We start from the raw sequence: 72,089 nt of genomic DNA on the forward strand, positions 1-72,089 counted from the left end.
TAGTCGATAACATCGTTTATCTGTGATTATATCTTTTAGAAATTAAATTAGTAATTAACCTTAATACTAACTTTAACAAGTGACTTTTGTTAAATCCATAAATATACCCATTAAATGTCTTCTCAAAGGTGTTTTTTCCCTTTTACAGATTGCACGCATTAGCTAGTAATAATAAGCATATAAATAATTATCAGCGGCATAAAAGAACATTATCCTTTTGGGGGGAAAAAAAGGGAAAGTTATCCTTTCAATTTTCAGGCTCTGGTTTGATCCTTCATAAACTTTATGTCTTTTCATGGCCGTTCAATAAGATAAACTCCATCTTTGTGTACGACAGCCTGTAATTACAACCCAAGTGTTCCCATTGTTTCCAAGTAACTAAAAAAAAAAATAATTAAAAGATAATATATTCAGACAATATTTTTTACTTAGATACATCAATTTTTAATTAATTAAAAAATAAAAGAAATAATTATTTTTAAAAAACAAATAGTAATTATGTAAATAGATTCTTTTAATTTTGTTTTCAATTATTATTATAAAATATATTTTTCACTATACATTATTTAAATAAAACAAAAAAATATGTAAAAAGAAATATTAAAAAGTATAAAATCACATTTGAATAATATCAATTGAAAAAAAAATATTAAGAAGATCCAATCACATGCCAACACTCCGCAAATAAATAAATAAGTTAAATAATAATTCATGAAAGTATTAGACAATGTTTTACAAGTACTATATATGAAGTTGGTATTGACAATAAACAAAAAGTTATTGTTTTAGATTAAATAAGATTTTAAGAATACAAAAATACATCTTTAAAAAAAATAAAGTTAAAATTGTTAAATATATAAAGTTTTTGTTATATAAGAATTTGTTACTTTTTGGTTTTTATAGTAATTTTATTAGCAAAAATCTATTAAAAAAAACCATGTTACTTGAATATTAAAAATCATATAGTAATGAATCATTAGAATAAAAATATAAAAAAAATTAAGTTGGTGTTAAGTATTTTTTGTTAAGTGTTTTTTATTGTTATGAATTGTTGGTGTGTTTTTAATAGATATAAAAAAAATTTAAATATCAATTCACAAATCGGAGGTTCAAAATTGTAGGAAAGAAAAAATATAGATTCAATTTGAAAATTGATGAATTTGAATTTGGGTGATGAAAAAATTAGATTCTCAGTATTGTGTGAGCATAACTTTTTTTTAAGTTTAGAGCAAATCGACAAGTCAGTTTTGTGATTATAAAAATTTAAAAATCTGAAAACCCAAATTGGTGAATCAGAATTGTAGATTTAAAAAATTTTAAATTAAGATATGTTTACCTTAGGGTCTGATTTGCAATGTATATATAACTCGTGGATCAGTTTTGCAAAGCGAACTTCATCTTCTTCACCTCACCTCTTGCTAGGCATGGTAAAAATTCACGGCAGGACGGGTACTGCGGGAATTTATTTGTCGGGGAGCAGGTATAGGGGATATTTTTTACTCGTGGGGACGGGAGACGGGGCCCCGTATAATAAACGGGGCGGGGGCGGGGTAGCGGTTCCCGCCCCGTGAAAACCCGTTAAATCCCTGTTTGTGTGAAAAGACAAAAATACCCTTATATATATATATATATATATATATATATATATATATATATATATATATATATATATATGTGAGCCATTTCCCATTTGAACATAACCTAACCCTAGCCGTCACATTCTCCCATCCTTGCTTGGCTGCTTTAGAGAGACAGAGAGCGAGAATTGGGCTGAGAGTCTCGTCTCCGCTCCTTCTCAAACCCTCAGCCCCTCTTGTCTCCTTCCCGCTGACCGCCGACCGTCGCCCGCCGCCTTCCACCCTCTGGTCCTTCCGCGTCGCCTCCCACCCCAAACCCCCTGAGTGGCTCGGTTACTCACTGAAGGTGTCAAGGCAGTCGAGCTCACCGTCGTGGGCTCCGGCAATGTCATCTTCTTCTCCTGGTCGCAGCAGACTCGGCAACGTCGTCGTCTTCTCCTGGTCGCGGCAGACTTGTTGCCGGTCGTCGTCTTCTCCTCTTCGCATCGCCGGTCTTCGCAGGTCTTCCTTCCCCTTTTCTCCGTCAGGTTCAGGTAAGTCAGCCCTGGTCTTCGCTGGTCTTCCATTCCCTTTTTTGAATTTAGATTTCTGAATTAGGGTAAAGAATTTCTGTGTTCTGAATTAATGAGATTCCAATTAATCTGAATTTCTGTGTTTTGAATTTCTGGATTTCTGAGTTTTGAATTTCTAAATTTCTGATTAGGTTAACGAATTTCTGAATTTCTGATTAGGTTAATGAATTTCCGACTATGAATTTCTAGTTGTGTAATTATATTTCTGAGTTAGGTTGATATGAAATTGATTTCTGATTCTGATTAATATTTCTGAGTTAATATTGAGTTAATCTGAAGTTAGGTTAATCTGATTCCAATTATGAATTTCTGGTTTTGTAATTTATATTTCTGAATTAGATTGATATGATTTTGATTTCTGATTCTGATTTATATTTTGGGTTGATTTGATTCTGAATTTTTTAATTAGGGTAATTAGGTTCTGAGTTTTGAATTTTCTGATTCTGATTTCTATTTAGGGTTGATTTAATTCTGAATTTTTTAATTAGGATAATTAGGTTCTGATTTTTGAATTTTCTGATTCTAATTTCTAATTAGGGTTGATTTGATTTTGAATATCTGATTTAGGGTAATTAGGGTCAGATTTTATTGAGTTATTATATGATTTAACTTTTTAAATTGTTTTCTTGTTGATGTAGGACTCAAGTAAGTCGGAATCTACCATCACTACCATTACGGGATGAAAGAAAGATTGAGATGGTGGAATTATGTTTTTATGATATCATGAACTTTATTTGGTTGTTTATGAATATGGTTGGTTGTTTATGTAATATTTGGTTGTTTATGGATATGTTTGGATGTTTATATTTGTTGTTATTGCTATTTAAGTCTTTAAAGACTATGAATATTATGTTTGTAATGACAATTGAGGATTATCTTTGATTTTCTCTAATTTTTTTTTCAATTTTTATTAATTTTTACAAAAATCCGCGGAGACCCAGGTCCCCGGCGGATACAGGGTCCCCGTTATCCGTCATGGGGACGGGGACAAATATTGGGGCGCAGGGTATGTCCCCGCCCCATGGAGACCCGTTGCCATCCCTACCTTTTGCTTCTTCTTCTCTTCCATTTCACTTTGTTATATTTCAATTATTGTGGAGGAGAGTGAGTGAGTGATCCTGGTTAAAAAAATAGAGGATAGAGTTATGCTAAAATTATATTATGATTACCAGATCTTGTTACAAACACATGAGAGAGTGAGATTTATGTGCAAGAATTCATGTGATATTATTATTCCTTTTACATTACTATTTGAAGAATTAAAAGGTGTTATTTGAGAGAGTATAAATTCTTATTTAGTGGGTTTGTTCATTTTCAAACGAAGTATGTCATCAACTATGCGAGCATGTAAGAGATGTTTTCAATCTACTATGAAACTTGATCGCATGTGTCGTTTATCGAGTTGTACATTGACTTCGAACAACCAGAAGCCGATCAAAATATCGAAGGGAGAGATTACAATAGTGACGGCGAAGATTAGTTCGAAAGCAACTATGAGGTTATTGATCTACATGAAGACGATGATAAAGTTGATGACACTATGGAGGCAGATGTGGCGAAGGTGACAAATATATTAGCAAACTAACATTCATTTGAAGAGCTCTCTTTTATACGCGCGTTGGATCTAGAGACTATGTATGTACCAGAATTTTCTAAATATCTAAATGCGAGTATGTAATTTAGTGTACTATATGCTAACTTTATGAGATAGAAATAGTAAAGTATGATATAAAATAGTATGATAATTATTAAATTTTTTATGCAATGAGTGATGACTAATTACATTTGTAGAATAAAATAAAATGGTATTAGATATTTATTTAGTATAATTTTGTATTTGTTTAATTTATTTTGTAGGTGTAATTTTTTAAATTTTTTATATTTAAAATATATATATATTATATATGTATTTTTATAATTATTAGTTTAAAGATTTAAAATTTTGAATATATATTATATATTTTATATATATGTATTTATAATATGTTATACGGACACTTTATATTTATATTTTTTATATTTCTACGTACTATATTATATTTATATATTTTTAAAAAGTACGAAACAGTGTCATAAATTTTTAGTGAATCGCTGATTTAGATTTATCAACAAATAAAATTGTTCATTTAGATGCAATCTGTTTTTTATATTTCTAATCCAAGTCATCTTAATGTAACTTTTTTTATAATTATTGGTCTTCGGTGCAATTTTGAATTGATGTAAGCATTTAGGTAGTGTTTATTTTGAGGTACTGAGACAGAAATAGAAAGACTAAGATTCAATATCATATTTGTTGGTTTAGAGATTGGTACTAAAATTTCTGTTTTTATTTCAAAAATTTTAATATTTCAATATATTCCTCTAAAAAATAGGGATGCAGGGAATTGAAAATTTTAAAGACGGAGACTGAAACTTTAATAACATTTTATACCTAAAATACCTTCATTTTAATTAATTAATTCTAATTTTACTCTTTGTACAAATTAAATTAGAGCTTTATTTTTATTTCAATTTCTGTCTTTCACTTTGCACTAAACAGAATACTGAAATTTATTTCATTCTCTGTCTCTGAGTCTCTGTCTCTCAGTCTCAGTCTTTCAGTCTTTGTCTCTCTACCAAATACTATCTTAGCTTCCGGACCTCGAAATTAGTTATGGTTGTTTCTGTCACGAGAAGACCATCTATCATAATACCTAAAATTTGAGCCATATCTTTCAACGTAACGGTGCACTCATCAATCAAAAGATTAAAAGTGTGAATATCGGGATGCCATCTCTTTACTAAAACGGTTACCAAAATCGACTGAATTTGGATCATTACAATTTGAGATATGTGATAAAATTTAGTAACCCACAAAAAAAACTCAACAATCGAATTGTATTCATCGGATAGATTCATGTACTCGTATACTCTACAAAACGTTAACAAATAATAACTCAATTTGTCTAAATTAATTAATTATATATAAGTTAAAACACTGATAACTAACATCAATATTGTAAAAACTACTTCAACCACTATACTAAACTAACTAATCTAATTAATAAAATTATCTACTAAATTAATTTTAACTTAATTATCATTATAACTAATTTTGTTATACATACATACATCAAAGTAAAATAATTAATTATATTTCTGCATAAACCCTAAATATTTCCATTAGCTTAATTATTAACATTATAGCAATAATTAATTCTAATCTCTAAAAAATAACATTAAAATTACTACAAAAATATAACCATTTATTTTCATTAGCATTTTAACTTTATCACTAATCCTAATATTACCGAAAATTTAAAATTCAAAATGCTATCTATTCTATTACATATAAGTCTGGTTAATAAATTAAACTAATCATTTTAATTTATATTCTCATACAATCTAAAATAATTAATCAAATTGTCAACAAATCTCGCATTAAACTCTATTAATTAAACTCTATTAATTTGGTAACATTGCTTAATTAAATCGTTATGCACTAACACTAAATAAAACTAGCAAATATTCTAATGTGTATTATTATCAATAAAATTATCCAATAAACTCAATACTAATTGCTATTATTTTCTAACAAATAGAATTAATAACCTATAAAATAAATCTAAATTCATCATGCAAAGGTTAACTCTACTCTACGCCGATAGATTATTATGTTTAATATAAACTAACTATACATACATACAGACATATATACATACATAAAAAACTAATTTTATATCTACACAAAACATTTTAATACTACCATTTAATCTATAAATAACATTAAATCTACAAAAGTATTATGTTCATATTTAAATAAAAAAAATTAAAATAAATACTTACATAATTTGACTGACTAAAATAGTTAATAACGTGAAATTTAAGACGATCAATTTTTTTAATTTATTTTCTTAGGCATTGTGATTTTGGTTTAACAAAATTTTAGTGTTCTGAAGGTATGAAAGTTGACGAGATGAAAGGTTTGAAGAAGAAAATGACAGTGAGAGACATCAGCGTTGAGGAAGAGAAGAATTAGAGGAGCCTCGCATTCCCACCAAAACAGTATGCATGCACGACACGTATTGTTGAACATAAAATTGAGGGTTTGATTTGCGTGTCAATCCCTGATTGTCAGATTTTTTCTGATTCAGCCCTGTTCGTCGGATTTAGGTTTGGCACAAAATTGAGGCTCGGTTTTGTGGATCTATTCTCCTTTGTCCGATCTTTCTGAATTTAAATTTGGACATTGGATAGACTCAAATCTAACCTTCTGATTTGAGTCAATACTAACCCTCCAATTTGTGACAATCCTAAATCGAACTCTCTGATTTGTTGATAGTCGTCTTCCACACTCTTGAATAACACATAAAATTCCAATAACAGTAAATAACACTACTGTTTTCTCAATATGAAAATTAAAAAGTGTCTATCATCATGCTATGGTGGTTGTCTCATGTAATAGAAGGTCATGGCTCAAACATGGGCATAAAACAAACAGAGACTCAATAACTTTCAGGTATAATCTCTCATCAATTCATGCGTGGCTACGTTTGAAGGAGAAACTGAGACTGAGAAACTAAAACTGAGAGATAAAGATTGAGATATAGAGACTAAATAAAATTTCTGTATTGTGTTTCGTATAAAATATACTGGATTAAACTATGTCTCAGTATTATATTTGGTTTACGATAAATATAAAAATTAAGGAATAAATTTAAAATTTGAAAAGTTGAATGAGCATATTTTTTAAAAGAAATATTATTAAAGTTTAAGGTTTAGGTTTCTGTTTTTGTCTTTAGAAATTTCTATCCCTTGTATTTCTACTATTTAAAGATACTAAATATATTAAAATTTTGTGTACTTCTAATTTCTAACTATCAAATATAATGCTTGTGATACGGCAGTTACAAATACGAGTTATAACTCGGTTTCACACGTTACAGCTCGGTTTTTATGAGCTATAACTCAGCCGATTAACGTTTCAATCATAACCGCCGATCAAACGGTACAATGATCAAATACGTTATCAATCTCTCCCAGACCGACGTTAATGCCCAAACCATAATTGACAGGAAGCTCTCCATATAAAAACAAGGTAAAGTATTTTCTTTGAGGATATTCGAACAATACACAATACTGACTTAAGTATTGGAGTGCTTTTGCAGGTACACTCCTCCCCCCCCCCCCTTTTTCCGCCATTCACACTCTCTCGCCTAGTCCAAAGGAAAAAGCTCGGATTCGAAGGATCGGCCATTCAGTCTCCAAAGAAGATAGCTCGGCAAACGTCTGTCACCAAAAGCCGACCTTCTCTGCAGGCAAGAACAATTGGCGCCCACCGTGGGGCCTGAAAAGATAAATTTTTCCTCTTTTGGTCCCGATACCTTTACCTGTACCTATGGCTGACGTGCTACCTCCCTTCCCGTCCGAGCTTCTCCGGATGGTAACCGAGTTACAACAAGCCAACCAACGTATGGCAGAAGAGAATCAGAGAATGGGTGCCCAAATCACCGAATTGAACAATGTCTAGATCGAAAACAGCAACGCTCATCAACCACGACCAGAGGATGATGAACACCATTCCGATCCCTCTCATGTGTCCGAGACCATTCGAGTCGAGGGAGCCCAGCCTGAAGATGAGAATGAGGAGCCCGACGAGCTCGTGGGACCTTTCACACCAGAAGTGATGAACTTCGAATTACCACGAAGATTCACCTTACCACTGAACCTCACACCTTATGACGGACTCGGACACCCAAAAAAGTTCCTCAAGAAATTCTGATCAATAATGATCGTTAACGGTGCATCTGACACTGTTTTATGCCGTTGTTTTCCGAATTATTTAGACGGTCCTGCACTTGATTGGCTTTGTGCTTTGCCTGCAGGTTATATTTTGCTATTTCAACAGCTGGCCAAACTATTTGAGGACCATTTCGCTGGATCTGCAATTTATCTGCATGACTCAGATTATCTGAATACAATCAAGCAGGGACAAAATGAGAGCCTGAAGGACTATATGACTCGCTTCACGAAAGTCGCCATAAGCATACCAGACCTCCACCCTGAGGTCCACCTGCATGCCATCAAAAGTGGACTCCGACCTGAGAAGTTCCAAGAGACAATCGCAGTAGCCAAACCAAAAACCCTTGCCGAGTTTTGCGAGAAGGCCAAGGGCCAGATTGATATTGAAGAGCTTAGACGAGCTTGAAAGTCTGACAAAACATACTACAGAGATGAAGAAAAAGTGCCTAACAGTAAGAAAAATTTTAAACTAACTCATCAGTTTGATTCTTACACGCAGTTTAATGCCAAGCGGGAAGACATAATCAAAGAGATCCTAAATTCAAAATTAATTAAACCACCAAGGAAGGCGGGTACATATCAAGATACCAAAAACGTGGACAAATCTAAATACTGCGCCTTCCATCAGAAGCACGGCCATACCACTGATGAATGTGTGGTGGCAAAAGACCTCTTGAAACGGCTAGCTCGGCAAGGTCACCTTGACAAATACATTGGAGGTCACATCCAGAGACGTACCCCATCTTCCGCAGGCAATGCTTCATCTGAACAACAAAACTGAGGAAAGGAGAAGCCATCCTCAAGCCAGTATGAACAACCTCGAGGTATAATTAATTGTATTTCAGGAGGAGGTGCCAGTGGTAGCTCATCAAATTCGGCTAGAAAATGATCTTTCTGAGCAATATACTCGGTGGATAGAACATAGCACGAGCCCTAAATAACGCCTCAATTCCCACGAATGACGTTTACTCACGCGGATTTCAACTCTAATATTCAGAATCTAGACGACCTCGTGGTCATCACCATTCAATTAGGAGATCTATTAGTAAGGAAGGTACTCCTAGATCCAGGGAGTAGCGCCAACATTCTGTTTTATTCAACATTTCAGAAATTGAAGCTCAGCAACAACACCCTCCAACCAACGGGGGGAGACCTAGTCGGTTTCTCAGGTGAACGAGTCCCGATATTGGGATCAGTGTTGTTGCAAATCACACGGGGTGAGCATCCTCTATCCAAAACATGTGATATTCAGTATTTAGTTGTAGATTGTTTCAGCCCCTATAATCTTATACTCGGCCAACCTTTCTTAAACAAGTTCGGTGCAATTGTATCTACCGTTCACTTTTGCGTTAAGTTTCCTGTGCAGGACGAATACATTGTAACCATCCATGGAGATCATAAAGAAGCACGACATTGCTACAACATTGGCATGAGGCTTCAAAACCGACCAAAACAGCCTCAGATCAACAATGTCCACCTCACAACTAATAGCTCGGCGTTCGCCGACCTGGATCCTATGACGGACTTTCTTGAACGACCTACACCAACAGGTGAGTTGCAAAAAGTATACTTCGATGATGATCCTAATAAATTTACCTTTATAGGTACAGTAATAAACACAGAGGAACTGACTGCAATAAAAACCTTCCTACAATAGCAAGCCGATCTATTTTCATGGATGCCTTCTGACATGCCCGACATCGACCCACAGATCATCAGCCACAGATTGGGCATCAACGCTTCTGTAAGACCAGTGCAACAGAAAAAAAGAAACCTCGGGGATGAAAAGAAAAGGGCATCATTAGAAGAAACTCAAAAGCTGATTCATGCCGACTTCATTAGAGAAATCAGATTTACTACTTGGCTCGCCAATGTTGTAATGGTAAGGAAACAAAACGGTAAGTGGCGCATGCGCGTCGACTTTACTGACTTAAACAAGGCATGCCCGAAAGATTCTTATCCTTTACCGTCCATTGACTCTTTGGTGGATAACGCTTCTGGTTATGCCACCTTAAGTTTCATGGACGCCTATTCGGGTTATAATCAAATCCTTATGCACCCTTTCGATCAAAATAAAACGGCATTTATCACTGAGTTTGGGAACTATTGTTATAAAGTTATGCCTTTTGGACTAAAGAATGCAGGGGCAACCTATCAGCGTCTTATGGACAAAGTCTTCGCCAAACAGATCGGCCGAAATATAGAAGTCTGCGTCGACGACATGGTCGCCAAGACCAAGGTCGGGAAGAACCATATCGACGACCTAACCGAAATCTTCGGCCAGATACGCTACTACAACATGCGCTTGAATCCTGAAAAATGTGCCTTCTCCATTCAAGGTGGTAAGTTCCTAGTTTTTTTACTAACCAGTAGGGGTATTGAAGCAAACCTTGACAAATGTCGAGCAGTGCTGGAGATGACAAGCCCGAAGACATTAAAAGATGTCTAGCACCTCACAGGAAGACTTGCTGCACTATCCAGATTCATCCCATGTTTGGCTTTAAAATCTATTCCCTTTTTCCAAACACTTAAAAAGAAACATACCTTTCAGTGGAATGACGATTGAGAGAGAGCTTTTGTTAATCTGAAAATAACTCTCTCGCAACCGCCAATTTTACAAAAACCCTTACAAGGGGAAGATTTATACTTATACTTATCAGTTACTGACTGGGCGATAAGCTCTGCTCTTGTTACAGAAAGGGATAACATTCAGCATCCAATATTCGAAAGAACTGGCATTAGCACTACTATTTTCAGCAAGAAGGCTCCGACCTTATTTCCAGAGCCATGTCATTCATGTTCGAACCAACCACCCATTACGCCAGGTGCTGCACAAACCAGAAATTGCTGGCAGACTTGTTAAGTGGTCAATCAAATTGTCCGAATTTGATATCAGATACCAAGCCAGAGGACCGATCAAATCACAATTTCTTGCCGACTTCATAGCAGAACTAACAATGCCTACTGAAGACGACCATATAATACAATGGACACTATACGTCGATGGTTCATCAAACATTCAAGGGTGCGGCACGGGCATCCGGCTTGAGGGTAGCGATGGCTTCATTTTAGAACATTCAATTCACCTATCCTTCAAAGCCAGCAATAACCAATCAGAATATGAAGCCCTCGTCGCTGGACTCCGACTTTGTTTAAATTTCCATATCTCAAACATAAAGGTATATTGCGATTCACTCTTGGTAGTACAGTAGGTAAACGACCTTTTCCAGGTAAAAGATCTTCTCCTTTCTAAATACTTAATGCTAGTAAAACATTTAAGTTCAAAATTCACTGAGTTTGAAATACATCATATACCACGAGAACAGAATCATAGGGCTGACATCCTATCTAAACTGCACACAAGCTGATCTATCTATATTACATCAATCCACTATAACATCCCCAAGTGTTACTCTAACCGATGTTGTGAGTGTTACACAGGAACAGGATTGGCAAAGCCCATTTATACATTATTTGCAAACAGGGGATATACCGGATAATGTCGAGAATACAAAGAGGTTTCGACGACAAGCGTCCTTCTTTACATTAGTAAACGAATTTTTATATCAACGAGGCTACTCCTGTCCGCTTTTAAAATGCCTCAACCAAAGTGAAGCAGAAATAGCATTATCCGAAGCCCGTGAGGGCATTTGCGGAACACACACTGGAGCTCGGAGTTTAGCCTCCAAAATCCTCCGGGCAGGTTTCTTCTGGCCGACCATAAAAGAAGATACCCACAATAAGGTTAAGACATGCAACAATTGCCAAAAGCATGCACCACTAATACACATCCCAGCCGAGCAGTTACATTATTCGGACATCAGTTGGCCCTTTAACCACTGGGGGCTCAATATCCTCGGTCCATTCCCAATGGCACCGAGTCAGGTAAAATTTCTTATAGTTACAATCGATTATTTTTTAAAATGGGTGGAAGCCCAACCTTTAGCTAAGATTACATCACAACAAATGACCTCTTTTATCTGGAAGAATATTATTTGTCGTTTTGGTCTTCCTCGACATATCATTACTGACAATGGTCATCAGTTTGCCGATCAGAAATTTACATCTTTCTTACAGAACCTCAAAATCAATCATCACTTCTCATCTATTGAATACCCCCAAACTAACGGACTAGCAGAAGCAGCAAATAAGGTGATTTTACACGCTCTAAAGAAGAAATTAGACGACGCCAAAGGACTTTGGGCTGAGCTCATACCCGAAGTCCTTTGGGGTATAATACTACACCACAATCATCAATAAAGGAGACTCCATTCAGACTTGTATATGGATCTGAGGCAATGATCCCATTAGAAATTTCACAGGGTTCCATCCAGACACAAGTTACCAACCACGACGAAGCTCAGCGAACCGAGTTAGATATCATCGAGGAAGTCAGAGATATTGCAACACTCCGACTCCGTACGGCACAGCAAGCTATAGCTCGGCAACCCAATAAGTCCGTCAGAAGCCGATCATTCCAACAAGGAGACTTAGTGCTCCGAAAGCCAGAAACTGCTCGGAAGCCATCAAATCATGGAAAGCTCACCGCAAATTGGGACGGCCCATACCGAATTGTAGATGTCCTCGGCAATGGAGCATACAGACTAGAATGGATAAATGGTACACCTATACCTAACACCTGGAATGTTTCCTCCTTAAAGAAGTTCTATTGTTAAAAGTCAGGGGCAGGCTTGTACTCTTTTTCCTACTACCAAGATTTTCTCCCAAAAGGGTTTTGCTTGGAGAGGTTTTAACGAGGCTAGCCTACCTGCACCTTTGTACCCAAAGGTTCACGAGTTTATTGTATATAAGCAATAAAGTTTTTCTCAGTTTTTTCAAATAAAGTCTCTATCAACTCTATTATTTATTACTCTGATAACTGACTTTATCACTAAATCAGAAATCCGAGTTTATTATTTATCAATCTCAAAACCAATTCAAACAACAAGCGTTTCTGCTTATACAAACTCCAACTCGCCAATGGATGGCAATCAAACCATTCAAACGAACAATGAATATCCTAACCAAGGATTCCTATCAACAAATCAAAAGTTTCCAAAAAGCCTCAAACACAAAGAGGTCCAAATATATTCTAAAAAAAAAGTTAAACAAGTCCATCAGAAGACTAAAAACTTTACATCACCATTATCAAAATGTATCGCCTTTTCAAGTGTCAGAAACGAAAAGCAACTTCAAACAAGCAAAAAGCTTTAACAGAGCATTACAAAACAAGTACAAAAAACACATAGTTTTCAGAAAACACTAAACATTATCAGCCCCATCCTCGGCAACACCATCATCTTCAACCATCTTCCCATCTCGGACGATCTTCCCCGGATCCATTTCAGACAGATCAACTTCAGGAGCCAAGAACTTAACCTGTAGAGACGCTCTTTCAAAACCCTCAACAAAGGAATCCAATATCTCATCCCCTTTTTTCTTCTCCATCTCTTTTAGTTGAGCAGTAACTTCAATCAGTCGAGATTTCATACTCGCCAAATCAGCTTCTTTTTTCTTTAAATCCTCAATATCCTTAGCATAATTATCCTTTGTTTCTTTCAACTGCTTCTCAGATTCAGCCAATTTAGTACGTAACTCCACCACAGTAACTTTATTTTCAGCCAATTCTTCTTTCAACAACAAACACTCCTCTTTTTCAACTGTCACTTTCTTATGTTTCAACTCTTGGCTACGCCCTAAACTGGCCAGCCGCAAACCAACCACCTACAAACAACAAATATCAACAAATTATGCACACACTTTATTACCAAAAAATAATAGTAACAATAAATTAGAATTCAGACTTTACCTGCATATATTGCCCAATAGCAATTTCACCAACCTCGTTAGCCAAAGATACATCAGCCGAGGACTGACAAAACTCGCCCGCTACAGCCATATAAGGATACTCTTTTCCCCACACTGACAAACCTTTGCTCTGCTCGGACATTTCATGAAGCTTTTTCTGATTAACCATAAAGGCTTGAATTTCTTCCAAAGATATACCTCTATCCTTTTCACTAGATTCTTCAGACAAGTCCACCACGTCAGATTTCCTCTTCTTCACAATCACTTTCCTATGCCCACGAGGAGGCTGACTAACTTCTCCAGCCACTGGCATTTTTTCACGATTTGACGAAGATACCTCCTTATCCAATTGTTTATTCTTAAACCGCGACCTCAGAGAGGCAGCCGAAACACCAGGATATTTACCACCTACAAAACGCAATACCATGCATCAGAAATTTTCAGAAAAGTAAAATGAAAATAAAGCAAATCCCGAACGCACCCAAATACTCTATGACAGCCTCTTTATCTTCCTCCCATTTGAGCAATTCATACATTGAAATCAAATCCTTACAATCAATATTTTCTACCAGAAACTCAATCAAGCAAACATTCCTTGGGGATATAACCTCGGGACCGAGTATATTCTGAGGCTCCGAACACCAATACAACGGAAACCTCTCCGCCAAATCCTCATCCACATAAAAGGGAAAGTCTTTTTCCAGATTCCTAACTTTAACCTACATTTCTTTAAACTCCTTAAACGAGGATTTATATAGCTTAAAGATACCAAATCCAGGGGTACTGTTGAAATTAATCCACCCCCTTTCCAGACCCCTTTCGCTTGAAACAGAGAAAAAAAAACAAATCTATTGATGGAGTCTCCTCAAGAAACTCCATCAGAATTTCAAAAGACCGTAAGAATGCCCACCCATTAGGATGAAGCTGAGACGCAGCATAATTTAACTGTTTCAGTACCTGACACTCAAAATTCGTAAATGGCAACCTCACTCTAAGTTCTTCTAAAACACAACTGCGCATATAGAAATATTCGAATCCCTGCCCCCTGTGATAAACCCTATCATCACTACTGCATGGAAGCAACTCCACTTGTACCCCAGAGCCAACCCTCACAACCTTGGATACATTTATTTCCTTAACAGCTATCTCATCACAAAACAGGGATACTTGAGACTTCACATCGTCTCTAACCCAGTCATAGGACCAGTCAATCTTACCTTTCTTCTCCTTCTCAAAATCCATTAACAAGCACATAAAAGAAAGACGGAGGAAAGAAGAATGAAATAACAATTAGGAACAAAAAGAAAGACCATGCATACCTCTTTTACTCATGCTATTTTCAACGAAGCAAAACCAAACATTAAGTGTTATCAAAAGATAACTTCAAATTGGAACTCAACAATATAATTAATCACACCACTAAGCACGTTTCAAATCCAACAACTGCTGCCTCAGTCACATCAAACGGCGCATCTTGCTTTGGAAAAACAACAAGCCTTTAATACTCTCACATATTTTTCTCTTTCCTCAGTAAAAAGTGGACACGAATTCTCACGTTCCCACTCACATTTTTAATGAAGAATGTTGAACTGGGGGCTCTGCCATTAACCCATCTAACCGAGTTATAACTCATCAAGAAGCTCAACCTGCTTCATTAAAAACACACTCCTCAAGCTAAGCTTGGGGGCTGTGATACGACAGTTACAAATACGAGTTATAACTCGATTTCACACGTTACAGCTCGATTTTTATGAGCTATAACTCAGCCGATTAACGTTTCAATCATAACCGCCGATCAAACGGTATAATGATCAAATACGTTATCAATCTCTCCCAGATCGACATTAATGCCCAAACCATAACTGACAGGAAGCTCTCCATATAAAAACAAGGTAAAGTATTTTCTTTGAGGATATTCGAACAACACACAATACTGACTTAAACATTGGAGTGCCTTTGCAGGGTACACTCCCTCCCCCCCCCCCCCCGGGACCCCTCCCTTTTTCTGCCGTTCACACTCTGTTGCCTAGTCAAAAGGAAAAAGCTCGGATTCGAAGGATCGGCCATTCAGCCTCCAAAAAAGATAGCTCAGCAAACGTCTGTCACCAGAAGCCGACCTTCTCTGCAGACAAGAACAATGCTTAATCTCAATCTTTTAATTTTATTTTTAATCTCAAAAACAAACACTACTTAACAAGTCTCATAACCAACCTGAATTCCATCAATCATCATCTCATGGTTTTGAGATAATCCCCTTCTAAAATAAGTACGAATAAAAATACAAAAATAAAATAATAAATTTTTAATAGTTGACTTTTTTAGTGTTCAATAAAAAATTAATTATTTTATTATAAAATATTATTTGTTTTTTTATAAAAATAAATTTGATTATTTGATGATTAATTTAATTATGTTGTTAAAAAAATATTGAATAAATATAAATATTATAAATATATAATAACTAATTTCTAGTATTTATACATATTTCAAAAATAATAGTAATGAGTCATGTTTTAAAATTCTTATCCCCTTGTTGAGCATATTGCCATATTGTATTCACATACAAACTTTTAAATGTTGGAATAGCACACAAAAAAATATTTAACAGGAGAAAAACAAAAGTTGAGACGCCAAAAGTCCAAAACCAAATAAATGAATAGTCAAATATTACTCGTTGATTAGTAAGTAAAAAAATTTTTAAAGTGATAATACTAGTAAAGTAATAAAGTATTTTAATTATTTTTAAATTTATTTTGTAATCTTGGTTTTAAAATATATGATAGATAAATTTTTAAAAATTTAATAAAATTATAGAGACTAATAAAATAATTAAATTTTATATTTTTTTTTATTTTTTACAATTTTTCTTAGTTTGATAAGATAAGAATTAATTTGTCGAATTTATGGTTGACTAATAAGTTATTACATATACAATACGAAATTTAAATATCTGACACTTATTTAAATAGACTAATAAACTAACTACTAGACCAATTTATTTTTTGATTATTTTAAATCTTGAATTTATGATAGTGAAATACGACCCGTATACATTCCTAAATTGATCAGAACTCTGTTATTCCAAATCCAATCCCAATCACAATTGACTCAAATGGTCCCACGCTTTTGTCCGTCCAAAATGAACGGTGTCGAGTTTCAAAATCAGAAAAATCCAAAAGTTGCATGTTTCTCCGAGTCCAACATGGGTTACCTGCAATTCCTCACAGACAAAGAGACTGCACGCTGTTTATTTGCCGCATATGCCATTCACCCCCAATAATATACTCCACTCTCACCAACCATTTTCAATAGTTTCTTTTTTTTTTTTTTTTTGGCATGAATTAATGGTGTTACTCTTAAGATCAGAATCATTATATTTTATACTTATAATTCATTACCTAATAATAATAGTCAACAAAAATAGAGTCACCAAAAGAACTTACGCGTAAATTATTAATTAAAAATTAATTAATAATTTTCTACTATCATGTAAATATTCATCTTATCTAATAGTGTTATTTTTTGTGAAAAGACAATATTGTTAATCACTCCAAATCCGAGAAGATTGAATTTTTCTACGAATAACCTTTTGATAATTAGAACTACAACTTATACACCTAAAAATCACTTAATCAATTTGTATAAATTATAATTATCTTATTAAAACTAAACTAATAAACTGAAAAAAAAACAAAATTGATTCGCAAATAAAACTTCAGAAACCATGATCTCATTTAATAGACTGTAGAAGACAATTTAGCATGTAAGAGAACCGAATGAATCAAAATCTTATTTCATTTTATTAATATATGAAACAAGGCTCAAAGACTTTGCAGATCATTGAGGGGAAAAAAAAGGAAAATAAAAAAGAAAAAGCCTGATTTACAGAGTCGATCTAACAGCGCGATAATGCCAAATCTGATCATCCGAAAAAAAAAAAGAAAAATAATATTAATAACAAAATTGTGATCAATCGACAAAAACACCGCCGCGTCTGGCTTCCAAAACGGCGTCGTTGAATCCAACGAACCTGCATTTAGCACCGGTCACTCCATCAACAACCGCGGGAACCGGGTTTCCATGAACCGGATTCGTCGTCCTTCTATACGGACCGAACCACTTTTCCTGCATGAACCGGTTCTTTCTCCAAGGTGGCACCGAGAGCCCCTTGCTCCTGAAACACCGTTTCGCAGCTTCGCACAACGCCAAAACGGTGCGTTTCAGCTCTTCTGCTGTCCCAACGAATATTCTGGGAACATTGCTCAGAACTTCAGAGTAACTATTACTAGCCCTTGCGATCTCAAACTGAACGGCGAAATCGAGATCCACGAAGTACCTGTTCTGCCGCCACGTGGACGGTCCAGATTGCACCACGTCGATGAACTCGTAGTTCCCCGCTGTGACCACTCCGGAGGAAGAATCCCACCTTGTCTTGCATATCGCTGCATTGTGCCCTCTCTCACGCAAAAACGACAACACGCTTCGTCGAAACGACGATGCGTTTTGCTCCCTCATAAACGCGAACCTCTCAGTGGCTTCAAGAACGTGTGCGTGGAGCAACGCTCTGTAAGGATCGCTCACATTGTTCGTTGCGGTTAACATGAGCGCTTCCACCACCGAGTCCATGCATTCGGAGACTGAGTCGACTCGCTCCGAGTCGAACTCGTCACCTACTGACTCATCCTCGTTTCCGTTGTCCTCCAGGAAATTATGCACGAGCTCGGAGAGACACGGAGAGTTCTCGTCGCCATCGCCGGTGCCGGAATGTTCGCTCCCGCTGCTGTCGTAGCTCAATTTCCGGTGATCGCCGCCAACAAGGCGAGCTTTGGCTTCGTCGTCGAACGGGTCAGTGACTCGTTTTCTCCTTACAAACACCATATCTAAAAATTAAAATGAATAAAATCTTTAAAAACCAGCTTGCTTTTTTTTTTTTTTTTTTTCTTCGGAAGAGTCAGGAGTGTTCCAAATTGCTTATAAAGATGGTGGAATTATTGGAATTTTCTCGAGAATATTCGAGCGGAAACTATATAAAGTTTCTTAAAATGAAGTTGAATGTGCAAGTGTTGGGTATTGTTTCGGGGTTTGACGGGGTTGGGTTAAATAAAAGGGATATGCGGGTAGGATCCGAATGTGTGAAAAATGATGCCATGATGGTGTTATATAAAGATGCTTTGGCATATCCAAACTGAGCTTTTTGTTCGGGTCGTGTCATGGGTTATGTGAGTACGTGTAGGAGTGTGATGTAACCATGTGTTAGTGAGTGGGAGGGTGGGCTTGCACGAGTGCGGCACGTGGGTTAGATTAGGACGATGACTCAATGTATAGTTGGGAAAATTGGGATAAGGCAAAATGGAGAGAGAGAGGGTCGTTTTGAGGGATACAGTCATACAGGGTTGCCGTTTCGTAACCATGGAAGGTTGTGTTTTGTCATTTCTGTTTAATGTTGGATTAAATGAAGATGGCAACGGAACGGGGCGGGGTGGGGGCGGCGATGTCTCTATTCTCCGTTTCTGTTTTTGGATTTGTTTTTAGCAATGTTCTGAAAATTAAACTGGACCAGTCGATCGAACTGGTTCTACCAAAAACTAGAGTTAAAAACGGTCCAATCCTCTTTTTTAAACTATTATTTACAAAATTGCCCAAAAACTGCTGAACTCGTCGGTTTATTAATAAATTATACGAAGATTCTAATAAAAAATAAAAAAAAATTACAAAATATTATTACAACATACAAATAGAATATTGTTTAAAGATTATAAATTCAAAAATATAAAATAACACATCATAATTATGGAGAGAAGAGACGAAAAATGTGAGACAACACAATGTTATTATTAATAAAAAAAAAATTTAAATTAGGATCAGATTTTTCAATAAATATATATTAAATAAATTTAATAATTTAAAAATTAGCGAAGATGGGGTGCTATCCTTGCGAAAAAAACTTTTTGTCTTTGGGTCTATTTGGGGCAGTTTCTGTAGAATTTTCACGTTTTGGAGAATTTTGTCATCCCTATAAATGATACATATGATTGTTAAATTTGTATATATAAAAAAAACGTGTTTTTATCCTTTTCCCATGTTATATTTAAAATATTATATAGAGTTTAATTTTGATATACAATAAAGCGTTCTATATACAGTCGTGTAATCATATTTGTTTTAATTTTTTAGATGATTATTTACATAATCAATGAAAAACATAATTATTTTTTATAATAAAGCATTATATAATTAGATACACGTATAAAATTACTCTATATTAATAGTACATCAAAGTTAAATTCTATCCATCAAATTCAAAACATATTTTTAAGTTCTCTTCGCATTTATAGAGATACACAATACATACTATTACTCATAATAGTGCACTATTTATATGTATAGTTACTTACGGTAACATATTTATTTATAAAAAAAATCGTCATATAAATAATTTTGGAATAAAATTTTATTGATTTTAATAAGATTTATTATAAATAAAGAATAGTTAATAAAGTTATATAAAAATTTAAAAAATAATAAATATTTTATTACTTAAAACTAAATTATTTCTATGCTTACTAATAGCAATAGAACACCTATTATAGTAGAAAATCCAATTAATATTTTTTAATGATTAATTAGTTTAAAAACGAAATCTTCCAAAATTTAATGGTTCTTTTACTCTTAAAATGTTGGAAAAAAGATAGATATGTCCATGACTTTTTAAATTTTTGACAAATATATTTTTGAGAAAATTTAAATACAAAAAAGTCTCTGACTTTAACAAACGAAGGACAATTTAGTCCTTTCGTCTATTTGCAGATATACACCAAACAGAACTGGCTGATGTGGCTAAAACGGTGTCCAGATGTCCGTTACGGTGCCACGCTGAAAGGGGAATAAAGTTCGAAGGACAAATAAGTCCTTGACGTCATTTTGCAAATAAAGTTCGAAGGACAAATAGGTCCTTGAGAATTTAATTCATTATACTTCTATTATGCTTCTATTATGAGAATTTAGTTTATAAAATTATGCTTGTATTTTGAAATCTAGTTAACTTGTTGTATTCTGTAATTTAAATTATTTGTATTAAAATTATAGAAATTGGGCTTGTTCTGTTTCTACTTTTTTTTCTTCTTAAATTGCATTAGTTCAATTTTTAGTGCATTTGTGTATTATATTAGAATTTGTTAAATTGCATTAGTTCAGTTTTCATCATACCAGTGGCATTAGTTAGCATAAGTTCATTTATGCATCAAATTAGCATTAGTTCATTTGTGTATCATTCATGTATTAAGTTAGTATTAGTGCATTTGTGTATTATATTAGAACTAGTATTTTTATCCATAATAACATTACGAGAATAAATTTTTTTAAAATTATAGTTCACTTTGTTCTAACAGTATAAACTATGCATGGCACAAAAGATTTACAAAATCAAATTACTTTTACAAAAAAAGTCGTAAATTGACAAAAGTCTCTGGCCAAGAAGACCAAGATATCTGCAGATAAAAAATTAAATAATAAGATTTTTAGTTATTATTTTTATATGAAAAAGTCTAATTTTTTATTAATAATTAATTTTAATATTCGTTATCTAAAATTTAAAATAATTTAATGTGTATACTTTTATATTTAAAATATTTTAATTGTAATTATATATAGAGTAAAAATAGTAGAGAGAAATAGAAAAATGGAGAGAGGTAAATGAGAGAATTTAGGAAAGGAGTTTATTAATTTTGAAAAAAAAAATATTTTCTCTCAATTTTAATAAGAGTGTCATGTCACACATTTGATTATTAAATTAGATAGTAATATATGATACATAATATAGGTATATTTCAATTAGATAGTAATATATGATACATATAGAAGCATAATGAACTAAATTCTCAAGGACCTATTTGTCCTTCAAACTTTATTTGTAAAATGACGTCAAGGACTTATTTGTCCTTCGAACTTTATTCTCCTTCCAGCGTGGCACCGTAATGGATATCTGGACACCGTTTCAGCCACGTCAGCCAGTTCCATTTGGTGTATGAGAGGCAAATAGACGAAAAGACTAAATTGTCCTCCGTTTGTTAAAATCAGTGACTTTTTTGTATTTAAATTTTGTTAGAGATGTATTTGTCAAAAATTTAAAAAGTCATGGACCTATCTGTCTTTTTCCCTAAAATGTTGATAAACTAAAAGACTAATCAATAAATTATAAAATTTTTCGGAAGCTGATATATGTTTTTTTTTTTTTTTAAAGGATTTGATTTAGTAATTATTGATGCAATTCTTAATTTTTTAGTCTGTCAACCAAAAAAAAGCATCTTTTTCGGTGGGGATCAATGGTATTCTTCAACTTCAAGGGCCAAAATTGTTAGATGTTCATTGCCTAGGTGAGTTTTTGTGTAGTGAACAAGAAAAGCTATTTCGTTCCAAGTTCTTATATGGATTAACATGATTTTTTACATCAATTTCGAGCATGTTGTTGTAAAAGATGAAGCTAATTTTGGTGACATGGAGCTGCAGAGTAGGCTAAATAAATATACCAGAATTATAAAAATATTGTACCAAAGGTAGAGTGAAAAGATAGATGTTTCAATCTAGTGTATTTTATAAAGGGTTTTGCAATGTTAGATTGGATTCTTGGGTGGTTTCTATGTTCTTACGGTGAAGTAAGTTTTTTGCTTTTCAATAATTGTGCAAAAGTTTAGAAAATGTAGGATCATGCCTTTATCCTAAATAATAAATTAATGAGTAGACTATGAATTAGTGGAAATTGAAACATTAAGTCTATATAGACATAGACAAATATTTTTAGTGGAAAAAGAATAATTTGATTTTTAAAAGACAATATAAAAATATTTTTTATGTATGGTTCAGATTATTCCCTTACATAACATGTTAATCATATTATATTTAACTCAATATTAAATGTAATTATAAATCGGTATAATATGATTAAGTTAGACCAACATCTTACTTATTGGTTTATTTTTTTGAAAAAAATATTGATGAGTGATTTCTCTTTTTGGAACTTGGTCACATGGCCCACACCCATAATCCGTTTAAATACTACTTTTATACAAATTCATATTAATTATAAGAGGAGTGCTAGGCCCGGCAGGTGTTGTAATTTGTAGTAATTAATTAATTATCATTAATATTTTTAATAGTGTGAGATTATAGTATAAAATTATTCATTTTTTTATTAATTATTTATTGGTCAAATTTTAATAAAAGTGCTTATCTCCTAAATTTTCTGCTGGTTATAAACCACCCTCAATTACTACTCATTATCTAATGACATTACCTATATTCGTCTACAACTTCATCTTCTACCTTCCTATATCTATTAATTCTAGAAAAACTTAAAAAACATAAACTAGTATCTATAGTTACCAGATACTGTCTTGATCTAATGAAATATAACGACAACAGAATTTAAATACGACAATTAAAGAAGTTTAATAGTTCAACAGTCAACACAACTGAAAATAAAAATAAATTGTCATTAAACTGATAGCAAAGTTATGGTGTCTTCTCCAACAAAATAGCTAAACTTCATAATGCAAACGAACCTGAAATAAAAAAAACAGTTACATAATAAGAACAACAACAACAATAATAATTATAATAATAATAATAATATAAGAAAAATAATTCCTACCATAACAACTTAACAAGATGTATTTTAATCAGACTCAACACCAGAATCTTCTTCATTGGGATCACGAGTGGGTGCAACTTCTACAAAATATATAAAACAAGAAACAATCATAACAAATAATATATATTAATAAAAACTAGATTAAAATAAAGAAAATTATAAATAGAAACTTAACCATACCTAATTCCAACTTCTCTAATTCCTCAATGAGTTTCTCAAGGACAAGTTTTGGAGCCAATTTTGGGTACAAATTAACGCTTCAGCTGTCATCGGAGTTAGAGAACTCCTATAATTATTCAACACCCTTCCTCCAGTACTAAATGCCGATTCTGAAGCAACTGTGGAAACTGGCATGGCTAAGACGTCTCTTGCAATATGCCCAAGAATTGGAAATTTAGAGGAATTCACTTTCCACCAATTTAGAATGTCGAATTGCACGCCACTCTTCTCTAATGCCTCCATAAGATATAACTCCACCTCATTCTTATTAACACTCTCATTGAATTGCATTTCCTTCTCAAATTCCATAGCAAAAGAAGTTTCATGTGCCTCAAGCTTTTATGTGCTAATTTCAGGAGGATCTTGCCGAGTAGACTTTTGATAGTTACCACCAAACAGCCTATAGCTATCAAACACCTTGAAAAGTGTCTCCTTCACCTTTGAAGTTAAGAATTCAGCATCTTCTTTTTCATACAACTTTTCAAAACTCCACTTAATCAGTTGAAGCTTATACCTAGGATCAAGAACAACTGCAATGAAAATCATCATGTTTGTGTTCTTTATATTTCCCCAATAATTATCATACTTGGACTTCTTTTTCTCAGCCATGCTTGAAAGTACCGTATCTAATCTTCCCATCCAATGCTTAAGTGTAAACAATATTTTACAAAAGTCATTAAAGTGTTGAGAAGATGTCACAAACGTTGAACCAGAAACTTTGTTAGTAACCTCATAAAATATTTTTTAAAACTTGACAAAATGCCTTACATTCTCCCAATCCTCAGACCTAGGAATCCCACCAGCCATCATAGCATACTCAGAATCTCTCTCCCCCAAACGTTTAAATGCCTTTTGAAACTTCAAAGCACTTTCAAGCATTAAAAAGGTAGAGTTCCACCTGGTAGGAACATCTAAATGGACAGTGCCTTTTTCCAGAATTCTAGCTTCCTTAATCATAGTTTTAAACCTCTCAGTACGACCAGGTGATGCACGCACATGCCGAACTGCATTTCTAATCTTTAAAATTGACTCATGCATTTCTCTCAACCCATCATTCACAACAAGATTTAAAGTATGAGCACAACATCTAACATGTAAAAACTCTCCCCTTAATGGATGTGAGTTCAAATCCTCCATTCTATTGTTCAAGTAAGAAAGTGCAACATCATTTGAACTAGCATTATCAACAGTGATAGAAAAAATTCGGGATATCCCCCAGCTCAACAAACATCTCTCAATCTTCCTACCAATTGTTTTCCCCTTGTGATTCTTGATAGCACAAAAATTCAAAATTCTTTTTTGCAATTTCCAATTAGCATCAATGTAATGAGCAGTAAGGCAAAGATAGTTCAAGTTTTGCACAGATGACCAATAATCAGTTGTCAAACAAATATTTTGATTTGGTTGAGAGAAAATAGACTTCAACTTAATTTTTCATTCAAATAAAGCTTCCAACAATCCCTAGCAACTGTAGCCTTCCAGGAATTGGAAACTTGGGTTGCAAACAACTCGTATAATAACGAAAATCCTCCCCCTCAACATGCGAAAAAGGCAATTCATCCACAATAATCATTCTAGCAAGCGCTTGTCTACAACGATCAACATCAAATGACACGGCAGAAATTGAACTACCTATCCCTTTCCTATCATCTTTTACCACATCTTGAAAACAAAGAATCTTTTGGGTAGGATCTAATGCCTCCTTCGAAAATTTTTTGCATTGCGACAACAAGTGATTTTTCATGTTACTAGTGCCATTTTTATGTGTATCACATGCATAACTAGCCCCACACCAATTACATTTAGCTCAAAGATACTGTGGATTACTAGTTTCATCTTTAGTAAAGTGATCCCATGTCCAAGACCTAGGTATACAAGGTTTTCTCTTACCTTCGTCGGTCTCAGTTTCAGCAGAGTCATCAATGGGAGCTTCTTCAACAGCTCGCCTTTTCCCTCGACCTCTACTAGCAAGCTTCCTTGTGTTTCGATGAGGAGCTGGCACAGGAGGCAATGCAGTCGGAGATCTGATGCTTGTTGATTCATTCGAAATAGGAACGGGAGACAATCCAGTGTCGCCCATATTCTCACTTGAACTGACGTCAAACTACATAAACAAATATAATAAATCAAAGATAGAAACCAGCAATAAACAAGCAATAAACAAAACTGAACAAAACCTGATAATCTAAACAAGCAATAAACAAAACCAGCAATAAAAAACCAATAAACAATCAATAAACAAGCAATAAACTAGCAATAAACCAGCAATAAACATAATCTAAACAGCAATAAACAAGCAAAACAAGCAATAAACAAAACTGAACAAAACCTGATAATCTAAACAAGCAATAAACAAAACCAGCAATAAACAAGCAATAAACAAGCAATAAACTAGCAATAAACCAGCTGTGGAAACAAGCAATAAACAAGCAATAAACTGAAACCAGCAACTGAAGTTTAACACAGAAACTAGCAATAAACAAGCAATAAACAAGCAATAAACAAAACTGAACAAAACCTGATAATCTGAACAAGCAATAAACAAAACCAGCAATAAACAATCAATAAACAAGCAATAAACAAGCAATAAACTAGCAATAAACATAATCTAAACAGCAATAAACAAAACAAGCAATAAACAAGCAATAAACCAGCTGTGGAAACAAGCAATAAACTTAACAAAACCTGATAATCTGAAAATTAAATCAAGGACAGAAACCAGCAACTGAAGTTTAAATCAATAACCAACAATGCATCAGTAAAGTTTACCTGAATAGATGGCTCGGGCTCCATATGCACTTGAATCGGTGGCTGGGTGGGAGACTATGAGGGGCTGTCTTGATCGTGGGTGACCCTACAGAACCCAGAAACGCTGCTAGGTGGAGGCGGCGAGGTCGGAGGTAGCGAGGTCGGAGATCCTGTGTTGATTGTCGCCCGTCGGTGCTGTCTGCTGTGCTACCCTGTGGCTTTTGGGTCAGTGGGTGACTGGGTGGTGGCGAGCCAGGCGAGGTGCTGTGTTGAGGGATCTTCGTCTTCGTGGTGCACCGGCGGTGGGGGATCTTCGCCTTCGTGGCTTCGAGTCTCAAGGAGGTGGGTGGCTCAGGCAGTTGGCTCCGTGGCTGGGTCTGGGTGAGTGGGTGTGCACTGTGCAGGCCGCAGAGGACGAAATGTGGTGGCTCAGGCAGGCTGGCTCCGATCTGGGATTCAGGGGTTAGGTACTTAGATTTCCATGGGGATTTGGGGAGGGACTCGCGCAGCAGTAAGGAAGGTAACGCGTTTGGGGGGGGGGGTGGGGTAGGTAGTTTTTAATTTTTAGGGTTTTGGGAAGAACCGATTCGATTAGGGTTTTGGTGGTAAGAACCGAAAACCGAACCGAACCGCAAAAAAAAATCGTAAAATATCATTTTTTTCAGTTTTTCGATTTTCGATTAATTCGATTTTCGATTTTTTTGGTTCGGTTCATCGGTTTAATTCGGTCCGGATCGATTTTGAACACCCCTATCGTTAATATTTCTCAAAGTCATATTTAACGCCTAAAAATATGTCTCGAGAAACTTCAAATAAAAAACAATAATCAACTTGCATGCGCCTAAACATAGTATTACCCATCATATTTCATCCAAGAAAAAATAAAAGTACTTTCAAATTACATCCAGTAACGTAAAAAATTTAAGTTTTTTTTTTAATTTTGTTTCTAATTTCAGTTTTCTGCTTAGTTGTTTTTGTTTTCTAGAACTAAAATTTTCAAATTTTCTAAAGGCTAAAATCAGGTATAGTTTAAAATGTTGGGACTTTGAATTGAACCAAACTTTATCTAAAGGCTAAAATCAGGTATAGTTTAAAAAAAGAGTAAAATATCGTTTTTGTCCCCAACGTTTGCGGTAAATCCTATTTGTGTCTCTAACGTTTAAATCGTCCTATTTGTATCCCTAACGTTTGTAAAAGTGGTTCAATGTTATCCTGCCGTCAATTACATATCATGAACACTTTAGTTTGAGTTTTAAAAATCTCTTCTTAAAGTTAGAATACAAATATTTGAGATAGAATCGATGATCCACTCCGAAAAATAGTTCATTTAAAGTTGAAACTAATTCCTACAACATTTACATAATTTACTTTTTTAGGGACATAATTGAATCTAAACACAAATAGTGGGTATAATATTAAAATCGAACACATCAAAGTGAGACCTAATTGAGAATGAATACATACAAGTGAGAATAATGGAAAAATATAATCTAATTTATTAGTATAATTGATAGTAGGATAACATTGAATCACTTTTATAAACGTTATGAATACAAATAGGACAATTTAAACGTTAGGGATACAAATAGGATTTACCCAAATATTGGGGACAAAAATGATACTTTACTCTTTAAAAAAAAAACTAAAGTTAAATTCGTATTATATTACTAGTCTACTTAAATAAATATTAGAAATTTAAATTTTGTCTTGTGTATGTAATAATTTATTGATCAACGATAAATTTTTAAATAAAACTTCGATTTGCAAAATATTAATTTTTAATTTATCTGGTCAAAAAATACTGTAAATAACCAAAAGAGATATTAAAAGAAGAGCAGGGCTGGGATTTTATTGAGCACAACAAATCACAGTGTTTAATATTATAAAAATAGATTGCATAAACTAATGTTGGAGTGGAATAAAGAGAAGTTAGAGATTAGAGATTTAAAGCATTATCTTGTTTAGAAAGGAATATGCTATGTGGATTACAAATGTGTTAATTATTGTACATTTGATGTTAAATGTTGGGGTGGTTAAGATAAAGCCTGTCGGGGAAAAGGTCAAGAGGATAGAAAAGAAAGGAAATTTTGGCCTATGAGGACACTTCACAAAGCTAGTGCACTCACAGGGAACGAATCAAGGATTTGGTTGCATTTCCAATTTAAATATTTTCGGATATTTTTAATTGGGTAAAATATTAAATTAGTTTTTTATATTTAAACCTAATTTTATTTTAATTCTTAAGATTTAAACTATTTTATTTGAATTTAACAAAATTTTATTTAAATTCAATGTAATTTTACCGTAAAATTAACGTTAAATAATTAACAGTATCGTTCCACTAAATCTTAATGTTTTTTTAAAAAAAAATACAAATTCGAGAGACACAAAATCAATAGCGGATACATCATCGTGAGTCAATGACTTTGGTTTGAGTACATGGAGAACATTTTTTAGAATTTGCTTTTCGCAGAGAAGTTCACCGGTAGCGACGAGGACAAGGCCATCATTACTTCTACCGCGAAAAACTCCCCTTGACCATCGAAGAGTTTAGTTATATAAGTATTCTACATTTGAAAATTGAATTTTGTTCATTATTTAACATTGACTTTACGACATGACTATATTAAAACTAGAAAAAATTATTATAAAAAACTGTTATGAAAATTTAATTAACTAAAAAGACTTTTAATTTTATAATATTTAAAAAAAAGAACCAAATCTTTTTTGTGAAGAAACAAATATATTCTTAGATTATTTTATTTATTTATTTTTTTTTGTAAACATATTTTTTTAGTTATCTATCATATTTAAATCCTTATTCTTCATTTATAACTCATAGAGACATTTGTTAGATCACAAAATGTAAAACCTTTTTAAATAAAATATTTTAAATCTTAGAGACTAAAACAGGATTATATCCAAACATATAGAACTAATTTAATATTTTATTTTTTATTATTATTTCTCACTATATATCTATTTGATGAATTAAAAATTAATTTATTATAGCTAGATCAGATTAAAATTTTATTTAAGAATAAATTTTGAGTTTCAGATGCTTAATTAAGTTAATCACTCGGCTCATTTAAATTTGTTTCACCACCGTCACCCGTTTTCAATATATATATATGTTAAATTTTTTCAATATGGAAATCATTTATAAAGATAAGGTAATGAAAGTTTATGACAGCTCCAAAATTCATTTCTGTCGTAGGGTGCAACATGCATAATGCATCTATCTGATATAGTCTCAATTTCATATATGAATCGAGAAGATCTCGACACCATGTTGAACATTGATTGGTCATCACCCCGCATATAATCTTTTTGAAATATTTCGTTATTTATTTTATTTATTATTCAAAAAATATTAGCATCTATTAGAATTTATTATTTTTAATTATTAATTAATTATTAATATTTAAAAATATAAACTAAAATATATTATTAAATTATTAAAATTTAAAAATTAAATTAATAAGTAAAAATGATAATAAAAAATAATATTTTTTAAAAATTTTTTTATATTTTTTTTATTATCATTGACCGTAAAATATGTTTAAAATAAACACAATAATTATGTATTTATTGAATATGCCACAATTATATAGACCATTAGATTATATTAGATAAAAATTAAAAGTTAATATAAAAGAAGAGTAATACTCTAATAAATACAAAATATTTTAATACATAATTAAATATTTTAAATAATAATACTTTAATACATAATATTTTAAATGGTAATAGAATATTTTATTTTTAAATAATTAAATATAATAATATATAAATACAAAATATATGAGTATTTTTTATTTATTAAGATTAACTATTATACAAAAAAATTTATAATATTAAAAAATTATATTAAAATTATATTTCAAACTATAACATAAAATATAAAATAATTAAAATTTTATTTTATATTACTTGACAACTAATTAGATTATTGTATTCAAAATTTATTAACTAACTACTTTTGTTAAAGATATTATTATATAATATAATTTTTTATCAAAATATTTTTAAAATATAATTTATTTAAAATATTATATATAATATATAAAAATATTAACTTTTTCATTTTTTTCAATTTTTTTAAAAAACAAAATAAATAATATAATTCTAAATACATGCCTATTACGTTATACATTTACTTATATTAGTAAGTGTAAAATCTAAACTAATCAAACTTATGTAATTAAAAATATAAAACATATAAATATAAAAAAAATATAAATATTTTTTTATTTATTAAAATTAATTATTATACACAAAAATTTTTATAATATTAAAAAATTATATTAAAATAATATTTTAAACTACAACATAAAATATAAAATAATTAAATTTTATTTTATATTACTTGATAAATAATTAGATTATTATATTCAATACTTAATTAATTACTTTTGTTAAAAATATTATTATATAATATATTTTTTATCAAATATTTGTCTAAATATAATTTATTTAAAATATTATATATAATACATGAAAATTTTATTTTTTATTTTTTTTAGAAAAATTGAATAAATAATATGTACAAACTATATATATGTATTATATGTGTGTATTTAATAGTGACTGATATAAGATTGATATATATTCTTTTATTCTTTAGACTCTCTAATGCATATACCACCTCATAGTTCTCTTATCTAATCTTTCTTATTCATATTTATTTGTTATAATATTAAGTAGATAATAATTTAAAATTATTTTTTAAATTTAACATTTATAGTTTCATATATATAATATTTATAATTATATATTTATAATAAGATATTTTTTATTTTTTATTATTTTCAATTATTTTTTAGTTTTTAGTTAAATTTTTTATTCTCTTACTCGATAATATATATATATATATATATATATATATATATATATATATATATATATATATATATATATATATATGAGAAATTGGTATACAAATATCTTTCACAAAATATTTTTTATCATATATAATTTATTAAAAATATATTTTGTTAAATCCAAGAGTAAAATATATAATTTTTTTAGTTTTAATGTAACAAATTTAATATATTATTTGATTTCGATGTTATTATAATTATTTAATATATAAAAAAATTAATAAATATATATTAAAAAAATTATCATATATTTTATTATATAAAGGTAGAAGTTTTTTATTTCAAAAAATATAAAATAGATCAATACAAAAAATATAAGTATTTTTTATTCACTAGAATTAATTATTATGCAAGAAAATTTTTATAATATTAAAAAATTATATTAAAATAATATTTTAAACTATAACATAAAAATATAAAATAATTAAAATTTATTTTATATTACTTAACAAATAATTAAATTATTATATTTAAAATTTATTAATTAATTACTTTGTTAAATATATTATTATATAATATAATTTTTTATCAATATATTTTTAAATATAAAATTTATTTAAAATATTATATATAATACATAAAAATATTTATTTTTATTTTTTTAAATTTTTATTGTGATATTACACGTTTATTGTTTCTATATTTATTGTGATATATAATACATGAAAATATTACACGTTTAATATTTTTAAAATTAATTTTGTCAAAATATATTTTTAAATTATATATAATACATAAAAATATTACACGTTTTTTTAAATATTATATAATAATTAATTTTGTTAAAATAATATTATATATTATTTTGAATAGATATGTTTACAAATACTTGAATAAAAAATTATGTTATATAATAATATATTTTTAATAAAATTAACTATTAATAAATATTTTTTAATGAATAATGTAATTATTTTTAAATAATATAAAATAATTTAATTATTTTCAAATAATATAAAATAATTTAATTTTTTATATTATGTAATTAAAAATAATACTTTATAATAATTAATCTTAATAAATAAAAAATATTTTTATATGTATTTATATGTTTTATATTCATTTTAAAGTAAAAGATTATACTTTCTACTTTTAAATATTTTGTGTTAAAATATATTTATTTATATATATATTAATATATTCTATATTTATAAAGTCTATTAATACTCATTTTTTATAATATTTTTTTATTTTTATTTAATAATATCTAATGTTTGATAAAAAAAAATGATTCATCTAATACACATAAAATAATTGAGTTGGTTTTAGATATACCCTTAAGTGTGGATCTAAACTGTATCTTAATATAACTATAAAATGATGAGACAAGAGTGTGCCCAATCACAATATGTCATCCTAACACAACTCAAATAAACCGATCAAGGTTAATTATTTACTATTTTAGATAAAAAAAAAAAAAGTTGAAGTATTTGAAGAGCTTGGATCTCCATTTCTTAAAAGGATTCATTAGGGGTTGACAAATATATTTGTTAGGCCTTTTCCGTTCAAGTTTGTCACTAAATAAAGGAGACTGAATACATAATTTAGAAATGCCAAATCGTTCCATTTTTGAAAGGTCGGACTAGAAGTATTTATAAATTGAATTCGATTAGCATATTTTTCATGTTTATTTAAATTTGATTTAAAAAATACGGATGTTGATCTAATTCATATACTAATAAAATTGAATTGCAATTTTAGGTAGGTATGCACATATTTACAAATTTACAAAAATAAATAAATAAATAATTTATGTTTTATTTTAATTAATAATTATTATATATATTATATTATTTTATTTTTATTATTTAAAAAAGTATGTTTAATAATATTTTAAAAATAAACATGTTTAAAAGAATGAAAAAAGATTATATTATTTAATAAAAATAATTTTTTTTTTAATTTTTTTATATTTTGTAGATATATTTGATCTGCAAATATACGAAATCAAGATCTAAGTTTAAAAAATACAAATATTAAATATGATCCGATGCAATGACTTTAGTACGGATCAAATCGATATTTTAATCTTATCTAACTCGATTTGCGTTCACTCTTAGATAGGATGAGTAAACGAGTCGACTAGCTAAAAAGAAACATCTAACTTTGTTTTTAAAAATGAACTCTTACTTGAGTTGTTGGTAAAGACAGGACTTATAGTAAGTGATCCATACCGAAATATTCAGCTTCAAGAGCTTTGACCGAGCTTATCAAAAATAGAATACGTAATGGCCGAATCTTCCTAACTAACCGAGTTCCAGGGAATCTTGCCAACTTACCGAGATTTTGGGACCAAACAGATAATATCCCTAACAGACCCATTAATAAGCTCAGAGTAACGGTAAAATGACTAAGCTCTCTCATCTATATAAGTCACCACCTAACCCCACTCAGGGGCACTACTTCTTCTGAATACTTAAGAAGAACACCACAATTCACAAAGCATATATTTACTGCTCTCTTTTAAAGTATTCTCTTTTATTCAGGAATATTACTGACTTGAGCGTCAGAGTCCTTTTTGCAGGTTCCACGCCAGTCTCGCCCCAGTTTCGAGGAGCACTTTCCGAGTTATAAAAGAACTGTCCAGCCTGCCTGCAGATGAGCTATAATTCGGAAGCTATACTCCAGAACGGAACATTTGGCGCCCACCGTGGGGCCCGGTTATAAGTAAGTAACCCCATATCTTTTCGCTACCTTGCTCCCCTTCTTTGTTTTGCAGAAGTTTCCACCTCCAATATGGCGGACAACGGGGTACCCCAGCACACACAGGCCGAGCTGTTGGCAATGATAGCAGAGCTCCAAACTGAAGTCAGAAAGATGGCGGAACAGTTATCCAAAAACTCAGCCGGGAACAGCTCGCACACCAAAGGAGTTGAGTCCTTGGATGTTACGCCACCAAAAGAGAAGCTCACACTCGACAATCCCTTCTCAGAAGAGGTCATGAGCGTTTAGATGCCGAAAAACTTCGAGCTCCCCACCGGGCTAAAATCGTACAAAGGGTTCGGCGATCCTCGGGTGCACATAAAAAAGTTTCAGTCCATGATGTTTTTTAACAGTGCCTCTGACCCTGTACTTTTTCGTTCTTTTCTCACTTATTTAGACGGTGCAGCTTTACTTTGGTTTTCCAAGATTCCTGCAGGTTCAATCTCCAGCTTCGAGGACTTGGCGAGGTCCTTCATTGACTATTTTGCAGCCTCCCGAATATATGTCCACGGATTTGACTACCTCAGTACCATCAAACAAGGACAGCACGAGAGTCTAAAGGATTACATGACCAAATTTGCCAAGGCAACTATGGAGATACCCGACCTCAATCCCAAGGTACATCTCCACACGCTTAAAAGTGGTCTGAGGCCAGGAAAATTCCAGGAGACAATAGCTATAACCAAACCAAAGACCCTGGAAGAGTTTCGTGAAAAAGCAGCAGGACAAATGGAAATTGAAGAACTCAGAGAAGCTCGAAGGGCAGAAAAGCCTCAAGCTCGGCGAGAAGACGAGAAGCATAACAATACCTCAAACCAAAGAGATAGCAGAAAGCCTTTCAAACTGACACCTAAGTATGACTCCTACACCCAGTTCAACACCAAGACTGAAGACATCATCAAGGAAATATTGAATGCCAAGATCATTAAGCCACCCAGCCGAGCAGGTGCATATCAAGACCAAAGATACATCGACAAATCAAAATACTACGCGTTCCATCAAAAATTTGGCCACACGACTGATGAATGCGTTATCGACAAGGACCTCCTCGAAAGGTTAGCCAGACAAGGACACCTCGACAAATACATAGGCAGCAGAATGAAACCAACGCGACAGAACACTACTGATCTACAAACAGAACAAGGCCCGATCGAAAAAGCTAAGCTTCAGCCACCCCCAACAAGAGGAGTCATAAACTGCATCTCGGGAGGATTTGCTGGAGGGGGACACACAAACTCGGCCAGAAAGTGAAACTACCAAACCATGTTAATGGTGCAAACAACAAAAGAAACAGGCACACATCAACAATCCCCACCCCGCATTACCTTCGAACACTCCGAATATCAGGCACCGGCACCCAACCTGGACGACCCCGTAGTTATATCAATTTAGGCGGGAGATCTCCTCGTCAGGAAAGTACTGCTCGACCCAGGAAGCAGTGCAGACGTACTCTTCTACTCTACATTTCAGAAAATGAAATTAAGCACAAATATAATGCAGCCGTACTTAGGAGAGCTGGTCAGTTTCTCGGTGGAATGCGTTTCTATCTTAGGAAGCATCTGGTTGAAGATAACACTAGGAGAGCACCCACTTTGCCAAACGAAAGATGTGCAATTCCTAGTAATCGAATGTCCCAGCCTGTATAACATGATCATGGACAGACCATCCTTAAATTCCTTTTGTGCTATAGTTTCAACTGTTCACCTTTGTGTTAAATTTCAGGTATCCAGCAACACAATAGCAACAATACATTCTGATCAAACAGAAGCTCGAAGATGTTTCAATGAAAGCCTAAAGAATAAGTCAGCAAACAACTACAAGGACGAGCAACTAAAGGAACCTCATTAAGTAGCAAACATCTCATCCATGGCCGACCTAGATCCTCGGAAAGACCAGCAAAACAGACCCTCACCAACAGACGACCTGGAACAGGTACTCTTAGACAGTAACTATAATCATATTACTTACATCAGTCACTCACTTCCCGCAGGAACCAAACAACACATCATCAGCATACTTCGAAAAAATGCCGATCTCTTCGCATGGACCCCAGGAGATATGCTGGGCATTGACCCCAATCTAATATGCCACAAACTACAGATAGACCCAAAGACCTGACCTATAGCTCAGAAAAAAAGAAACATGAGCAATGAAAAAAGGTCGGCCTGCCAAGAAGAAACACAAAAGCTACTCGAGGCAGGGTTCATTCGGGAGCTGCGCTTTACAACATGGCTCTCCAATGTGGTTATGGTAAGAAAACCCTCAGGTAAATGGTGAATGTGTATAGACTTTATACATCTAAATAAAGCATGTCCAAAAGATGCATACCCACTCCCTTGCATTGACAAACTAGTAGATAATGCATCAGGATACAATGTTTTTAAGTTTTTTAGATGCATATTCAGGGTATAACCAAATACTAATGCACCCCAAGGGCCAGGATAAAACAGCATTTATTATTGAATTGGGAAATTATTGTTATAAGGTTATGCCTTTCGGCCTTAAGAATGCAGGTGCAACTTACCAACGCCTAATGGACAAAGTTTTTAGAGACCAAATTGGAAGAAATTTAGAAGTTTACGTAGACGATATGGTGGTTAAAACAAAACAACCACAAAACCATGGAGATGACCTAGAAGAAATATTTAAACAAGTCAGGAAGCATCACATGCGACTCAACCCCGAAAAATGCGCATTCGAAGTAACCGCGGAGGCAAAAGAACCCGGAAAAGTGCAAGGCAATAATACACATCCGAAGCCCTCAAACAGTGAAAGAGGTTCAACAGTTAAACGGCAGACTAGCCGCCTTATCCAAGTTCCTCCCATCAATCTCTACACAATCACAACATTTCTACAACATACTCAAGAAACAAACAAAATTCAAGTGGAATAAAGAATGTGAGATAGCTTTCCAAAAACTCAAAGCGACCTTATCTTCTCCACCAATCCTACAAAATCCCAGCCCAGGTAACCCTTTATTAATATACTTATCTGTTACCACTAACGCCATAAGCTCGGCACTAATGACAGAAATAAAAGGAAAGCAAGAACCAGTGTATTTTGTAAGCAAAACATTACAACATGTTGATCCAAGATACTCATCAATGGAAAAGCTAGCATACACGCTGGTCATCTCAGCCAGGAGGCTAAGGCACTATTTCCAAAGCAACAAAATCATAGTAAAAACTAACCAGCCTCTACGTCAAATTCTAACATGGCCAGAGGTATCCGGAAGACTAGTAAAGTGGTCAATCGAGCTCTCCAAGTTCAACATTGACTATGAACCTAGGACAACAATGAAAGCGCAAATATTGGCCGACTTTATAGCAGAGCTAGCAGAGCAACCAACACAACATTATACATGGGAACTATATGTTGACAGGGCCTCCAACAACAAAGGCTCTGGAGTAGGAGTGCTACTTACAAACAAACATGACCTGCAAGCTAAGCAGTCCATCAGATTCACATTTCAGACAAGCAACAATCAGGCCGAATACGAGGCACTACTCGAAGGCTAAGGCTGGCACAATCTCTCAACATCACCCACCTCCAGGTATACTGCAACTCATAACTAGTAGTACAGCAGGTAACCGGGTATTTTCAGGTAAAAGATCAGCTACTAGAAAAATACCACAGCTCGATAAAAGAACTCCTCACTCAATTTCATTTCATACAAATCACACACATAGCTCGGAAACATAACACCCGAGCAGATGCACTCTCAAAATTAGCAACAACTAGAAAATTTGAAACTGATTCTGTCATATCTCAACTAACACTCACTGGTCCAAGTTTTAGCAACAAACCTATACTTTCAATATCTATGGGAGAAGACTGGAGAGTGCCGTACAAGCAATACATACAATAAGGAAGGATACCTCCAACAACATCGGACATCAAAACATTCAAAAGACGTGCAGCATCGTTCACTATGATCGGAAATGAGTTATACAGAAGAGGATTTTCTCAACCTCTTTTAAGATGCTTAAGTACAGAGGAGGCCAAAAACGCCATGGACGAAGTCCATGAAGGAGTATGTGGCAACCACATAGGAGGATTAAGCCTGGCATCCAAAATAGCACGGGCAGGGTATTACTGGCCATCGATGAAAAATGATTGTATCGACAAAGTCAAAAAATGTGACAGCTGCCAAAAGCACGGCTCGCCTATCAACAACCCCGCCGAACAATTACACACCTCGGAGGTAAGCTGGCCTTTCCAGAAATGGGGGTTGGATATCCTCGGCCCTATTCCAAAAGCGCCAGGACAGGTAAAATACTTGCTTGTAGCAATTGATTACTTTTCAAAATGGACAGAGGCAACTCCATTAGCAAAAATAGGATCTGATAAAGTAAGATCTTTCATTTGAAAAAATATTATTTGTCGTTTTGGTATACCTCATCATATTATTACTGACAATGGTCGGCAATTCATCGACCAAAGTTTAGCATCTTTTTTACATGAATTTCAGATAAAACACTATTTTTCATCAGTTGAACACCCACAAACTAACGAACTCGCGGAGGCTGCCAACAAGGTCATTCTCAATGCTTTAAAGAAAAAGCTTGGCAACGCAAAAGGAGAATGGGCCGAGTTAATACCTGAGGTCCTCTGGAGCTACAACACCACAATACAAACAACAACACAAGAAACACCCTTCAGACTGGTATATGGGGCAGATGCCATGATCCTAGTCGAAATCTCAGTAGTGTCACCTCACAGCAATCCTATCTCGGCCGAGCAAAACAAAAACATCAGGAGAGTGGAACTCGATACAATCGACGAAGACAGAGAAAAAGCAAGAATAAAATAATTAGCAATGCAAGAAATAATAAGAAAGAAATACAACAAGAAAGTACAGCCAAGAGCGTTCTACGAATAGGAGCTCGTCCTCAGAAGAATAGAGGAAGCAAGAAGGCAACATACACATGGCAAGTTAGCAGCCTCATGGGAAGGCCCCTACCTAGTTATACAAGTGCTCGGAAAGGGGCATATAAACTCCAAACTTTAGAGGGCAGAGACGTCCCTGGAATTTGGAATGTTTCATCTTTGAAATCTTACTCATCATAGAAACAATATGGACAAGAGGAGATACTCTTTTTCCTACCCCCAGGTTTTTCTCCCACATAGGGTTTTTGTCTAGAGGAGGTTTTAATGAGGTTCCTCACACTCATATCATCCACATGTACAAATATTCTATACTATCTATAATAAAACAACATTGTCAAATTCATACAATTAACAAACTCAAACAAAAGGTGCAAACAAAGTCTACCAAACCATAATATACCATAAGTCAATTACATACTATCCAGTACTTCAAAAAGCAAAGAGCTTTACAAACAAAAAAGCATACTAAAATCATCAATCTGTTTTTCCAACAGAAGCACTCTCATCCCCTTTCTCGGACAGAGCCTCATCATCAAGCAATTGTCCGTTGCTAACAACTTTCGTAACATCTAATTTACTAACGTCAAAAGTAGGAGACAAAACTCCTATTTGTGCTACAACACGATCAAACCCGAGAGTAAAAGCTGACAGGACCTCCTCCTCCAACTCAGGAATTCGAGCTACTGCCTTCTCAGTTTCCTCAACCTTATACTCAAGATCAAGCCTAACTTTCTGAAGCTCAGATTTAGCATTTTTAACCTTCTCTTTCAAGCCCCTAACTTCAGTTTTCAAATTCTCAACCCGCGCGTCCCTCTCCTCCAAAGACTCTTTCAATTTTTTAATTGCAGCAACTTGATCGCCATCCAAAATGGCATCCAGCTCTGAAGTCCGACCAATAGAGAGAAGCCTTGCCCCCAATCACCTACAGAAAAATAGAAAATTACAGGCAAATTTTACAAAAGATCAACAAATCAAACAAAACACCAATATACCTGCAAATAGCGAGCAACCCCAACTTTGCCAGCATCATGGATGATCTTAACATCAGCATCCACCTGAGCAACCTCATCAGGAACAACCATAAAGGGATACTCAGAAGACCAGAGAGAACTCCGGGGACCGTCCTTATAGCCATGAAGAACCATTTGACTCTCGTAAGCCGCACTAATTTCTTCGGCAGTAAAACAACCAGAACCCTCTTTCACAGCAGTAAGGTCAACAATCTTCGATGACCCATCACCCCTTTTTCTCTTAAAACTTCCATCATGCTTCCCCCCACCTCCCTCACCATCCTTAACCAAATTCGTAGACGACCCCTCCTTTTCCTTCCTTTTAGTTTTGGAAACAAAAGCTTTCAAGTTAGCAGTAGTAAGCGTAGGAGCTTTCTCACCTACAGAAAAACAAAGAAACCACATAAGAACACAAAAACAGTACCAAACTAAAGTCTAAACCACACAGCTGCTATGTTACCTAGGTACTCTTCCATCGCCTCCTTATCCCCTTCAAGCTCTAAAAGAGTAGAAATAGAAAGTAAAGAGGACGACGACATCACATTCATCAAAAAATTCAACAAACACTCTTCACTAGCAACCCTATTCTCGCAGTCTAAAATCTGTTTAGGGTCTGGGGACCAGAAGACAAGAAACCTCTCCTCAAGCAACGAATCCAAGAAGAAGGGATAAAAATTCTCAACAAACTGAACCTTAATAAACATTTCTTTAAAATCTTTGAAAGATTGTTTGTACAAGGTAAAAATTCTACGACCTAGATGACCACTCAAGTTTACCCACCCACCCTTGCGAACTCCCTTAGCTTGGAACAAAGAGAAAAACAAACCAAATGAAGGGTAACACTCTAAGTAATCCATCAGACATTCAAAGGCTCGAACAAACGCCCAGGAATTTGGGTGCAGTTGCGTTGGAGCACAGTTCAACTGGTGTAAAACCCCACATTCAAAGTCAGTAAAAGGAAAATGCATACTAAGTTCAGTCAACACACATGTATAAATATAAAAGTAACTCCAATCAGACATCTTCTCACAAACCCTGTCATTTTCACTACATGGCAAAAACCTAACCTCCAATTCGTGACCATGCCTTACCCACCTAGCCTCATTCAACTGTTTCACCAGCTCTTCATTACTGAAAACAGAAATACGGCCTCTAACATCACTATCAACCCATCTATAAGCATCACCCTCATCAACAACAACTTGTTCCTTTTTCCCCATTTACAAAGAAACAAAGACAACGAACAATACAGGACAAGAACGATTCACTAACCTTTTTTAGTCATGATGCTTTCCCTCGAAACAAGTACAAGGTAATGAAGAGCAAGCGTTCAAAACAGTCAGTTGAAGAGACAACTTCAAATTCCAAGACACCCACTACTCCACATTCACTCACCCATTAAGGACAAAAAGAAAACGGACAACACACGCAGCAATAAGGCCCAAGATATAACGGCCCATAAAAAAAACTTGTTGAACTTGGGGGGCTCCATCACGGTCTCATAATACAAAGCTCCAGAAGCCGAAAAATAAATAAGCTCAACCTGTTTTTTTTAATAGGCCAAGCTTGGGGACTGTGATCCATATCGAAATACTCGGCTTCAAGAGCTTTGACCGAGCTTATCAAAAATAGAATACGTAATGGCCGAATCTTTCCAACTAACCAAGTTCCAGGGAATCTTCCCAACTTACCAAAATTTTGGGACCAAACAGATAATATCCCTAACAGACCCATTAATATGCTCAAAGTAACGGTAAAATGACTGAGCTCTCTCATCTATATAAGTCACCACCTAACCCCACTCAGGGGCACTACTTCTTCTTCTGAATACTTAAGAAGAACACTACAATTCACAAAGCATATATTTACTGCTTTCTTTTAAAGTATTCTCTTTTATTCAGGAATATTACTGACTTGAGCGTCGGAGTCCTTTTTGCAGGTTCCACGCCAGTCTCACCCCAGTTCCGAAGAGCACTTTCTGAGTTATAAAAGAACTGTCCAACCTGCCCGCAGACGAGCTATAATTCGAAAACTATACTCCAGAACGGAACAGTAAGGATAACCCAAATTTCTTAAATGTTTCTTTCTATATTTCTAAAAGACGGTTAGGAGATATTCCAATACTAAAAGTTAACAGGTATTTTAGTAAAGTAAAATTTGAATGAAAATTACCTAAGTTAATGAAATATTTACAGAGATGATGGTGTAACTGAATACTTCAAAGTGGAAGATTTGACTAGATAATTTCACGTGGCTTGCTCTCCAAGTCATTTCGGACACGTTGAATCGGGGAGAATTGTTTTAGTGACCCAGCCGAGTAGATACTAGATAGGGGCCATAAAAGGAAGATCCTGACTCAAGCCTTTTAGGCCATTGAATCATGCAGGAACAATCTTCTAATTTAGGATTTCTTCAACACATACTAAATATTAGACCACAAAAAATTACTGATTTTTTAATCGTATTAACAAATATAATTAACGTATAGGAGTAGAATAAAATTTATTTTAAATATTAGGAGTAAAATTACTACGCATTAAATATTATGTACTTTTTACATTTTTTGTAAATATTAAGAATAAAATTATTCTTTAGTCCTTACCCTAATATTTTTTTTTGGGTCTGACGAATATATTTTTCCTTTGTCAAGATATCTTTTTGTCCGAATTAGATGTGTATATATATGAGGGCTTTTGACCAAAGCCATGTTTTTGGCCCATTTTTAAGTGTGTTAGATGCTTTCGCTCTACTCATATTTATACCTCAACAGTTTTCACATCCAGAAACAAAAACAAAAAATCTCAACAATTTGTGTATGTTGGCCGACTGTTAAATTTTTAAATGAAATTTTGATCTGTAACGAATTAGTCGTTATTCTGTCTGGAGAACCGGGAGATAGCGTAGGAAAAAAGTATTTTTCAGAAAAGATAAACCAATCAATTTTAAAATTTGAACACCAAAACAAATCAATATAAAAAAAAGCCCGCTAAGGTTAGAGTGTTAAACTGTTTGATTCAACAATTTAACAATTTAAATTTAAAAAAGCAACAATTTTCTGTGAGGTTAGACCAGTTTTTCTAAAAGAAATTTGTACTACACTACATTTCGTTCAATGTATAAAACTCAGCAGACATTATATTAAAAGAAATTTTGCTTTTTCCCGTTCATTCTCGTGTGTGTGTTTCACTGTTTCTAATCTAACAACCTTTCTGCTTTTATTTATGTCTTGAATTCAAATATCATTAGATAAAATTGATATAAATTAAATATTAAAGATAATTAAAAAACTTTTTAATAATCTAATACAATAAAATATTTTATAATACTCTTATAAGTTAGCTCTTCATTCCATTAATTAATAATATTAAAGTCAAATATCCTCTTAATTATTTATTCATATGGCTTTGGTTTAGGTGACCAATGGCCACAATATACCTTCGCCTTAGGGGTGGTCAGATGGTAATTTAATTCGTAACGGGTAGGTCAGAATAGAGTGTGAATAGAGTTTTCATGCGGGTCGAGCAGAGTGTGGGTTGAATCTCAACTCTATTCGACCAACCCGCACCCTATATATTTATATGTTATATACTTATATAATATATGTTTTAAGTGAATGTTGAACCAAAGACCTCTCATTAAATGCAAAAAAATTTTAGCCATTAAAAGAAGATTATTAATTGATAATTTAATATTTTCTTTTACATAAAATTCAGTTCTATTTTAAATTATCATTAAGTTATATAATAATGTTACATCTTTTTTGTAACTTGTGAGTAAACGGGTTAGGGTTGGGATAATCTCAATCTGCAAATAAGATTAGAATTAGCTCTAAACTCTACCCTACCCTACCCTATCCATTACCACCCAATTCACTTAACAGATGTGAATCTGTAAGTACTTTTAATACAATTATACATGCAAACTACAATACTAGTAATTTATGCTTTTTTTTTTTAATGAAATTAAGTTGGACTAGTACCGATCATTCAATCAAGTTCAGGTTCCACTTTAAAAGTTATTTTAAATATTTTAGTATTTCAGGTGTTTTTGTAATTTTAACAATTTATTTTAATCATATATAAATTTTATAATTAAAATTATTGAAACATTTAAAATACTTTTTGTGTTATATATTTAAGTTATTGTTTGACCTCCTTAATAAAATAAGATAAAATATGATGTCATACCTTGTCTTTAAGATTGTGTCTGACACGTATAAGAAAAAAAAATAGAGAAAAGATATTATTTAATGGCGTCTTTAAAACTAATTGTAAGTGATTGGGTCTTAAACAATTAAATTGGAGATGGTGGTAAAGGTGTCTAAGATAGCTTTACATTAGTTTTGGAACGACGGATAAAAGAGTTCTACAAGAAATTTCAATATTTAAGTTAACAAAGTTTTAAACAAATTATATGTAGAATAGAGTTGAAAAATATCATAATTTGACTGTGTATTTATAAGAGAGGGTAATAATAATTTGGTTATCACTTCACTTGTAGATAATTGATAGTTCCTTCCTTTATACAACTAGAAGTTATTTCAGGTTGAGGTGGTTATTGATCTGTGAATAATATAAAAAATAGTGGGGTGATAAGCTATTGCTTGCTGCGCACGGATCATGATATCTGTGTCCCAAGTAGGTCAAGTAAGTTAATCCGTATAGCTCTTAAACTGATTTTCTCATATCTGTTGTAAAATAACTAAATAAATAAGGAAGAAGTAACAAATATAAAATATGCATGGAAATATAATTAGATAACTCAAGTAGTAATATTCACTAGGATTACTATATCAATATAGTAGATATAATTAATAATATTGTAGTAAAGAATATAAGAGAGAATAGTACAGGAGAAAGAGAGAGAGAGTGAAGAATATTTTAATATTCTTATTGCTATATGTTTCTTGAGACTTTAGTCTCCTATTTATAGATACAAATGTCCAAGCATTCAAAATTTCATTTATTTTCATTTTGGCTTGGGAGCTTCATTTCTCATAGGGAAAATCAAACCGCCCATATATTGAATGGGCATCCACGTACTTTGAACTTATTACAACACTCCCCCTTGGATGACCATTCAGGATTATGCCTCATTAAAACCTTACTAAAAAAAACCCAGTGAAAAAAAACCATAGTGAAGGAAAAAGAGTACAATATCCTTTAGTGATGGGGACTGCCTTATTAAAAACCTTGTCAAGAAAAACCCAATGGAAAAAAAACCTGATCAAGGGAAAAGAGTACAGTCTCCCCCTCTTGTCGACATCATTTAATGTCTCGAAATCGGTGCATCCAATCTCATGTACCAATCTTTCAAAGGAGGATTTTGAGAGTGACTTTATAAATAAATCTGCCAGATTATTACTTGAGCGGATCTGTTGGACATCAATTGTCCCTTGATTTTGAAGATCATGAGTAAAGAAGAATTTGGGAGAAATATGCTTTGTTCTATCACCTTTGATGTATCCGCCTTTGAGCTGAGCAATACATGTTGTATTATCTTCAAACAGGACAGTTGGAGTTATATTATGATCAATGAGTCCACATGATGACAGAATATATTGGAACTCTTGAGCCAAAAATACTCGCAACTTGCTTCATGTATCGCTAGTATTTCAGCATGATTAGAGGAGGTTGCTGCTATCGTCTGTTTCGTGGACCTCCATGATATAGCTGTACCTCCATATGTGAATAGATATCCTGTTTGAGGTCTCCCTTTGTGATGATCAGACAAGTATCCAGCGTCTGCATAGCCAACTAGTTGGGACTTTGATCCATAGGGATAGAACAGTCCCATATCAACTATTCCATGAAGATATCGAAAGACTTGTTTGATTCCATTCCAATGTCTTCTGGTTGGAGAGGAACTATATCTTGCTAGTAAATTCACAGCAAATGATATATCGGGTCGTGTATTATTAGCAAGATACATTAGCGCTCCAATGGCACTAAGATATGGTAGTTCTGGATCAAGGATATCTTCATTTTCTTCTTTAGGACGGAATTGATCCTTTTTCACATCCAAAGATCTTACGATCATTAGGGTACTCAAGGGATGTGACTTATCCATATAAAATATCTTCAAGATCTTTTCTGTGTATGTTGTTTGATGGATAAAGATCCTATTTTTTATATGCTCGATCTGCAGGCCGAGACAAAATTTAGTCTTTCCAAGATCTTTCATCTCAAACTCTTCTTTTAGAGTTTTTATAATTGTTGGAATCTCTTCAGGAGTCCCAATGATATTTAAATCATCAACGTACACAGCAATAATAATGAATCTAGATGCAGTTTTCTTTATGAAAACACAGGGGCAAATATCATCATTCTTGAATCTATTTTTGGCCAGATACTCAGTAAGACGATTATACCACATTCGTCCAGATTACTTTGGACCATATAAAGATCTTTGCAATTTGACTGAGTATAACACTTGTGAATATTCATTGGATGGTTTAGATATCTTTAGTCTTTCAGGGACTTTTATATAGATATCCCGATCTAATGAACCATATAAATAGGCTGTTACCACATCCATTAAATGCATATGCAGTTTATGATATGCAGATAAACTGACCAAATAACGCAATGATATCGCATCCACTACAGGGAAATACATTTCTTCATAATCTATACCGGGCCTTTGTGAAAAACCTTGTGGCACAAGTCGGGCTTTATAGCGCACAACTTCATTTTTCTCATTTCGTTTTCTCACAAATACCCATCTGTATCCAACAGGTTTTACATCTTCTGGTGTACGGACTACAGGTATGAAGATTTCACGTTTTGCAAGTGAGTCTAATTCAGCCTTCATGGCTTCTTTTCATTTTGGCCAATCATTCCTTTGTCGACATTCTTCGACTGATCTTGGCTCAAGATCCTTACTTTCATGCATGATATTTAATGCCACATTATATGCAAATATTTCATTGACAATTGTCTTATTTCGATCCCATTTCTCTCCTGTAAAGACATAATTTATCGAGATCTCGTTATTTTCACAATTTTCAGGTACCTGAACGTCTTCTGGTGTTAAAACTATATCAGAATTTTGGACAACTGCAGGTGTCTCTACTATGTCTTTTTCAATAGGAATCGTATTTACCTCTTTTCTTTTTTGAAGATTTTTGTCTTTGGAACCGACAGGCCTGCCACGCTTCTGGCGTGAATTTGCTTCAGTGGCTACTTGCCCTACTGGGACATCAATTCGAATTGAGGCATTTTCTGCTGGTATATAAGATTTGGTTATCCTCTTTGTATCGGAAAATGCATCAGGTAATTCATTTGCTATTCTTTGCAAATGTATAATCTTTTGAACTTCTAGTTCACATTGCCCTGATCGAGGATCTAAATGCATCAACGATGATGCATTCCAATTTAGTTCCTTTTCAGGAAGCTTATTCTCTCCCCCTAATATTAGAAATTTTGATTCATCAAAATGACAATTCGCAAATCGGGCTTTAAATACATCTCCAGTTTGTATCTCAAGATACCTCACTATAGAGGGAGAATCATATCCAACATATATCCCCAATTTTCTTTGGGGTCCCATTTTGGTGCGATTAGATGGTGCAATTGGAACATATATCGCACACCCAAATATTCTTAAATGGGAGACATTTGGCTGCTGGCCAAAAGCTAATTTCATGGGAGAGAACTGATGGTAACTTGTTGGCCTCGAACGAATAAGTGCTGCGGCATGTAAAATAGCATGCCCCCAAACCGAAGTTGGGAGATTTGTTCTCATAAGCAAGGGTCTACCAATTAATTGGAGGCGTTTAATAAGCGATTCTGCTAACCCATTTTGTGTGTGAACATAAGCTACTGGATGTTCAACACTTATTCCATTAGCCATACAATAAGCATCAAAAGCTTGGGAAGTAAATTCACCAGCATTATCAAGACGAATTGCTTTGATTGGATTTTCTGGAAATTGTGCTTTTAATCGAATAATTTGAGCCAGTAATCTCGCAAACGCCAGGTTGCGAGAAGACAATAAGCACACATGTGACCATCTCGAAGATGCGTCTATTAGGACCATAAAATATCTAAAAGATCCACATGGTGGATGAATAGGTCCACATATATCACCTTGAATCCTTTCTAGGAATTCAGGGGACTCAAATCCAATCTTTACTGGTGATGGCCTTAAAATTAACTTTCCCTGAGAACATGCAGCACAACAAAATTCACTAGTTTTAAGAATCTTCTGGTTCTTTAGTGAATGTCCATGGGAGTTTTCAATAATTCTCCTCATCATGGTTATTCTCGGATGACCCAATGTATCATGCCAAGTTATGAATTCATTTGGGTTAGTAAACTTCTGGTTTACAGTGGCATGTGATTCAATTGCACTAATCTTGGTATAATACAACCCAGATGAAAGTGAGGCTAATTTTTCTAATATAACTTTCTTATTTGAATCATGAGTTGTGATACATAAATACTTATGATTTCCCTCATTCATTGTCTCAACATGATATCCATTTCGGCGAATATCTTTGAAACTCAACAAGTTCCTCAGAGACTTGGTAGATAATAGTGCATTATTTATTATAAATTTTGTTCCTCTAGGAAACAAAATTATAGCTCTTCCGGAGCCTTCTATCACATTACCTGAGCCAATAATAATATTAACATATTCCTCTTTTGGCACAAGATGGGTAAAATATATATCACTTTTGAGAATGGTGTGCGAACTTGCACTATCTGCAAGGCATACATCTTCATTATATATCCTTGCCATTTTCTTCAAAGACAAATAATAAAAATGAGTAGTAAGCACAGTTAAATTGAATACTTGATCGGAATTATTTTTCTAAGAAACACTGTTCAAAATAATGTCATATACTAAAATTTTATTTTAAAATTTGACACATTTAATAATTTCAAAATTTATAAACATTAATATTTTATTATTTATATACATCACATTTGAAACTTAAATACATGAAAATAAAACTTAACTATAAGTTCCTTACATTATTTATTTACATAGATACTTCACAATCCCACATATTAAACTATTTTATCATTGATCAAATGACCAATATTTCCTTCAGGGTCCTCAAAGAAATCAGATACATCATAATGAGTGGTGGAATTTTCAGTATCATTTGAAACAAAATTTGTTTCCTTTCCTTTGTCATCCTTTTTCAAAGATGCCTGGTAAAGATCGACTAGGTGCCTTGGGGTACGACAGGTACGTGACCAATGACCCTTTCCACCACAACGGAAACACTTATCCTCTGTTGATTTATTCTGCCCGATATTTCTTTCTTTATCCCACTTCTGGTGAGATCCTCTCTTTTGAATATAATTCTTTTTCCTTCCATAATTTTTTTTGTTATTGAAACATTGCCATTTACCTCTTCTGGGGTAATTTGCCACATTTACTTCAAGAAATGGGGCAGCGCCAGCTGGGCGCGCTTCATGATTTTTCAAGAGCAACTCATTAGTGCGTTCAGTAACAAGAAGGCAAGAAATTAACTCAGAATATTTTTTAAACCCTTTTTCTCGATACTACTGCTGTAGGAGCACATTCGAGGCATGGAAGGTTGAGAAAGTTTTCTCCAACATATCATGATCAGTTATATTTTCCCCACATAATTTCATTCGTGAGGTGATTCGAAACATTGCAGAATTATATTCATTTATGAATTTAAAATCCTGCAGACGCAAATGCGTCCACTCATATCGGGCTTGAGGAAGTATCACCGTTTTTGTATGATTATACCTTTCTTCAAGGTCTTTCCAAAGATCTGCAGGATCTTTTAATGTGAGATATTCATTTTTCAATCCTTCATCGAGATGACGACGAAGGAAAATCATGGCTTTGGCTTTATCCTTTTGTGATGCATTATTTTCAGCCTTAATGGTATCTCCAAGATCCATTGAATCAAGATGAATTTTAGCATCTAGTATCCATGATAAATAATTGTTTCCAGATATATTAAGAGCATTGAATTCAAGATGAGAGAGTTTCGACATAATGAAAATTTGTTACTTGAGTCTTCCTAAAATTTGATAAGAGTCTCGTGCTGATAACGTGTTGTAAAATAACTAAATAAATAAGGAAGAAGTAACAAATATAAAATATGGAAATATAATTAGATAACTCAAGTAGTAATATTCACTAGGATTACTATATCAATATAATAGAGATAATTAATAATATTGTAGTAAAGAATATAAGAGAGAATAGTATAGGAGAAAGAGAGAGAGAATGAAGAATATTTTAATATTCTTATTGCTATATGTTTCTTGAGGCTTTAGCCTCCTATTTATAGATACAAAAGTCTAAACATTCAAAATTTCGTTTATTTTCATTTTGGCTTGGGAGCTTCATTTCTCATAGGAAAAATCAAACCGCCCATATATTGAATGGGCATCCACATATTTTGAACTTATCACAACAATATCTAGACAATTTTCACTGGGTTCAATAAAGGTGGACTACCTCTTTTTGGGCCATGAATTTATTTGAGCCATGGTGTAAATAGATATCATTATTCTCATCTTAATAATATTACTCCTATTTTTAATATATTTATGAATACATATATTTAAAAAATTCATACATAAAAATAATTTTATAAAAAATATTAGTTTTTTTTATTTTTAATATATTTTTCATGAAATATGTATTTTGGTTACGTTAACCGAGATATATAAAAAGCACGTTGTTTTATATATCGGCTGCATCTGCGATATAAAATATTAGCTGAAATCGGGTGCATTGTACTCGGAATACTTGCATAACGTGATTTTGAACTGTGTATCCGAGATATATTGGAGCCTATATAATGGGGTGCAATCAAGATGTGAGTACTCATTTGTTAGTTTTTTAAGTTTTACCAAGTTTGAAAAGCATAGATGATACAACGAGGAGGTTCCATGCGATCAGAGAACATTAATAAGTTGAACGCGACGTGACATGTAATCGGGGCACTAGACTTTGAGATTAATTCATCTATTTTTTTAAATACTTAATTAGTTGATAATTTATGATATTTTGACTTGTGTAATTAATAGTTAAATTGAAATAGTTAAAAAATATGGTAAAATAGTGTAACATTAGTTGACCTATTGATTAATTATTTCTTTTACTTATAAATAATTAGTTAATATAATAGATTACGTATATATCTAACATGTTTTGAAATAATAGAACATAATGAGTTGATTAATTATTATATTTATTTAATTTAAATAAACAAAATTTTGAGATTAATTTGTTTATCTATTATTTTAAATACTTAATTAGTTGATAATTTATGATATTTGAACTTGTGTAATTTATAATTGAATTGAATTAGTTATAAAATATGGTAAAATAGTGTAATATTAGTTTATCTAATTTTATTTAATTATTTGTCGTGCTTATATTGTTGAATTAAATAATTAGTTGATATAATAAATTACTTATATATATTTTGAAATAATAGATCAATAATGAGGGTATTAATTTTTATATTTATTTAATTTAAATAAAAAATTTTCAGGTTAGTTTGTCTATGTATTATTTTAAGTACTTAATTAGTTGATAATTTATGATATCTTGACTTGTGTAATTTATAGTCGAAATTAAATAGTTAAAAAATATGCAAAATTAATCTATTGCAAATATTACATAATTAGTTATGTGGTTTACGCAATAAATTTAGAAAGAATAACAAACAGTTTTTGTTCTTACACCTAGGTTTCTTTTGTCACGTTGGGTGACGCTGGGTATTGAAGGGGGAAAGAAAAAATCGAGTACTCCCAAGCTGGAGTCTCCGACACATACTCCCCAAAAAAGTCACTCTCGTTGGGCGACCCGTTTTTATCCACATAATTCGAATCAGACCAACTCAACTTTAGGTCAGTACTGTCTCGAGGGTCAGCGAAGTGAATCGGCTTCGCCAATACCAGGACTACTTCGGATATTGAAGAAGATGACCTAGAACCACATCCTACATCATGAACCTCTGCATACCATTCCATAATATGTTGTGGCATTAACCTAGCATGTACATCAAACATTATACTGACATGGTTATCGACTTCAACCCAAAACATCCTGTTAATAAAACCTCTACCAGAGAGTGCTAATAGGAATCTATATGTAACTCTGCCAATTTTCTTTGAACCAATTGCTCCATGTTGCTGAATATGAAAATTATAAACACATCTAGAAAATCAACATGACAAATGCGCAACATCAGAGGTAAATTACACTCAAATATCACTCTTTATTCACCGTATCTAATAATCCCATTGAGATAAACTACCACACAGAAATATTGATTACTGGCCATTTTTTTTTATATAAGAAAAACAAGAATCGATGGAATTAAGATGGATTTAGTGTAGAAAATGGTTGAGCCAACAAACAACTTATATATAGACTTTTTTTTTTTCAACGTGCATATCTAGGATATAGAGAACCCTATACATTTATGCATGTATCTCGAGTAAAGTGTCTCGAATTTGGCCCCATCTATATTCTGAGTATAATGTATCTAGTTTATGAATAACTGCATTATTGTTTATATCCTAGGTGCACCCGATTTTTTTTTTTTTGTTAAAATCACAGTTGTGAATCATAGAGAGATTGTAAAAGAGTACGAGTGAAGTGTATTTTATATTTTTATTAGAGAAAGTATGAGGAGCCAATGTATATACTGTACAATGTGTACAATAGAGATTAAATTGAAATTAAAATTAAATTATAGATAATTAATTAATTTTAAATAGTTTCTAATTTCAAATTTAAAACAAATTAAGATTGCTGTCAGTTATACAAACACGCAAACGAAGACCCTCTCTTTGTACGGTGTTACCTTCTCTCTCCCTTTCTCCTCGTTTTTCACCGGCGTGCGCAAAGGCGACCCCACCAGCACCTTCCGATCGCGTGCGTTCTTCTCACGGCACTGCAGCAACCCTCGCAACGACTCCAAACAGCACATTCCGATCGTGTGCGCTGTTCTTGCGGCCCAGACGAGCAGCGACTCCCTCGCAACCGCCGTGTGTCTACCTCCCGACGTCGATGCATGACTATTAAGAAGAGACTACTCATATATGTAGTCATGATCAAGAAGAGACCAAAAAAAAAATAGTTAGGAATTAAACTACTCTATACTAAGACTCAAAAACTATCACAACTCAATTGATTTCACTAATTAATTATTTAATCTTAATATTCTAAACATTTTTATTTTTTTCGAGTACAGAATTTTTGGTTTATGGGTTTAATGTGTTTTCTCCTTCTATACCGGAATACGACTGATAGTCTATTTTCGTAATTTTCTTTTATTAAATGTATTTTTGTAATTATTATATTTATTTAATTTAAATAAAAAAATCCGTTCAATGCTTGGGTTATTAATATTTTATGCATGGGCCATTACCGGGCCTCTATATGTTTGGGCCGAACGAGCCTCTAAGGTTCGAGTCCATTATCATGAAGATTCTTTGAAGCCCGTCCGAAAAAAAAAAAGAGGCTTTGAAGAAACCCGTCAGTAGTTGTGGTACAATCATACTTTCATCTACAATATTACGAAGAATTACAATAGTCCTGTCCAAAATTAAAAATAAACTTATAAAAGTAAAATAAAATGAAATAAATTCGCCCAACATAAAAATAAAATTGATCAAATTTTTTAATTTAAAGTTCTATTCACCAATAAATTTAAAACAAAATCAGAGTCATTCAAACTAAAAAAGCATAGTCCAGTGACACATCACTTTGTCTCTTAACAAAAAAACCGAAAATTTTAATCTTATTTAAAACATAAAAAAAAAAGTGAATGGATATCATGACCTACAATAATGATGAAACAGCCCCTTTTTATTTTATCTGATAGCAAAGACACAATACTCGTTCGTTTATATAAGTGTTAAGAGATTCGAATTCTATCTTGTATATATAATAATTTATTAATTAGCGACAAACTTTTAAATAAAATTTAAATTCGCAATAAAATAGTTTTAACCCGTTTGACGGAAGGATACCCTAAAAAAAAAAAAAAAACCCAGAATGGCAAGGACTAGTTTTAGGACGGTACCATGAATTGAGATATAATACAAGCAATTATTGAATATATAGATTATTTGGCGTATTATTGACACCTACATAACAAATAAGTTAAAAGAAAATGAAAGATTCTTTTAATTGTTAATTCTGAGTTAAATATTAAAATTTTATCTTTGTTCAACATAATAGATAGGACATACATCATTAGCGTTAATTAATTCCAATAATGTTTAAACTATTAAGGTATGATGACATATGTGTCGAATACTTTTGTCTCCAAATTACTTTGTGTGTGAGAGCTGGATTTTGATTGGAGCCACATTGTATAGTCGAAAAGTACAATAGTTTATGATTGGACGTACACAAATAATTCAATTTAAAAGCTTTTGATAAAGGAAAAAGACGAATGCATAAATATATAATTAATAATATTCATAGACAATTTGAGTTGTATTACACAATGAACGAAAGATAATGAACCGTCTTCCATCAGCAATTTATATTTTTTATTATGATGAGAAAGAAAATAAGCGTTTAGTGTCTTATAATAAAAAATTGAATTAAAGGTTAAAGTTTACTTCAGCAGAATATAAAGTGAAGATACTTAAGTTACTAACAACCCCACAACTGGCATGAAATACTGAACTAATTTACGTAATATGACAAAGACTTGTTATACGCGGGCTAAAATAAGTTTAAGTAAATAAATTACTAGTATCAATTTTTTTTTAGTTAATTTTATGAAAAATTGATAGTTGAGAACTGTTAGATAATAATTAAGTCAAATTTATTAAATTATTTAACGAGATTTTTAACTATCAACTTTACATAAAAATAATTATAAGTAGTCTACAACTGAGTTTTCACTGTCTTTTTTTCTTTTGTTTTATGTAAGCACTCATAATTTTTTTTTTGGTGACTAGCACTCATAATTTAATTTCATGCAATTTATTCATTATATTATTTTCTAAACTGATCATTATTTTATTTATAATTTTATATTTGTATAACGAACTGAAATTGGTGAATAATACTTAAAAATCAATACAATAATAGTGAATTTCAATCAATACTATAACAAATTGTCAAATAAATCTAATATAAAATTCACTAAAAATGAGCTTTTGTTAAGTTTGAATTTTAATTTTCTTTTAATAGATTTAAAATATTTTTATTTTAAAAAATTTAAGATATATTTTTTCTTATAATAAATGTACACTTTAATATCAATTATGCAATATCAAAACTTTCTCATCCATATGTGTTAGTTGCTATTTGTACTTCTACATTAGACATTCAAATTATTTTTAGTAGTTTATATTTAAGTTACTAATGGTTTTCAATTAAAATTACTAGCCACTTTTTAAAAAGTGATCACTTTTTGAAGAAGAAGAGGAAGTATTGCAAACAAATAAAATAAAGAAATGAAAGAAAACGGAGAGAGAAGGAAGAGAGTTAAAAAAATAAGAGAAAATTATTTTTCCTTCTTCTGCGAGATGTTAAAATAATACTCCCCTCCTCTCTATTTTATAAATGTATATTCTCGTCCCTTCTATTTTTTAAAAAATATTCTCTTAATCCATTTTAAACTCTTTGTGTTAATTAACGTTAACTTTATTCATTTTTTAAGAAAAAATACGCATTAGCAAAAATTTTATTTTTTATCATTAAATTTGCTTACCAAAATACTCTTTAATAAATTATTCTTTTATTGATTAAATTATACTTTTAAAAAAATTTAATAATTATATTATTTTTTTCTAAAATATCTTTCAATAATTTTTTAATTATTAAATTATAATTTTACCAAAATTTTTGTTAATATTTTTTTTATATTTTACTATTAATTTTTCGATATCTATATATATTATTTTAATATTAAATAAAAAATTTTAATAAGATTATTTTTCAATATTAATATATATTAATTGTTATACATATTAACAATGGTAAGAATTTCTTATTTAATATTAAAATAATATATATTGATATCGAAAAATTAATAGTAAAATATAAAAATAATTGTTAACAAAAATTTTGGTAAAATCATAGTTTAATAATTAAAAAATTATTGAAGGGTAGGTATCTTAGAAAAAAATAATTTAATTATTAATTTTTTAAAAATATTTTAGTAAAAATACAATTTAATCAATAAAAAAATTATTAAAATATATTTTGGTAAGCAAAATTTAATAATAAAAAATAAAATTTTTGCTAATGAATATTTTTTCAAAAAATATTTATTTTTTCTTAAAAAATGGATAAAGTTAATATTAGTTAACACAAAAAATTTAAAATAGATTAAAAATGATGTTTTTTAAAAGTTAGAAGGAAGGAGAATGTATATTTATAAAATAGAGGAAATAGGAGTGTCATTTTAACACTTCATAGAAGAGGAAAGTGAAATTTTCTCAAAAATTAATAATACAGAGAGAATGTCAACTAAATGAATGTATGAATATTTAGTGTAAATGTGTATCTAATAGCAAATACAAATTAATAGTTTTATTTATTTTTTCCGCGTATAAAGTATAAAGTAATGGAAAATACAGAAGCTTTATTCACCAAAACTGAATTTAATGATTGTCTAAATTGGCATATAGGAAATAGAAATGTTAGGTGTTGAAGCCTTTTGGTATTTATGTTAGATATCCTTTTCTTTTTCTTTTTTTTTCACAACCAAACTTAATTTGCTCCATTTTTGTTTGTACTTTCTCCTTTAATTCATAGGTTTGGGGTTTCCTAAACTCCTTCCGATCAGATTTTTGCATTGCCTCACAATTCTATGTTTCAATTTCTTTTGATTTTTTTTTATTCAAAATCAAACGAGTCAAATGAATAAAATTACCAAACAACACAACAAACTCTATTTAACATTGCAAAAAAAAAAAATGCAACCATCTTTCAAACCATTTCATCTGAACTACACGTAAATTCTAAGAGAAAACAACACAAAATAAAAAAAAAAAAAGTAAAGTATTGTTTTTGTCCCTAACGTTTGGGGTAAGTCCTATTTGTGTCCTTAATATTTAAATCGTCCTATTTGTATCCCAAACATTTATAAAAGTGATTCAATGTTATCCTACTATCAATTATACTAACAAATCAGATTATATTTTTCAATTATTCTCACTTGGATGTATTCATTCTCAATTAGGTCTCACTTGGATGTGTTCGATTTTAATATTATACCCACTATTTGTGTTTAGATTCAATTATGTCCCTAGAAAAGTGAATTATATAAATGTTGTAGGAATTAGTTTCAACTTTTGATGATTTATTTTTCGGAGTGGATCATCGATTCTATCTCAGACATTTGTATTCTAACTTCAAGAAGAGATTTCTAAAACTCAAACTAAAGCGCTCATGATGTGTAATTAACGGTCACTTTTACAAACGTTAGGGATACAAATAGGACGATTTAAACGTTAGGGACACAAATAGGCTTTACCCCAAACGTTAAGGACAAAAACGATACTTTACTCTAAAAAAAATTAAAAAAAAAAGACAGAATGTCTAGTAAAACAACATAGAAATTTTGCAACACAACATATAATAAATAATTTTTTTAAAGGAAAGTGCCCAACACATTAAAAGTTGAGTATATTACAATAGACTATTAAATATCTTTTTTTTTTTTCATTTTGATGGTATCTCTCAACTGGAGAGATAAATGACTAATTTGTTACAAATTTGAGTTCTATTTAAGAGTCTGTTACTTATATACACAAGACAAAATTCAAACTCAGCTCTTGACACTTACTTAGGCTTAGTTTGGTAAAGTTTTTATTTTTTAAAAATAGCTTATAAAAGTTAACTTTTAAAAGATGGCTTTTTAAAAGTTGTAGTATTTATGTTTGGTAAATCAAATAAAAAATAGCTTTTAATAAACATAAGCAACATCAATTGTGTTTGGTAAAATAGCTTTTAAAATTTAAAAATACTATAATAAATATAAATACAATTATTAAATTTAAAAATTAGTTAACATATAAGATTATATTAGACTTTTAAATTTTAAAAAGCACAAGCCAACTTTGAAAAGCTCTATTCTAAGTGCTTTCAAAAGTACCCCAATCTTTTAAAAGCTGCAAATACAAGTACATGATCTTTTTGATTTATCAAACACAAAATGAGGAGCTTGAGCTTTTAAAAAGCACAAGCACCTCTTCAAAAAGCTTTACCAAACCAAGCCTTAGTGAACTGACAGCTCAAGTTGGTTAACCAAACAACATATAAATCCTAACAAAACAACACAAAAATTATACTAGAACAAGAGAGTTTTTAACAAAATAGCTTAGGTTTTTCTTTGTTATTCCACAAATTCAATGGTCATGAATTGAAGTTCAAACAAGAATTATACACTTGTTTCAATAGGAACAATGCAAGTTGATTCGTTTGAGTGATTCAAACAAGTTGACTCATTTTAATATTTTATTCTAGGCCCTGTTTGGGCATGTAAACATTAGAATCACCAATCATAAAAGTTGTAGATATTTTTCTTCTCATAAAAAACGGACACCAATTTGCTTCTTTTGGATTTGAAAAGAGAGTTATGCCTTGATCTTTGAAGCATATTTTGGTTGAAATAGACGTTAACTTTTGACTTTAAAACTTACATTAAATATAATCTTTGAAATGATACTAATATTAATAAGAAGAAATCATATCATTTAAAAAAAATCAGTAAAATATTATCATTTGTAACTATTAAATCCATTAAATAAATATTATAATCTTATTATTGTAACCTCGTTAAATTAAAATAAGACCAAACATTAAAATGACAAATTTCATATTAAATCTTAAATCAATTTTTATAATATATAATTCCAAAGATATTTATATGATATTTTGTGAGATTCAAAATAAAATCAAACTACCAAACATTAGAGATGCTGTATAATCATAAACAAAGAAAGTCCATTTAAAATCCTTTGAAATTGTTGCATGCAATGTTAATTTGACTCTTAAGTCTTAACATAAAAACATGCTAAACTCGTGAAAAAGAGCTGCTACAGTGCTACTACTGAAAAATGTGGTACTTAATTAGAAACCCTAATGATAAGCAAAAAGGTTGATAAGCTTTTAAGATTTGTTGTATTTCCAAAAAAAAAAACAAGAAAAAAAAATTGAAACACAATTCAAGTCTTTCTTCTCGTGCGTATTTGAGCTATTTCATTATTTTAAAAACTCTCTTCTCTCCCCTGTTCTTTCATTCTATCTTTTTTTATTATGCAAATATCTTTATATCTCTAATAAAATAAAATAAAAAGGATTAAACTCTTATTTTTATACTTTTTATATTTAAAAAATATTATAGATTAATTTATCTTTTTATTCTACTAAAAATTAATTTATCTAATATTCTGAAAGATTTGGATCTACTCATCTAATATTAAATTGGTGGATCAGAGATAAAAATCGCTTTATATATGCATCAAATTATTAATCAACGATAAATTAATTTTTAATTTGTTAAATTAAAAAATACTTTAAAAGGAAAAAGAATTCACCCAAAATTGAAAAGTAAAAAATGCCGTGTTGTTCATGAAATTTCTTTGAAAACGGTGGTCAATCTTGGACTTTGAAATAAATGATTCAAAATGGAGTATTCTGAACAATGTTGTGCATTAATTTTACAGATAAATAGGAATTTTAAAATAAAAGTTTGGGTCCTGAAAGTTATGTATGTTTTTCAGAACATTTAATACTTGTTTTGTATTGTATGCAGAATATTTCGTATGGATATTGCTAGCACTGTACTTTAAAAATCACATTTTAAAAATATCATAAAAAAATATTTTATTAAAAGTTATTAAAAATATAAACCTTTTTAAAATTTGATATATTAAATATATTAAAAATTTAAAATTTTTTTATTATTTGAAATTTTATGAGTAAACAAAATTATTTTTAATAAATGAAAACTTATGACATTTCAACTATTTTGTTCAGTTGAAAAATAAATAATTGAAACAACCCAAATATCATTGTAGCAAATTTAATTTAAACATAGTGACAATATAATGTAACTAAACTATCAAACTATCATCCAATAATGAAAGTACGATAAATAGGTCTAAAAAGAAAAGAGAAAAATCCAAAACAGTCCCTGATAATTACTTCAAAAGACAACGAAATTTTTGACAAAAAAAAAATCCAACCTGTCCCCTAACAATTACTTCGAAAGGACAACAAGGCTTTTGTGCAAAAAAAAAAGTCAATATTATTTTTTTTTTTGCACAGGAGCTAATCAGTCCTAGAGAAAAAAGATCAAGGACTAAATTGGGTGTTTTTTTTTGGAGTCTCATTGTTCTTTCGAGATAATTGTCAGGGATCGGATGTGATATTCACTCCAAAAAAAATTTTGCAATGATAAAAAGTCGTTAAGAAATATAAAACATTAAATAATTCCTTGAGGAAATTTTGAAATAAATTTATACATCAATAAAAAACGTACAAGTTCCTAAAAGAAAATCAAAATACTAAACTTAAATATCTCTGAAAATGTTAGACACAATTCGTTTTTATAAATCTACCGTTTCAAATTTTCATAAAGCTATTTATTTTACTTCTCTAAAAATAAATTCAAAACCAATTACGAAAATAAGTGGTAATTAAGAAATATATATTATCCAAATGAATTTACTCCAAAATTTAATACTTGAATTTTATTTCATAGTTTCTTTCTACGTTTTGTTTTCCACAAACTTAAATTCTTCTTATTCCCTCATTCTTTTGTAGCAGTGGCCGGTGCTATCGTTAATTCGTTATCTTGTATACTGTACATCCTAATAAATTTGATGAAGACATTTACCTGCTGCATAAAAGATTAAATTCATTTCTCCTTAATAATAACTCATAAAATATTTTTATGGAAATCAATAAAAAGGTTTCACTTTTTTATTTTTTAGGATAAAAATAAATAATGATACACAATGTAGAGAAAATTATATTATTTTTACTAGTTATAATTAGCACTTGATTCTGCTGGACAGATAGCTTTGCAAGATTCAGGTGTACTCTAAATTATAAAACGATGAAGAAATATTTTTTTCGGATGAAACTATTAAAATGGTATTTGAAAATTTGTATTACTGATAAAATAAATTTTAAAAGACGCTAATAATAAATAAGTCCCAAAAAATTTAAAAACACGACAAAAAAATTATATATATTTAAAAAAATGATTTTAGAGATCAGATTAAATTTTTTTAGAGAAAATTTCACTCCCTTTTCCTGTGAGATGCTAAAATGACACTCTCCTCCCCTCTATTTTATAAATATACATTCTCCTCTCTTCTAACTTTTAAAAAACCTCATTTTTAATCCATTTTAAATTTTTTGTGTTAACTAATACTAACTTTATCTATTTTTTAAGAAAAAATAAGTTATTTTTTGAAAAAATACTCATTAACAAAAATTTTATTTTTTATTATTAAATTTTGCTTACCAAAATACCCTTTAATAAATTATTCTTTTATTGATTAAATTATACTTTTACCAAAAAATTTTTAAAAAAATTAATAATTAAATTATTTTTTTCTAAGATACCTACCCTTCAATAATTTTTTAATTAATAAATTATAATTTTACTAAAATTTTTGTTAATAATTATTTTTATATTTACTATTAATTTTTTGATATCAATATATATTATTTTAACATTAAATAAAAAAATCTTACCACTGTTAATATGTATAACAATTAATATATATTGATATTGAAAAATAATCTTACTAAAAATTTTTATTTAATGTTAAAATTTATATAAAAAAATTAATAGTAAAATATAAACAAATTGTTAGCAAAAATTTTAATAAAATTATAATTTAATAATTAAAAAATTTTTGAAGGATATTTTAGAAAAAATAATATAATTATTAAAATTTTTTTAAAATATAATTTAATCAATAAAATAATAATTTATTAAAAAATATTTTAATAAGTAATATTTAATGATAAAAAATAATTTTTTGCTAATGGGTATTTTTTTAAAAGATAATTTTTTTTTCTTAAAAAATGGATAAAGTTAACATTAGTTAACACAAAAAGTTTAAAATGAATTAAAGATGAGGTTTTTTAAAAGTTAGAAGGGAGAAAAATGTACATTTATAAAACAGATGGGAGGGGAGTGTCATTTTAGCATCTCGCAGAGGAGGGGAGTGGAATTTTCTCATTTTTTTATGTAAAATTTTTACAAACATTATTAAAAAAAATATCTTTTCATTCTTAAAATTTAATAATTTTTTGTCAAGTAATTTTTTAAAATTTTTATTGTGAATGATCACATTTTTTTGAAAAATAAAAAGAATCCAAAAATCAAATTTTGCTTTGAATTTTTTTGCACTTTTTAAATATTTATTCAAATGTTGCCACAAAAATTTAAATCTAGTGAATAAGTCGTTTGTTAAATTGTAAAAATTTTTTGTTACTTACAAAAATTATAATATTTATTAATTCTTTTTATCGTATTTTCAAAATATTCAAGAATGGTTTTATCAATAATATTTTTTTTAAAAAAATTTTGTCAGCAACCGAATCTTTCCAATACCAAATTAATAATTAACTCTTTTCTTTTATTTGCACCGACAAAATAAACTCCGTTGTACAAGCAAAATCCCTATCTTATTATCACTTTAGGGCCTAATTAGCACACCTAATAGGATAAAATACATAATCCGATAACATTAATTAGTAAGAGAGAGAACATTAATTAGAAGACAGATGAGATTTCTATTAAAAAAAATAAAAAAGAAAGGAATATTATTTAAGGACTTTACTCTTATGTAAAAAAAAAAAAAAGAAAGATTTTGTATAATAAAATTTGTTGTAAGTGATATTAGATTGTTTGTTTGGTGTTTTTGTAGTGTTTTACTTAAATTTAGCGGCTAGTAAGGATTTTGAGAATTTTTTTCGTATTAATGTTTTGGTTATTTGTCTTTTTTTTTTTTTTTTTTTTTTGGTTTGAGTTGATGTGAACTTTTATTTTATCGCTTTGTAAGTATATAATACTAACATTTTATCTCCTTTTCGGTCGAAAATTTTACCAACGATCGGAAAAAAAATAATAAGAGATACTCGTATATATTTTAATACATACAATTTTTAGCATTGTATAATATTAGTTATAAGATTATATTTTTGTCACGCCATGAATAATTTGAATTCGAATAAAAAATCTAATAACAATAAAATCATGGTAAAATAAAGTGTTAATTAATTATAAAACGACAAATAAAAACTATTTACCCTTAAATAGGATGAATTTAACTACTTTTACATTTATTTTGCAAAGCTATAGTTTTATATGAAATAATATTTAGCATTTTAATGGCCTTTAAAATACTGGTTCTTGTTGTATGTTTATAAAATTTTTTGCTTGTACATAATACATCCATTTTTATTAAAATTTTTTCGTTAAATTTTGACAATGTATAAATGAATAAAAAGTGAAATATCTTAGCCTTATACATCAAAAGCTATAATCAAACTCATCAATTATACAACATTTCTATACTATTATGTTTAAGATTATTTATTTATTTATCATATCAACATTTTTAATTTCTTTCAAGTAACGTTTGAAAATTGAAAGAGAAACAGATATTAAAAAATAAATATCAAATTAAATTTCTGTATTATATTTAGGTTAAAGTATATAAGATTGAGAGTTATGTCTCAATATTCTATTTGGTGAGAATATTACAGCGGTAGATATAAAATTAGGAGTAGAATGGAGGTGAGGTTGGAGAGTTGAAGATAGTAGATGGGGTATAATAGAAATTTAAAATGTTAGATAAGAGTATATTTAAAAATAAATGTTATTAAAATGTCAGTATCTGTTTTTAAGAATTTCAATATCTTCTGTCTTCACTTTTTAAAGGAATCGAAGAACTAAACTTTTGTGTCTCGAAAATAAAATTTTAGTTTCAATCTCTAACCATCAAATACAATACAATATTAAATTCTAATCTTTCAACCTAAATACTATCTTAATGTTAGGCACCTATTTTGTTGCAAAGAGTATTACTTATTGTGCATTGAGATAATACAAGCACCACGTCACGGTTGGTAGATTGCATGGCTATTTAGCGGCAGTTTGCTTAACCATCACTAAATGAAATGATTGCGACCGTTTATTAGTGGGCAGTTTCCATTAGTGTGTAACGAAATCCAACTTATTTTAAATAATTTTCAACACTATAGCTAAGCTAAGCCCACTTATATTTGGCTAAATATAATGTTCAATTAGACATAGGTACATAACTTTGATTTCTTTCCATATAATTATTATTAGAGGTGTTCTCGGGTGAGTAACCTGGACGTAACTCGGTTTTTGAGAATCGACGCCGAGTTGTTGCCTTCAACGTCGAGCTATAGACTTGGAAAATCCAAGCTCTTCGTCTAGAGAGATATCCCGTCCCGAAGAGTATGAACAAATGGGGAGTGTACTTGCAAAAGGCACTCCAATACTTAAGTTAGTATTGTGTATTCAATGTGTCCTCCGAGGATGAAAATATCATACCTTTATAGGTGAGGTAGAATAAGTCGGTTATGCTTCTGTCCGTTACCTGTGTTTGAAAAGCAGTTATTATAGATTGGTAGGTTACAATATTTGGTCGGACGTTTTGTTTTAGGTTATAATCCGTTGAGCCGAATTATAACGCATAATGCCGAGTTATAGCACATGATGCCGAGTTATAACTTTTGATTTGTAACAGCCATATCATAACCCTCAAGCTTGGTCTGGGAATGTGTTTTAATGAAGTAGGTTGAGTTTTTAATGAGCCATAACTCGGCCGTTGAGTTATCCTTGGAGCCCCCAGTTCAAAATGTTTTATTAAAATATTAATTAATGAAAATTGTAAATAACAGTGGTTAGAGAGAGAAAAATTGATTGTTAATTAAGGAAGTTGCGTGTTACAATGTGCTGCACTATGTTCGAAGTAACCGATTGGACTATTGGGGTGGATTCCAAATAATTTTGTGATAGTCAATTAAAGCTTTTGGAATCCAAATGGTTATGTTATTGTTGCTTTTTATAAAAAAACATTTGTTAAGAAACATGAGCAAAAGAGGTATGTTGTTCTTTCTCTCTCTCTCTCTCTCTCTCTCTGTAATTTATGTTCTTCTTCTTCCTTTCTCGAGTCGGTTCGATGGGTTTTGAGAAGGAGAAAAAGGGAAAAATTGATTGGTCATATGACTGGGTGAATGATGATGTTAGAAAGTGTTCTTTGCTGTTTGTGGATGAAGAAGCTGTGAAAGAGATAGATAAAAATAAGGTTGTTAGGCATGGTTCTGGGGTTCGTTTAGAGTTGCTACCATATTTTGTTAGTGATCGTGTGTTTCATAGGGGGTGAATGTTTTGAGTATTTCTATATGTATAGTTGTGTTCTAGAAGAGTTGAAGGTGAAACTCCCTTTCACAAATTTTGAATGCCAGGCTTTGAAACAGTTGAACTGTGCCCCTTCACAACTTCATCCCAATAGTTGGGCTTTTCTGCGAAGTTTTGAAGTGTTAATGGAGTTTTTGGAGGAGGCTCCTTATCTGGAGTTATTTTTGCGTTATTCCAGGCCAAGGGTGTTTGGAAAGGTGGCTGGGTGAACTTGAATAGTTCTCCGGGATTTGCTGTCTTCAAGCTTTATAAGTCCTCGTTTAAAGACTTCAAAAAAATGTTTTTGAAGGTTAGGAATGCTGAGGGTGATTTCCCTTTTTATTTGGACGAACAATTGGGGGAAATATTTCCCTTGTGGTGGTGTTCGGAGCCTCAGAATATTCTAGAGCCTGAAACCATTAGTTAGAGGAATGAATGCATTATCGAATATTTAGTGGAGTCTGTTGATCGAAAAGAGTTGATTTCAGTGTTTGATTTGCTTCAATGTGAAGAAAATAAGGAAGCTGTTGTAGAGTATTTAGGTGAGGTTCTAAAATATGACTTTGTAGGTTTTGAGTTGATGTGTTAATACTAACTGGTTTTTATTTTTTTTATTTTTTTAGGAGGAAAATATCCCGGCGTATCTGCTGCTACCCTAAGAGCTTGGGTGAAGAATAAGAACCTCGAAAAGGAAGGTTCGACGTCAAAGCCAGATAAGACGGTTGGTGCGGGCGAGGTTAATCAGCCTTGGGCGAAAAGAAAAAGGTTATCTGAGGGTTTTGAGGAAGAGAGGGATGAGCTTCCTATTGAGGAGATACATGCGTTCATGGATAATCAGAAGAGGTTGCATGTTACTGCCGACCAAAGTGACGACTCATCTCTTTGGGGAAAAGATTTTCCCTATATGGTCGCTGCCGACGAGGTTGGGCAATCATCAGCAGATATCTCGTTGGCGAATGAGGTCGGCGACATCAACATTGGTCAAATGCAGGCATGTCCATTTGTGGTTTGGTTTATATTTATTTATTTTTTTTTTGTGTTGATTCTGTACCATGTCTTTGCCAGGTTCTTGGGTTTCGATTGGCTAGTCTGGGTCGTAGCCAGGAGAATAAACATAAGAAACTTATTGGGCAAAAGCAGGATCCGGGTTTGAAGGAGGAGTTGGTGTTAAAAAAAACATGACGATAGCAGAGTTGGAGTGCAAATTGTCTGATAAGGAGAAAGAGCTGAAGCTGATGAAAGAGAATTATGCCAGAGAGGTTGAAGATTTGAAGAAAAAGGAAGTCGACCTTTCTAGTATGAGCACCCAAATGATTGAAGTGACTGCGAAGTTAAAAGAAATGGAGAAGAATAAACAGGCAGAGATATTTGATTTGTTTGTTGAGGGTTTTGAACGAGCTTCGTTACAGGCAAAGTTTTTGGTGCCTGACTTTGATTGCTCTCCCATGGATCCGGGAAAGATCGTCCGAGATTGAGTGATGGTGGAAGATGATGGAGCGGCCGAAGATGAAGATGAAGATGAAAATGTTGAATGATTTGTGTATTTGAACTTTTAATTTGGTTTATAGTAGTTGTTGATCGAGAGCTGTTGACTATTTATACTCTTTGCTTTCGTTTTGCCTATTAGAAAGGGTAGTTTGTTTGGTAATAGTTTTGTTTGATGTGTTTGATAATTTTGCATATTTGCATGGTTAGTAGATTTTGTAGGTGTTGCTGGCTGAATTTATTTCGAATATTTGCACAGTTCAGTGTTTGTTTGGTTTGATATCTCTTCAGAGATATTTATTTGAAGTTTTTAGTTTGTAATCATGGTTTGATTTATTTGACGGATATGTTTGGATTGATAATCCAATATTTGTGATTTCAAAATCAGATTGATAACGATAGCTTGTTGATAGGTACAGATAATATAGAAACAATTGAAGATGCGTATTGCATAATATTGATTGACCTTTGCATACAAAGGGGCAGGTAGGCAAGTCTCATTAAAACCTCTCCAAGCAAAACCCTTTTGGAAAAAAACTTGTGAGTAGGAAAAAGAGTACAAGCCTGACCCTGACTTTTAACTGTAATAATGTCTTAAAGAGGAAACATTCCAAGTATTGGGTAAATTTGTACCATCTAGAGATTGTAGCCGATAAGCTCTGTTTCCGAGTACTTCAATAACTTGGAAAGGGCCTTCCCAGTTTGCGGCGAGCTTTCCATGTGAAGGTGGTTTCCTTGCTTGTTCTAATTTTCGAAGAACCAAATCGTTCTTTTGAAATGATCGGGGACGGATCTTTGTGTTGTGCTGTCGAGCTATGATTTGTTGCGCTGCTCGATGGCGGAGAGTTGCGATATCCCTGATCTCCTCAAGTGTTTCAAGATCTATTTGCCGAGCTATATTATGGTCGTCCATTTGAGCTCTGATTGATGATTGAGATACTTCTAAGGGTATCATAGCTTCAGATTCGTATACCAACCGAAAGGGTGTTTCTTTTGTTGTGAAGTGAATTGTGGTGTTGTATCCCCAAACTACTTCGGGAATTAATTCGGCCCATAGGCCTTTTGCATCATCGGGCTTCTTGCGTAAAGCATGTAAGACGACTTTATTGGCGGCCTCTGCTAAGCCGTTTGTTTGTGGGCGCTCTACCAAAGAGAAGTGATGTTTGACTTTGAGTTTCTGCAAAAAAGAGGTAAACTTGTGATCGGCGAACTGGCGATCATTATCAGTGATAATATGCCGAGGTATGCCGAATCTGCAGATAATATTCTTCCATACAAAGGATATCATTTGTTCCGATGTTATTTTTGCTAGGGGTTGACTTCTATCCATTTTGAAAAGTAATCAATTGATACAATCAGAAATTTTACCTGCCCTTTTGCTAGGGGAAATGGTTGAGGATATCAAACCCCCATTGATTGAAGGGCCAACTTATCTCAGATCTGTGGAGTTCCTCGACTAGAAGGTGTGTGGTTGGGTTGTGTCTTTGGCAATTGTCACAGTGTTTGACTTTGCTGTTACAATCTTGTTGTAAAATTGTCTAAAAGAAACTAGCGTGTAGTATTTTGGATGATAAGCTTCATGCTCCAACATGAGTGCCACATATACCTTCATGTGCCTCGGCAAGTGCAAGCTCGGCTTCCGACCTGGACAGACACTTAAGAAGTGGACGAGAAAAACCTTGTCTATATAGTGAATTGTTATATATGGTAAAGAACGATGCCTGCCGGCGAAATCGTCGAGCATTAGTAATTTTGTCTAGAATTACTCCATTCTTGAGAAATTCTATATAAGGTGTATGCCAATCTTCTTATTGTGTAATACTTAGAATTTTGGTTAGTTTTATACTCGGTTCATGTAGCATAGATTGATATAAAGTAGAATTTTGTGTTTGTGTGCTGGGGAGCATAGATAAAATATGAGTTCGGCTGTTGTGCTCACGAGGTATGTAAAGGATCTCAATTGTTGAGAAGTTAGAAATAATCTTTTTGACAATATCCAAATATTTTGCCAATAGAAGGTCCTTCACTTGGAAGAAATCATTTACCTGTTGGACGACTAGCAAAGAGTCACAGTATACCTTTAAGTATGAAAATTTCAAGTTGGCTGCGAGCCTGAGGCCTGAATTAGGGCTTCATATTCTGTTTGATTGTTGTTCGCCTTGAAGGAAATGTGTAGAGATTGTTCTAGGACTATGCCGTTTCCATCTTCAAGTAAGACTCCGGCCCCACAGCCTTGGGGATTGGATGCCCCATCAACTTATAAAGTCCACTGCGATGGGTTGTTCTTCGAGCTTGGAACAATGAATTCGGTAATAAAGTCGGCAATATACTGAGATTTTATTGGACCTCGGCTTTGGTATCTGATGTCAAACTCGGAGAGTTCTACAGGCCATTTTACCAGACGACCTACCAGTTTTGGTTTTTGTAGCACTTGCCTTAATGGCTGATCATTTCGGATGTGGACGACGTGGCTTTGAAAATAAGGTCGGAGACGCCGAGCTGTGAAGACTAAGGCCAATGCTAGTTTTTCGATCTTTGGATATCGAAGCTTGGCATTCTGCAAGGACTTACTAATGAAGTAAATCGGCTGTTGCTGCTTGTTTCTTTTTGTAACAAGAACAAAACTTATTGCCCAGTCAGTGACAGATAAATATAAATAAAGTTCTTCTACCTGAAGGGATTTTTGTAAAACAGGTGGTTTTGAAAGAATGTTTTTTATGCTAGCAAAAGCATCTTCACATTCATCGGTCCAAGTAAAGTTATTTTTCTTTTTTAGGGTTTGGAAAAAACAGAAAGATTTAGATGCTAAACAAGGAAGGAATCTAGATAATGCAGCAAGTCTCCCTGTTAGTCGTTGGACTTCTTTGATTGTTTGTGGGCATGCCATGTCTAATATAGCTCGGCATTTCTCAAGGTTGGCTTCGATTCCTCGGTTAATAAGCATGAAGCCGAGGAATTTGCCTCCCTGTACTCCGAAGGCGCACTTCTCTGGGTTAAGTCGCATGTTATACTGCCTTAATTGGTTGAAGATCTCTAAGAGGTCGTCAAGGTAGATGTGGCCGAGCTTTGTTTTGGCCACCATGTCATCAACTTAAACTTCTAGATTCTTGCCAATTTGTTTAGCAAAAACCTTATCCATAAGGCGTTGGTATGTTGCCCCCTGCATTCTTAAGTCCAAATGACATAACTTTATAACAGTAACTTCCATATTCAGTGATAAATACTGTTTTATTTTGATCAGATGGATGCATTAGAATCTGGTTATAACCAGAATATGCATCCATAAAGCTTAATGTTTGGTAACCTGAAGCATTAACTACTAAACAGTCAATAGAAGGTAAGAGATATGAATCCTTTGGGCATGCTTTGCTGAGATCGGTGAAATCAACACACATGCTCCATTTACCGTTAGTTTTTTTACCATGACGATGTTTGCCAGCCATATTGTGAAGCGGATTTTGTGTATGAAGCCAGCGTTGATCAGTTTTTTGGTTTCCTCCAAGGATGCCTGCTTTTTTTCGAGACCGAGTTTTCGCTTTTTCTGAGCTATAGGTCGGAATGACGAATCGAGTACCAATTTGTGTGAAATCACTGATGGGCTAATGCCTGGCAGGTCAGCAGGAGTCCAGGCAAAGAGATTGGCATGTTGTTGTAGAAACTTTTGGAATGATTCTTTCTCTACCAAGCTAAGCGTGGTTCTTACATAAGTGAATTTGTTAGGATCATCGTTAAGATAAATCTTTTGTAAATCTTCTGTAGGTATTGGTCTTTCGAGAGCATCGGCCCTTGGGTCAAGATCGGCAAGGGCTGGAAGTTCGGCTAACTTGCAAATGTTATTTATATGCAGTCCCGTAGGTCGGTTGGGCTTTTTCAAGCTAACGTTATAACAGTGGCGAGCTTCACGATTGTCGCTGTGAATAGTCACAATGAGGTTGTCCTGCACAGAAAACTTAACGCAAATATGAATTGTAGATAATATAGCCCCGAACCGATTCAAGAAAGGTTGGCCAAGGATTAAATTATATGGACTAAAACAGTCGACAATTAAATATTGGACATCTGGAGTTTTTGATAATGGATGCTCACCAAGTGTGGTTTGTAACCACACAGATCCCATTACCGGACTCTTTCCCCTGAAAAATTGACTAAATCTCTAGTAGAAGGTTGAAGCATGTTGTTACTTAGCTTCATTTTCTGAAAGGTAGAGTAGAAAAGAACGTCAGCATTGCTTCCCAAATCCAACAACACTTTTCGTACCAAGAGATCTCCGAGCTGAATGGTGATGACGACTAGGTCGTCTAAATTTGTTGTATTAGTGTTGAAATCAAAGTCTTGGAATGTCATTTGAGGAAAATGTGATAGTGCTTGGTTGTTGCCGAGTTTTCCTTCAACTGATAACATAGCTCGATATGAATGCTTTCTTGCCAAGTTTGATGCTCCTCCACCTGCAAAACCCCCTAGAAATACAATTAATAACTCCTCTTAGGTGATCGGGGTGACTCGAGGTTGTCCTTTCTTTGTCACGAGAGTGCTGTCCTGCCAACGAATTGTCAGTAAGAAATGGGGTACGCCTTTGTATGTGGTCGTTGATATATTTGTCCAAGTGATCTTGCCGAGCTAGTCGCTCTAGGAGGTCCTTGGCGATGACGCACTCGTCAGTAGTGTGGCCATGCTTCTCATGGAAATTGCAATATTTGGTTTTGTCGACATTTTTTGCATCTTGATAGGTGCCGGCTTTTCACGGAGGCTTGATCAGTTTGGAGTTGAGAATTTCTTTGATGATGTCATCCCTCTTTGTATTGAACTGAGTGTATGACTCATAATGAAGGGTTAGTTTGAAATTTTTCTTATTGTCCCGAGCTTTATCCTCGTCTTTGTACTGGGGTTTGTCAAACTTCCGAGCTTGTCGAAGTTCCTCAATATCCATTTGTCCTTTTGTCTTTTTGCGAAACTCGGCCAGGGTCTTTAGCTTGGCTACTGCAATTGCTTCTTGGAATTTTTCTGGTCGGAGTCCACTCTTGATGGCGTGCAAATGCACTTCGGGATGGAGATCTGGTATGCTCATGGCAACTTTCGTAAAACGAGTCATATAGTCCTTCAAACTTTCATTATGGCCTTGTTTGATTGTATTCAGGTAGTCTGAGTCATGTAAGTAGATTGCAGATCCCGCAAAGTAATCTTCGAAAAGCTTTGCTAGTTCCCAAAAACGAGAGATAGAATCTGCAGGCAAAGAACAAAACCAATCAAGTGCAGGGCCGTCTAAATAAAATGGAAAACAACGACATAAGACGGAATCGGAAGCACCGTTTACGATCATTATGGATATGAATTTTTTGAGGTATTTCTTTGGATCTCCTAACCCGTCGTAGGG

General features: G+C 32.4%; 4 protein-coding genes and 1 pseudogene across 4 annotated transcripts; 2 read left to right on the top strand and 3 right to left on the bottom strand.

Annotated features, from left to right (window-relative positions):
* Positions 1-9,620: 9,620 nt before the first annotated feature.
* Positions 9,621-12,606, top strand: LOC148543816 (uncharacterized). Its single transcript, XM_088498725.1, has 4 exons — positions 9,621-10,272; positions 10,688-11,109; positions 11,372-11,815; positions 12,253-12,606. Exons 1-4 carry the CDS (start codon positions 9,621-9,623, stop codon positions 12,604-12,606), a joined length of 1,872 nt encoding a protein of 623 aa, XP_088354851.1.
* Positions 12,607-13,192: 586 nt separating this feature from the next.
* LOC107615055 (uncharacterized) lies at positions 13,193-13,757 on the bottom strand. The gene is made up of 2 exons (XM_021111583.2): positions 13,740-13,757; positions 13,193-13,654 (listed from the first exon to the last, which is right to left on the bottom strand). Exons 1-2 carry the CDS (start codon positions 13,743-13,745, stop codon positions 13,193-13,195), a joined length of 468 nt encoding a protein of 155 aa, XP_020967242.2. The 5' UTR covers positions 13,746-13,757.
* A 3,758-nt stretch (positions 13,758-17,515) lies between these two features.
* Positions 17,516-18,877, bottom strand: LOC107616579 (sulfate/thiosulfate import ATP-binding protein, putative (DUF506)). Its single transcript, XM_016318534.3, has one exon. It carries the CDS (start codon positions 18,614-18,616, stop codon positions 17,708-17,710), a length of 909 nt encoding a protein of 302 aa, XP_016174020.1. The 5' UTR covers positions 18,617-18,877; the 3' UTR covers positions 17,516-17,707.
* A 4,531-nt stretch (positions 18,878-23,408) lies between these two features.
* LOC148543817 (zinc finger BED domain-containing protein RICESLEEPER 2-like) lies at positions 23,409-24,482 on the bottom strand (annotated as a pseudogene).
* A 9,704-nt stretch (positions 24,483-34,186) lies between these two features.
* Positions 34,187-35,785, top strand: LOC148543818 (uncharacterized). Its single transcript, XM_088498726.1, has 3 exons — positions 34,187-34,992; positions 35,232-35,577; positions 35,660-35,785. Exons 1-3 carry the CDS (start codon positions 34,187-34,189, stop codon positions 35,783-35,785), a joined length of 1,278 nt encoding a protein of 425 aa, XP_088354852.1.
* Positions 35,786-72,089: the final 36,304 nt, after the last annotated feature.

Source organism: Arachis ipaensis, chromosome B9, assembly GCF_059453495.1.
Source record: "Arachis ipaensis isolate K30076 ecotype BB chromosome B9, ASM5945349v1, whole genome shotgun sequence".
Taxonomy (NCBI): Eukaryota; Viridiplantae; Streptophyta; class Magnoliopsida; order Fabales; family Fabaceae; genus Arachis; species Arachis ipaensis.

Bases quoted from the DNA above. Each gene is read 5' to 3' on its own strand.
- LOC148543816 (XM_088498725.1), top strand. From the start codon at position 9,621: ATGCCCGACATCGACCCACAGATCATCAGCCACAGATTGGGCATCAAC. The intron at 10,273-10,687 runs GTAAGTTCCTAG...TACTATTTTCAG, and splicing joins TGCCTTCTCCATTCAAGGTG to CAAGAAGGCTCCGACCTTAT. The intron at 11,816-12,252 runs GTAAAATTTCTT...GAAATTTCACAG, and splicing joins TCCCAATGGCACCGAGTCAG to GGTTCCATCCAGACACAAGT.
- LOC107616579 (XM_016318534.3), bottom strand. From the start codon at position 18,616: ATGGTGTTTGTAAGGAGAAAACGAGTCACTGACCCGTTCGACGACGAA.
- LOC148543818 (XM_088498726.1), top strand. From the start codon at position 34,187: ATGCCGAAAAACTTCGAGCTCCCCACCGGGCTAAAATCGTACAAAGGG. The intron at 34,993-35,231 runs GTTAGCCAGACA...CAAAAGAAACAG, and splicing joins GACAAGGACCTCCTCGAAAG to GCACACATCAACAATCCCCA. The intron at 35,578-35,659 runs GTATAACATGAT...GTTAAATTTCAG, and splicing joins GTAATCGAATGTCCCAGCCT to GTATCCAGCAACACAATAGC.